This window comes from Nomascus leucogenys, chromosome 5 (assembly GCF_006542625.1).
Source record: "Nomascus leucogenys isolate Asia chromosome 5, Asia_NLE_v1, whole genome shotgun sequence".
Taxonomy (NCBI): domain Eukaryota; kingdom Metazoa; phylum Chordata; class Mammalia; order Primates; family Hylobatidae; genus Nomascus; species Nomascus leucogenys.
Window position 1 is genome coordinate 26369899 of NC_044385.1, and position 60948 is coordinate 26430846.

Sequence of the window (60948 nt, forward strand, 5' to 3'; positions counted from 1 at the left end):
GCACAGGCTGCAGGGACCCTGATGGAGGCAAGAAAAAGGAGACCAGGCTTAGACCGCTGCAGCTGACCTAAAGCGGCCTCAAAGAGACATCTCCTGGGTGCTCCCAACCGGCAACTGACTGACGTAGAGATCAGCTTGGGGGAGGTCCGGGCCAAGGGGCCCGCGCTGACCGTGAACTGAATGAATATTCGGCAGGCAGGTTGGGGATCGGAGACCGCGGAAGACCCAGGACCTTCCTCTGCTACACCCAAAGCCATTGCGAACGGGGCGAGACCCTGTGACCCCGGAAGGCAAGAGGCTTTGGAGCGAGATCTGCGCCCCAGACCAGGAGAGCCTGGCTGCGTAGAGTCTCAGGGACACCTCTTTGGAGGTGTGCGCGGCCCGCGTTTCACCAGGTAGTGAAATTCAACAATGGCCGGATTGCGATACAGGTCGGGACTGCCGGATACAGGATCCTATTTGCTCATTAGTTCATTCTTTTGATCTTTCGTTCACTTGCCCATTTCTTGAGCTTCTACCACGTGCTGGGTGCACTCGTCACCCCGATTCTGAGAAACGAAAATAAACAGCCCCGACAAATTAAAACGAGGCTAAAATTTGCAGACTGGGAAATCTCTGGTCGAGGACAGTGGAGATTGACGGTGGCTAGGTAACTCCGCGAAACAGGCACTTTTGCTCCGCAGAGAGAGGCGGTGAGGTGCAGACGCACTAAGACCAACTTGCCTAGCATTCTCACCCACTCTGCGGTGCTCTTCCGTGTTCCAAGAGAGGCTCGGGCACATCTTAGCGCTCCGCACCGCCGCCTAAGTGAGGGACTGGAGATATCACAGAAAGCTTTGGACTTCCGTCCTGGTTCTTGACGTTGACCACTAGGGAAGTCACCTTGAGTGAGTCATTCAACCTCTCTACGAGTTGGTTTCCACCTACAACGATGCCCAAATGGTACACAGACCAGAGTTTAGGCCGCCTGTATCGATCCTGCTTGTGAACGCGTTCTCTTGCTCTTCTGTGATGACCTTAGCATCGGGGATCCCAATGGGTCCTCAACCAGATGATTCGCAACTCCAGGTCCACTCCCGGGGTTACCACCTGGTACTTCTGGGTTGCACAGCCTCCTACTGCGTTTATAATGTTACCTACCCTTATTGATGCTATAAATAACCACAAGGGCCACAATAACTATACTTGTCGTTTATTTAGTAAACACTTTTGGGGGTGCATTTCCTGTGCCAAGCACTGAGGGAGGTGCTAGAGCTTCTCCAAACATGCAGCAGAGTCCAGCCCTGCTCTCAAGAAGCCGAGGGTGCCTTCTTCAACGAAGGAATCGTTAATCTCCTGTTTCCATTTTGAGGGCCCTCCCTTATTGTGATTAGTTAAAAACTTAATAAAACTCCCCAAGTGCTATTTGTCCCAACATAATCTCAACAGCTGGAACATAATTTTCCCTTCTGGGCCCCTGGACCCTTGCTTAAGCTTCAGAAAACTAAGTATCAGAAAACTAACTTCTTCCTTTCTAACTCGCATTAGTAAGTCCCCACCACACCCACAAGCATTGTACGGCGTGCCTGCTGTGAAATTTGCAGACTGAAGTGCTCCTGTGCATAGTGCCAGGAAGATCAAGATGAAAAAGGCCTTCCAAATGCAGCAACCCCTGACCCAGCCAGGCAGCACATCCTAACTCTCTGGGCTACTCCTTAAAGGATTTCCTGGTGACAAGGCATTCTCGTTCTCATCTAATGATATAATTTCTTGGAGAGTAAAGGTTGTCTTGCATTCTTTTTTTCTCTACTGTGCAAACACTCACAAGGATCCCAATAAATACTGCAATGAAAAAACCAAATGGATGAAGGAATGCAGTAACATCTAAACCTATAGCATTAATTTATGCCAGCCACTGTTCTCATTTTGCCTTTTTTTTTAACTGTCATGAAGTCTTACAGCGATTTATGAGTTAGGTACCATTGATTATATCCCATTACACAGAGAAAACAAACCAAGTGATTAGATGAATTTTCCAAGGTCATGTAGCTAATTATTGGTGGGTGAGTGAATGAATGAATGAACGCCTCTGGGGTTAGTTCGGACCTCCTACGCTGGGCTGGGATCAGGCCCGCTTTTTCCTGCACAGTCCTCCTGCCGGTGTCCTCGAATAACCCCCCCAACCCAGAGAGTCGTTGAAGGTCTCCAGAGAGGCAAGTTCGGAGCGCGTGTCAGGCGATGCTGCCGCTGCCACTTCCAAAGTCTCTTTCTGGTTCCTCATCTGTTGCGCAGGGTGGACTGTGCTAGAGAGTGAGGCTTACTATCTGCCATGGCTCCAGCTGAATCCGAGGCTAGAGGAAGAGAGAAGGATCCAGCGCAGGGGCTGCCAGGCAGGCATGATTGGGCCTCCATCTCCACATTCTGCCCAGAATCCTAAGTGTCAGCAATGTTCAATCGAAGTTGAAAAGCACCATGGATGTCACTTCCTTTCGTGAGCACAGTGTGGCTGGGATCCTACACACTATTAGCAAAGCTAACACTGCTATTAGGTTAGTGCAGAGTGAAGGGCAGGGTATCAACCCAAAGGAGTCCCAGACCTGCGACTCCCAGACCCCTCAGGAACCACCAAGGGGAAGGGAAGGAGCTAATGGGAGCCCAACATCCCAGGCAGTGGTTGAACCTCATGATTTTTTAAAAAACCCATTGAGCTTTGATAATTTGGATCAGAATCTGGTTGCTCAGGTGTGTCTGGCACCAGCTTTCATGTTCCTGTGTACTGCAGGAGGCCCTGACCCAAGGCCCATCCTGGTCTTGGCACTCACTCTCCAGGGCACCTTGGGCAAGTATTCTCACATCTCTCAGCCTCTGTTACTTCAACCCAAAAACGAGGAAGTCGGGAACAATCATACCTGTGGAGACTTCTATTCCTGATTTCTAAAATGACAGGGGGCATGGACAGGGAAGGGATTAAAGGGCCAGGGGTTCTCCGAGCTCACCTGTCCTCAGGGCCCAGGAATCCTGGTGGAGGCTGCTGCTCTGTTAGAACCTGAGTTGAAGGGAATCTTAGAAAGTGCTCCCCGCCCTGTGTAAGCAGTCTGGATTCCCCAAAAGTGGCTGTGGCAGAGGGGAGGCACTGTGGGTTGTAATATCCAGTGTGTGAAGGGAAGCTTCAGAGAAAGCCAACTAGTTTGTCTTTGGGATGCCAGCCAATCTCATCACGACCTCAAAAATGGAGGCTGTGAGCTAGATGAGTGCATGAGTTAAATCAAAGTTTCGTATTTTAAAAAATCTTCCCTAGCCCAAACACCTGTAGTTAAAATCCTCCTTAAAACTCGCATCTTCACAAATACCTTGGAGTGTGCAATCAGTCCTTTCCAACTCACAAGGCTAAAGAAGGGGAATGTGATGTCCCAGCACGTTTAGGGTCCTCTTGGTCATCTTTAAAGTGGTGTCACTACATCACGTGGGGGAGGGCTAAGCTTGCCTACCTTTTCTTCTTAAGGGAGGAGGAAGCCGGAGAGGGGACTAGAATGCCTGAAAACGATGGGAGAGTGCATCAACCTCAGCCTCTGACTTCTCTTCCCCCGTTTCTTCCTCCATGCAGCCCACTGAGAGTCTTAGGTAGGCGTGGGCTTGAGGAGAGGTGGGTTCAGATCTGTGGAAACAGATTAAACCTCAACAGGTTAAAGCTCAACAGATCAAGTCAAGTCGAGGTGACCGCAGAAAATCCACTGCTACAAGCCCTGGTTTCTACCACACCCCTCTCCCGACTCCGAAGCTTTCGTTGGCGGTTGCCTTCCCAGACAGGAGAACCCAGGTTTCAGTCTCCTGTTTCTTCGGCCTCTGACACCTTGAAAAGAAGCCTAGGCGCTCTTACTGCGCCTGCCCTGCGCTGGCCACAACCTAGTTCAACCCCTGAAAACATCAAACTCCAGATCCTGGGTAGAGAGGGCAGCCAGAGAAAAGATCCCAGAGTGACTGGGGTTCCTTCATGGTTGCCTCTGAGGTGCAAAGGATGTCAGAGGGATTTGTGGCAAGCAGAGTCTGAGCCCGCCTACAATCCACACGACTCTTTGTAGGGAGTAGAGGGAGAGAAGTGGGAAATCTGCCCCCTGCTCCGGGGGCTGACGACTTTGGCCTGGGGTAGCGGGGGAGGGGCACAGGAAGGCGAGGGAGACACACTGCTCGCATGGAGGTCTCTGCCCACTCTCGACTGAAGCGGGCAAACGGGAGAGAAACGCGGCGCCAGCCTTCAGTGGTTTAGTCCGCGGAACTTGGCGCTAAGCAACTTCTCTGTGGAAACAAGCGCCCTACCCACCCACACTGGCTGAATAAGGCGGCAGAGGCTCGTCTCTGCTTTGCCATATGGAGGAGAATGGGGAAATTTATTCGCGTGGTTTTACCCACAAAGTGCTGAAATAGCCAGTAGACTGCCTGTCTCTCCTCTGTCTATATGAGTCTGCAGGTCTGTGTGCGACCACGTTGGAGGGGATGGGGGATGGGTATTGAGTCCCCACCCGCTCCCCGAAGGGAAACGCACCGTGGTCACCATCCCTCTGTGAGCCTCTGTGCACCTTGGTAGCCTTTTTCGGAGGGCTCCGCGCCGCGGGGACTTCGGCGGGCTAGGCAAAGCTTTGCTCAGAGCAAAGAGCAATCGCTGGCTGGAGTCTCGGGTTGTGTGCAGGAGGAGCGGGGGCCGCGGCTCTGTTCTGCTCTGCTCCGGGGCCCTCGCGCTCTCTCCTGCTCCAAGCCTCAACCCTGGGCGGTTCTGGCGCCCCGCACGGTCCGCGCTGGGCCTTCTCTTCCGGGTCTGAAAACTCTAGGTCTTGGTTGAAGAATTTCTAGCTGCCTGGCCGCCGTTGCTAGCATTTTGCGCTGCCAAGAAGACCCCAGTACCCGGGGTCGAGAGAGCAGCCCCGGGATGGGACTATCCGGCCAAATTTTAGCCTTTCCTCCCGGCCACCTGTGGCTACCTTTCTTCTAAATGAACTGTAACTTCTCCGGGGCTTGTGATATTCCGATTCTAATGAAATGTGGAAGAACTCCACTGCTAGGGTAAAGCCCCGCGAGAACTTCACGTGATAACTGTCTAGGAACTGGGGGTGGGGGTGGCGGAGGCAGGGGCGCCTCCTGCGAGCCCTAGGGTGGTATTCGTCCTTCTGACTCCCGCCCTCAGGTGCTCGCCTCCCCGGCTCACTTCGTCCCCGAGACCCCCAGCTCCGCCGTGCCCCCTGGCCTGGCGAAAGCTGGCCTAAATACGGCAGAATTCTACCTGAAATCACATCATGACATTCCCCCATGATGATTTTCTTCGCTTTCAAAGCCCCGGAGCCCGGGCTTGGACCTACGGTCTGGATTTGGCGGTAGCGGAAACCTCCAGGGCCAGGTGAGGAGCAGGGGACGGTGCGGTTTGTATAAAGCACCCTCCCCACCTTTCTTCCCTAGGCTCTGCTCCTCAGCTAGGTGTGTGTGCCGACGCGTTATTCTCCTTAACGCCAGAGCTGGATTGAAGTGCCTCAAAATTCGATGTGCTTGGGATATCCTGCTTCCAGAATTTCAATATGTGGGGTCAGGGGAAATTGATATCGATAATGCAGACAAAACTGAGGTACAGAGGGAATCCTAAAGTTTGGCAGCAGAGCCCGTGGAAGGCTTGAAGAAACTATCCCAGCCCTGGCCCGCACCCAGGGCAGGTGGGGAGGCTGCCCTGGCCTGGAAACTCTTGCGGCACAATTAGGGATAACAGCTAGTTCATGTTCCTGTTGAAGATGGGGTCCCTTGTGGTATGCTCTTTCTTTTCTCTTGACTAAATTGTACAACTCTGATTATTCTGCCCACACTCTATTCTCACAGCTCTTGAATCATCTCGATTTGGGGACTTAGGAGGTTGGCTGGGTCAGGAAATGATCATCTTTGCATCCATGTGTTGGCTTTGGGACTTGTTATCTGTATCTTGTATCTGGCTATGCAAGTGAAAGAAGGCTCAATCTGCTGCCTCTACTTCACCCCTGGATGGAAAAGTCTAGAACAGAGATCCTGGAATGAGCTCCAGGGGAATGTCTAAAAGTGGAGGAGATAAGCAAGACAGAGGACCGCTGAGAACTTTCCCACTCTAGCCAAGGGACTGAGGTGTGTCCTAGGCTCTCTGACTTCAGCACCTCTCCTCAACTCATTCTGAGAACTGGCCACCCCGCCTGGATGCTGGGTCTGCCAGAGACCTTGTGTCCTTCACATACTCAGTGCCAAAGAGATTGGCACTAAGACTGATCAGGATTTCCCAAGGAAATCTGTTTGCTATAAAATCCCCCCAAAGAGCTTTTAGCAACTCCAGACATTTCACAGTTACAAGCGGGAGGACAGGTCTTGGAGAGAGGTTTAACTCTTCAGCTTTAAAAGAAACAAACAAACAAACAAATCTTCGAATTGCCCATCCTAGTAGCAGTGTCAAGGTTTACTATGTATTTTCCAGCTGCAGTGGGATGGGGAAACTGCCTCACGACTCTTAGCAGCTTTGGGGAGAAAGAGCACATCTAGGCGCCTCCAGTGGCCAAATTGCAAAGGAAAATTTTTGTGTGGATGAGGGAATGGAGGATGCAACTTCATGGTTCTATCCGTGGCCACATGTAGGCCAGAAGTCCAAGTTCTGATCTGGGCTGTGCCTCTGCTTAACCTTGAAGAAGTCACCCCTTTGTTTGGCATGTTTACAACCAGGGCCCTGGCACTCTAAGACCCAAGCTTCCAGCTTTAACCACTGTGTCATGTCTGTCCTTTCCTCAGCAACACTGCAGACCTGTCCTCTACCCCATCCCGGAACAAGGGAAAGTTCGTGCAGGGCTCTGGGCCCACGCTTCGCATCCACTTAGTGATTACAGCTGTGCCTAGATTGACCCCGCCTGGCATCACTGCCTTCCCCATTCCAACTCTGAGCACTCCAGGAACTCATTTCGTCCATACTCCGGATGGGGAAACCATCTGTTGCACTGGCCTAACAGTTTCTATGGCCTGCTCCACTCTCAGGCTGCTCAGGGTTTCAGAGGGCGCTTTCAGTGGCAGTTGGCGCTAGAAATCTCTTAATTAGAAGCCTCTAAGCCCAGACGTCCATCTCTGATGTCTGTAGCAAGATGGCTCTGAGGTTGAGCCACTTCCCCTGAAACTCCAGCCTCCCACCTTCAGCTGCTGCATTCTGCAGTGCCCCCGGGACTAAGGTCCGGTTGTGGATCTCTGGCCTTAACAACCCCCAGCAAAGCCAAGCGGCCTTTACAAACCGTAGTAAACATTTTATTTACAAATTTAAGGCGTCCTAAGTGCCTTTGAGCCACGACCCCTGGGGCGAGTCAGAGCAACAGTTTAGTCAAACACCTCACAGTCGAACCAGCTTGCTTCCGGAGAGAAGTGTTCGGCTGGCTAGCAGGACACTGAGACTCCCCTCTGCTCTGGGCAGTGTCCGCTGCAGCCAGTCGGAGCAGCATGGGGCGAAGCGTGAATGTCGGGTGGTAGGCTTCACGCTGCGTCTCCTGTCCTGCCAAGTCGCCAACGTACAGTAAGCACAAAACCCAGCCCAAGGCTGGGAGGCTGCACTCAAGGCCCGGATCCCCTCCGCCCTAGTACAGTCTATAAGCCGCCAAGCGCGCCTTGGGCTGGCTCGGGGCTTTTGGGAGCGCTGCTGGCTGTGGGCTGTGGCACAGGGAGAAGCTCCGAGGCGCCGCCGCCGCCTAGGCTGCTGGCGCAACAGGCACTGGTGCTGCTGCTACTAAGACTGCTGGCGCTGCTGAAGCTGAAACTACTGCCGCCGCCGCTGCTGCTCCCACCACTCCCAGCACTGCTGGCGTTGATGAGAGCGCCAGTGACCGGGGTCTTAATAACTGTTGTTTGGTGTAGAGAACGCTCACTCCCCTCAGTCCGCTCCGTGTCGCTGGGGGCCATGTCCAGGGACTCGGAGTCGCTGCTCTCGCTCTCAGCCTCGCCTTCGGAGCGGCTGGGGCTCCTCTCGTCCTGCTCGCCATCCGCAGCCGGAGCTCCACCTGATGGCTTCTCGCCGGCCTCCTTGTCCTTGTCCTTTTGGGCCTGGGCCTCCTTGGAGTGCCGCCACTTCATCCGCCGGTTCTGGAACCACACCTTCACCTGCGCCGCGCCACACGGGGAGACAAGAAGAGACACCGAGATGAGACCCAGGTTTGCTCCTATCCGACTCGCGTGCACCCGCAAGCCACCTGCCTGAGTGAAAAAGCAACGCTTACTTGGCGACTCTACCAAGGACCAGGCACTGTGGTAGGCGCAGGAGCCAAGGGACAGCCCAGGGGAACACAAGAAGCCAGGAATCCCGGCCTAGGGAACCCACTAAGACCGTTTTCAAAATGCGACCCTCAGGCCCCAGGACTAAAATGACCTGGGTGACTGTTGGAAAAGCAGATTCCTGCACCCGACCCCCAACATACTCTTTCTCTACTCTAAATCCATGCATTTTTTTTTCTATCAGGACCCCCATGAGAATCTGATTAAAGTTATGGACTCCTAGCCCAGAAAAATACACATATACCCAAGATACTGCTTACAATGTCAAGGGTTTGGTGTGCCAGTGTTAAGAATTCCTGCTCCAAGTTGGCCCTCTCCTCTACTGCCACTACCCAAAGCAAGTCCCTACAAAAGCAATACTTTTTTAAAAAAAGGAAACAGGAGAAGCAGAAAGGGAAAAGGGGTTTTAAACTGTTAATCACAGTAGGGTGGGGGCACTGTTGGGCTTTCAGTAAGACAGAATTTCTTTGGTATGTTTGTATGCAAGAGCTGATAAGGACCCTGCCCCCCATTAAGGATAAACAAATTCTCCTGGGGGCTCAGAAAACACTGGAATTAAATGTGTGCAAAGTGAAGGAAGGGGATAGAGATGGGGCAGAGAATCTATATAGACATATACAATCCCCTGGGGGTCCCAACGCATTCACACAAGTTCCAGCTTCCCTTTTAAAAATAACATCCACAGCTGGTGGAAAACGGCTGGGCTCCTCCAGTGTGTGTGTGTGTTTGTGTGTGTGTGTGTGTGTGTGTGTGTGTCTGTGTGTGTGTGTGTACTGGGCAGGAGACTTGTGTAACGGAGGTCAGAAAGAAACAGAGACAGCAGTTGAGGGACCAAGGAGCTAAGAAAAAGCCTGCCTCTGGCTTCTGACCTGCTGGGGACAATCAGCACCCCAGAGCTAGAGCCAGTGCTACGGGGTGCACAAGAGTGACTCTTCCACAGTCTAAGCTCGGGAAAAAAAAAAAAAAAAGGCCCAGTTCGTAAATTTAAGAAAAAGAAAAAAATTAATTCAGGCACAATACATTTCCTACTGTCTTGAAAAAATTCAAATAGGCAGAACCTGCTGAAATGCTCTTGGGTATTCTAAGAAAATCATTTTTCTTTCTTTCTTTCCCTCACCTCTCCCCTTCCTTCAGATTATCTTCAGAGCCTAAGCCTTGTAATGTGTGGCTGCTTCAAGCGGACTCCCTGCCCTCCTGGAGCTAACTAATTCCGTTTGAAATTATATTTTCACTTCCTCAGAACTGGGGATTTCACAATCCAGCAGAAGCAGCAGGAGGAGGAGGAAGGAGGGAGGGTGGAAGGGAAAAAAAACCCAATAACAATCTCTTGCCTTTGGGTTTTTATCTTTTCTGAAATAAACTGTCTCCTACAGCGAACTGCACTACAGTTGAGTACATCAATGTTATTTCCAGTGGCCCTTTTGCTTTCTCCGTGGTTCTTTAGCCTGCTGGCCAAAATAAACATGCAGTGCTTGTTGACACACATCTTGGGGATGAGCTCTTCTCTGGGTCCTTCTCCCTTACCCCATTTCCACCCTCCTCTTCTCCTGCCTCAAGTTGCGTAGTCCACAAAGCGTCTTGCAAGTCAAGATCTTGCGTTTCCACCGCAGGAGGCCAGTCGGCGGGGATGGAGGGGGCCTACCGGACTAGGCCGTGCGCTGCTGCCCGCCCGAGGGCGCTGTGCGCTGGCGCCGGAACTGCCTTACCTGTGCGTCCGTGAGGCCCAGCATCGCCGCCAGCTGCTTTCGGTCCGGCTTGGTCACGTACTTCTGAATCTCAAACCTTTTCTCCAGGCCTTTCCTCTGCAGGTTGGAGAACACAGCGCGCGACCATGAGCGCTTCCTTTTGTACGTCTGAGGCATGGTGTCCTTCGTGAGCACAGCGTAGGGACCTGCCGCAGAACGGAAGCCAGAGGGAAGAAAGACAAGAGGGCCGTTCAGTGTCCAGTCCTTGGCCTGCCAGCCTGGGGGTCCCCGTAAGGCTTGAAACTGTTTCGTGTTAACTGTCGATTCCACCCTCATTCAGAAAGCCCTTCGCGCACACACTGAATGGCCCCTCTAAGGAGGAATTTTACACGACAGTCGGAAGACCTAAAGGAGCGTGGAGTGGAGAAGCCTGGCGGCTTGTCCTTTAATTCCAAGAGAAAAATATAAACTTCATGCGTGGCCATCAGGCCTATGAAGAGTAGATAAAAATGTCCCTCGGGCCTGAATGATGACAGCCCTGAATTATCTCGTGTGTGTGTGTGTGTGTGTGTGTGTGTGTGTGTGTGTGTGTGTGTGTTTATTCCTGCATGTGTCCAGGCACCCAGACATAAGCTCGCCAAGCACAAGTGTTTGAGGTCATCCCAAAATGTGTATATGTTAATAAGCAACATCGATGCTGCATTTTTCAAGCCCTCTGGGGCGAAAAGACTTCGAGAAAGCCCCCCACCCCACCGTCCACGCACACACTTTCTGGGCTCTCCAGGCGCCTCTACCCCTTTTCAAGAGGAACCATCTGAAGCGAGCGCTAGCTCGCTGAGAAATCTTTCGGTTTCTCTCTCCTTACTCCGTAGCCTCCCGCCCCAACTGTGAGATTGCGACACCGCGGCCGCCCTGGAGGCGTCAGTCCTGAGATTTCTGTCAGTCGGCTCACCCGTTAGGCAGTACTCTGTAGTTTTTCCGTACCTGGAAACGTGTCTTGGAACTGATGCTGAACTGAATTTCTTGGGTTCGAGTTTAAGGGACTCAGGATGGCAGAAGCCTCGTTAATGGGATCTAGAGATGCGAAGAACTGGCCGGCCGAGGGCTGCAGGCCTGAGAGGTGCACCCCGGCGGGCCGCCCACCGGTTAGCAGGGACGTGAGATCTGGGGACAAGGGAAAAGGATAGCAGGTTACATCTCGGGCACACTCACACTCTCCGCTGATTTGTTCCTCCCCTTCCCCTTGCCCTGGATTCACTTTTATTGAGCGAAGAGAGAACCCGTCTTAGCGCTGAAACCTCTCTCTCCCAACAGTTGCCAAGGAGCGACGCACGAGAAGTTCCTGTGTGTCCCTCACATCCATATGCACGCATATAGTAAGTAAAGGCTTTACATAAATCGGCTTACGGCCTCACTTTCACGTGCCTTACAAGAATGCCACAGACCCAAAACCTCCGCCCCAAGGAGGCCCCACTCTGCCCGCTCATCTAGGCGGTTTTGTTTATTATTTACACTTCCTGGGTGAAATTTTTACTAGAAATCGAAAGTGTTTCCCAAAAATGCTTTAGCTGTCAGAAAATATAATTCTGTCTCTAGATACATTATTAAAGAGATCAAAGTCATTTTAGCAGATAACTACACCAACCATTTTTATAAATATTGATTCTAAGACGTGTTTTTAAAGAATCCCTGGAGTCATTTTTTGTTTGTTTTACATGGAACAGGTGAGTTTTAGACCTAATGTTTTGTAGTTGTCTTACAATTCATTTTCTTCTCTCCCATTTTACCGATTTGTCCTTAATTGTAAAAACACTCAAAGGCACCCCAAGCCAGCCCGGGGTCCGGGGAGTGGGTCAGTGGTCAGAGGCCTGCAGCCTCCCGCCCAAGACCTACCTCTCAGCGTGTTGCCTTCTTTGACTTTTGGGTCAAATTCTGCAGATAAAATGCGGTCAATTCCAAATTTGAGGTCTTTGCTGGAGGGGGCCGGGGCCGAGCCACTGTGGTGGGGGTTCGGAACCACTCGCGTCCCCGAGGCCGGGGGCTGCGCGGTGCCAGCCCGGGGCGGAGGCGGAGGCTGTTGCTGCGGCGGCTGTTGCTGCTGCGGCTGTTGCTGCTGCTGCTGTTGTTGCTGCGGGTGATGGTGGTGGTAGGCGGCTGAGAGCGGAGACAGCCGCTGCGGGAAGCCAGCCGGGACTTCGGAGGGCGCCACCACTGGGGTGGGTCGAAGCGGGGATCTGGCCGCTGCTTGGAAAGAGGCGTGCGGGTGAACAGAGCCCAAGTGCGCGGTGAGGGCGGCGGCCGAGGCCCCTGCCAGGCCCTCCGGGGCCGCCCCCAGATCCCCCACGCCGGCGTGCAGAATGTCTGCGATGCAGAAGGAGGGCTTTTTGACGGCGGCGGGGTCCAAGGGGAAGGAGCAGCCACCTGGGCCGGCTGAGGAGCAGTAAGCGGCCGACCAGAGGCTGAAGTTGGAGGCGTAGAAGGGAGCCAGCCCGGCTGCGAACATCCTGCCGGGGTGAGCCGCGCGGCTGCCGCAGTCCAGCCTGACCGGGTGGGTGGGCGCGCGGGGAGGGGCGCGCGAGTCCCGGAGAAGGCGGCCGCAGCCGAGGACGATCCGCTTTCGCTTCTCTGCCCGCACTGAGGAAGACAGGCCGGGAGCCCTAGCGCCACCGAGGGAGGAGGCGAGGGCCGGATCTCGGCCGGTCACCGCCTCGCTCCCTGGCCTCGCTTTAAAGGCGGCGCGGCGCCCGCACTCCTCGCGGGCTGGAGGCGAGCGAGGGGCGCTGGGGCCGCAGGGCGGGCGGGGGAGCCAGGGAGACCGGAGCCGGACACCGCAAGAAAACCCAAATAGCTAAGCCCTAAGAGCCAAATTTAAAACAACAACAATAATAATCCGTTAGTTGGGGGGGGGGGAAAAGTAATAGAAAAAAAAACTCGTCTCTAAAAACTCCCAAAGTTTTGGCAGGAGCTTTCGAGTCAGGCCCGGGGTAGGACCTCGATCCGAGCGCTCATTGGTCATCCTCGTGACCAATGGGAGCGGGGAGTGGAGGGGAATTAGGAACGAGGGGGCGTGGCAGGACCCGAGCCACGCCCCGGCCACGCCAAAGTGTTTGCTGCGGCCGCGCGGGCTTCGTAGCGCACATCGCAGTGCTTATTGCTACTCTGCGTAGGGGCCAGGCAGCCGCTCCGGAGGGCTCTGACTCTCTTCTAACTTCTGCAGCTCCGAACCGCCACGGGGCAAGGAGGGTTGGTCACAGGAGCTTTCCTGAAGCGCTTGTCACCTGGGGCGAGTTGGGGGAGTGGGGAAGGGACGGTAATCTCACTCTTTAGGGCTCTGCAAAGCCCGCCTCCCGGTGGAGAGCAGAGCGCGCTTTGGCCCCTTTGCTTCCCTTCTCTTGACCTCATTCTGCTTTTATTCCAGGAGTCCGTGTCCTCGGCAAAGCCCCTCATCTTTCCTGGGCCCTTGCCCAAATGTTGCCGCCCTGAGTCCCGGCCCAACTCAGCACCGCGTCCGCCTCGTGCCTCCCAGGAGATCCTCCGGGAAGCGAGGAGGAGGGGCGGCCGCAAATTGGTTTTATTCTGAGCTGTCACACAGTGACAACTTGAACGAGTGACTTTTCAAACAAAATAAGACGGATGGCTCCAAACGTCTCCCTTAGACGCAGCCAAACCTTTTCCCAGAGCCTCAGAGGCTACAAAACAGGCTGCCTCCCGAAACCCGGGAGAGCGGCACGCGCGTCCCTCCTTTGCAGGAGGTTGTAGGAAATGTTAGCCTCCCTCCTCCACCACATCTCCGGATCACGTGGGGTTCGTTGTTTTGCAAGTGCCCACAAGAGCAGATTTCCGTGGGGTTCAATACCGCTTTCAATTCTGTGACAGCTTCCCCAGGAACCCCTTGGGCCTGGTTGCAGGAGAAGCTGCGTGGTGGTCAACGTCTTCCATTCGTGCCTTGGGTCTTTAGAACGCAGGGTGGTGGTAGTGGGGGTTTTGTGCAACATCGACATCTCTATTTTAAGAATTTCTTCTCTTTTAAATTATAGTCAGAATGGATTTCCCCACCCCTCTCCCAAACAAACCACAGGCCACCCAGATGAGCTGTTCTTGCACATTTTCAGGAAGAAAATAAAATAATACGAATAATGAAACCATGAAATCTTTTGTTTTCGATAGCCCTAATAAGCATCTCCTAACAGAGATTCTGTGGCATTTTTATTTCCCGTCAGCACGAAGGCTCCTCACCAAATAAACCCAGAAAGGCAAGTGAACTTGCCATGCCTATCTCGAGTTCAGGGTTTGGGCTTATAAAATTAATTTCTGGTGTTTTCCCTAGCCCCTTGATGCAGATGCTATCCTTTTAAGCTTTTTACTTTCTCCTGGAAAATTATCAATCACTTCCTATCAGCCAGCACTAAGATCTCTCCCTCTCCCCCTCTCTCTCCCTCCTCCCGCCCTCCAGCTCTCCCGCTCTCCATCTCTCTTTTACTGAAAGGTTTTCTTCCCCTGCTCCACGCAGCCAGGAGAGAGGTGCTATTTCCAGAGATAGATGGGTGTGTTTGGCTGAGGGTAGGGGTACCTGGGGCGAGAGACGTAATAAGACCAGTTTTTCTGTGTCAAGCTGAAGGCAAAGGAGCGACAAGTACAACATGGGCAATTGAGGCGCTGGCTGAGGGTTCTGGTGAGCCTTCGGTGGGAGTGTGCGTAGCGGAGGCCGTGAGCCCTCTGCTTTCTAGTGCCACTTCCAGTTTGATTGCGATTCTAATTTGACTGCAAACATTTAGACCTCGGCCTAAGCCCAAACTTACGGTTGTGAAAGAGGTGCATTTACTCCTTACCCGAGGCAGCTCTGCGAGCCCTCACCCTCTCTCTTAAGAAATAAGACTCCCCTATCCGCTTTCATCCTTTCCAAGGTTTGCGACGCTCCGGGGTGGGCACGGGATACAGACCCGGGGGAATGCGAGCCCTCTGGGTTCCCTGAGGCGCCCACAACTCGCATCTGCCGAGATTCAAGGCCCGGAGCGCTGGGCAGATGCGGCGAAAGCGAGGCCCCGAGGCCCGCCGACTCCTCGCCGCGCCGCGAGCCTCCCTTTCTCCGCCAGGCGCGCGGCTGGATTGCAAGTTGCAACTTCGCCTGCGCGCCCCTTGCTGTCCCAGGCCTCGGCTTCCTTGCAACCGCCTCGGCGCCATCCAAGGCCTTACTCCCAGCTCCCGGAGGCAAACGCGAAATACAAGTCTTTGGAGCGACCCCCGCCGCCCCCTCTACCTCTTCCCCAGGCCCAAGCCTGGCCCCTGCAGGCCCCTCGCCGAGTTCTGAGCCCGCAGACTCCCGCCCTCCTTACTCCCCACTCTTCGGAACCAAGAAAGCAGCAGGAAACCCTGGGCTCGCCGGAGTTCAGGTCATCTCCTGTTTTTTGATGGACTCAAACTCGGACTAAATGAGCGGATGTGCCTGCGAGATTGGTCTCAAAATAGAAGCGGCCTTAGTATTTTAGGATACTGCAGAAATCCTTATTTCTTCCGGAGAAAAACTCTATAATGACTCCTAGCACTTCCCCTTTCAATATTTGTGCAACTTTATCTCCACCGGCAAGTTGCTCGGGTGACGCAAATCCGCCCTTGTGTATTACGACTACCAAAATAAATGCACGGAAATCAATTCCCTTCTAGCAATGAAAATATAAATATACAGCTGCGACTTTCCCCTTTAATCTTTGCTTTCCGAGCGGCTCCGGGCTGTGGCGAAATGAACTGGCCCAGAGCTATTGAGCCGGGCAGGGAGGTCCTGAGGGTAGAGGCGAGGGCTCCCCAGGGCCTGGTAGCCATGGGGGTTGAGGATCTAACAGGAAAGAAGAGGGCCTGGCTAAACCGAATTAACTTGAGCTTGGTCTACGCAGCGGAGACCCTAACTGTGGCCTCATTTCTTTGGAAAATGTCACACTGGCTGGGGTTTCTGATCATTCTGACTGCTGTTTTTAATGCTTTCAACTAACCCCTTCACTTTTCCTAGTTAAACACAGCCAAAGACGATTTCACCATATTGGGAATGGATAAGATCAGAGGAGGTTCGTTTTATAATTTAACAATATAGCTTATGGGGATTTAGGGTTTAAAAGAGACCTGAATCAGGGGCTTATGCAATGACTGAGGCAAGAGATGGGTTTCACCATCCTTTGGTTCTCCCTGTCTTTGGAGCCTCCATATTTAAATCATCAGTGCAGATTTTTGTCCCAAAACCAGAGTCACAGATCCACACTGAGCATAGGTCAATTATAGTGAATGCTGGGCCTTGTATATTACAGGACCATAACTCTGCAAGGGCTTGAACTGGCTATATCTGCTATCTGTTTTGCTTTTTCTTGTACATTCTGGGCAAAATAATGTGCAAGGCAGTTGCTCTGTGGACTTCGGAACCCCCTCCTCTTAATTTCAAATATTCTTGCAAACATGGTACCTACTGGCTTAAAGACAAGAGATGGAAATAATTAAATATTTACAATCAGAAAGAAAAAGAAACACAGCTTATCCAGCTACTTGAGAATTCAAGAAATTTGCAGCAATGTAGGAATCTGTGTATACTGTGCCTGTCTTTCTGCCAGCTGGAGATTTAGGGATCACTGGGCCCAGCAGTCATACTTAGCGGTGGACATGGGAGTTCTGTTCTTTGTGGGTGCCAGATACTAGAGATTAGGACCCTAATGACCCCCCATAGACATACCCCCTACCCACACACACATACTTCGGCCTATTCTAAGTAGGACACAACTCTCTTTTCTTGGAGACCTTAGAGTTATTCCAGAATTTCTGAGTTTTTGAGAAGAATTGGACTTTGCTATGGGCTGGGAAAAGCAAATAATGCAATAGGGCTACAAGCATCCATAGCTATTTGATTTATTCTTTTTCCTTTTCTCCATTTCCCAGATGTGGCAGATTTGCAGGTGGCCAGCTCTCTATTTGGCTGTGGCCCTGCCCTTGAACTTTAGCCATAGGTTTTGCTCCAAAGTTTCAGACAGCCTTTTGGCTCTGATCCCATTTGCCCTTTCCTCTCATAGGGCTTCTTACATATTTCCCTTCCCTCACTACTAAGATATACCACTTTACATATATGTAACACACACACACACACACACACACCACACACACACACACACGCTCTCTGGGAATCTTAGAAATGTGGTGGGGGAGGGGAGGCAGGCAGTTTGGGATTTGCTCCTGTTTCAAAGAGCTGCTTCTCTGCCTCTCCAAGTCATCCTCTCTACATCCAGCCAAGAAAGACCCCAAATCTCATAAAACCTACGGCAGAACCCATTTCAACATGGCACATTATAACAGACTCGTATACATTTGCAATGAAATCATAAGAGTAAATTATGAGAGACTATCTGTAGCATATATGAGCTTACATACTTCATTGCACAGGCTTCTATTTAGTAGCTGTAAACAGTGCTCTCCCACTCCCAATACATGAGCCACTCACCTTGGATTTGTTGCCTGAATTATTGAATCTGAATGGCTGGTTGTTAAGGTAGGAGAAGGAAGAGTAGGTGAAAATCATATCTCCAAAACAGGGAGGGATGAAAGGCGTTCCCAAAGCAGTATTTCTCTAAACAAACAAATAAACCTTCTTCCCTTTGAGACAGGTTTTCAAGTTAGAGCACAGGTTCTAAGGCCAGAAGAGGGACTCAGGCCCAGACTAAAAAGCAGTCATGGGAAGGGATCTTCTGAAGGGAAAGGATCCTGAAGCCAATGAGAGGGATTTTGCAGATATAGCCAATGGGTTGTTGTCCCCATCTCAGTGGTCCCAATCTGCCTACCAGCACCCACCAGAACTGGGACAGCCCTGGATTTAATGATGGAGTCCCCCCAGCCCTGTCCCAGCCCACCAGGCCCAGGCATCTCCCTCCCTGGAGGAGCCCACCTAGTACTGAAAGTTGGTTCTCTGCTGACACCTGCTGGACCATCTCTACATTGTTTTCTGGCAGTAACCATCCTGTGCCAGCAACATTGTTATGACGAAAGTTGACTCTTCCTTTTGCAAAAATGCAGGTTTCTAAAATTGGCTTTGACTAGCAGCTGTTTCCTTCCATATTGCAACAATATGGGAAGATCTTGTACTGTGTGCTTAAAATCACTAGACCGGGCGAGGGAAGCAGTCATGGTTCAGGAATAATACTGTGTACATTTTATAGATCTCAAGGTCAATTCACATTTATTATCTCACTTCTTTAAAATAACCAACTGTAGGATGCCGACAAGGGATTATTATCCTATTTGACTTTAGGAAGTTGATCCTCAAAAAGGTTAAGTGGTTTGCCCAAGGTGGCGTAGTTGGGAAATGGTGTTGGAGGGAACAGAGGCTAGGTTTTCTGGTTCATCAACCGGTATTATACCATCCAGCCAATTTCTTCAGGTGAAATGGTTTATTCAGAGGAAAAACTCTCTGCGCTCAATCAGAATGTGTATTGATTTCAAACAAGGAGCTGGAGAAAAGAAGTATGTCTAACTCAGACACACTACCCTACCCTGAAATTTCTTTCTCTCCTCAGCATTAAATGTGGAGACTTCCTTGCCTCCCAGTATCATGCCACTTGTTAAATTCTAATTTGGGCATCTACCCAAATGAGGCCCAAATTTGATTTGGGTGAATGCTCCAAATCAGAATTCAACGAGTAGCACGATACTGTGTCCAATTCACATCTGCAAATGAAAATAAATCCCTCAGTTTATATTCAGTTTTGTCTTTGCATTAATAAAAGTAAATCATTTTGCCTATTTAAAATATCCAACCAACTAGATGCAGTTTCCCTAGGAAGGCATTTATCTAAACCTTCTCACCCACCCTCCTTGCCCTCCATCATAACATCCCGGTCACCTTTTTCCATTGCAGCTGGAAAGCAGTCTATTTTGGTTGCCATCAAAGCCCTGACTTCAATCTCTATGACCCTCTGGATCTGAGAATGCCTCTCAGCTTCCAATGCTTCATCCCTCTCTCTAGTATTACCCTCATCTCCCCACCCTACACTTTTTCCCAAAGCAGCCACCTGCAATGGAGATTTCCACAGGAAGCATGACATGTGAGGTGCTCAAGAGGCAGGAGCTTAAGAAGCCTGTGAGCAGATTTTAAGAGGTTTCTATGCAGACCCCAGAAGCAGGCACCCTTGACAGCAGGGAGCCTCAAAGCAGACATAGTGTTCCCTGATATCCTGGTCTGCTGGAAGGTAAGAGGCTTTCAGTTGCTCTCCCCACTCCTTTGCTTCTCTTCCCTCCCCTATAACAAATGTGATTTTAGTCATCAAGGTCAGATAGAATCTTCTGAAATTTCTTAGAATTTTTCAAACTTACTGCCAACCTCCCTGGTTGAGAATCTCCTTTCTTCATGCCTAGATAGAAATGGTGAGTTCTAGGGCCATGCACTCTGCTAAGCACTCTACAGACATTATCTCATGTGATTCTAATTTTTTTTGATTTTTATTTTTAGAGATGGGGTCTCACTATGTTGCCCAGGCTGGTCTCAAACTCCTGGCATCAAGCGATCCTCCCATCTTGGCCTCCCAAAGTGCTGGGATTATAGGCGTGAGCCACCGGACCTGACCCTCTCTCATGTGCTTCTACAAACAAGCTCAGGAAGGAGCTATCATTATTTCCATTTTACTTGGGGGTAAGGGAGGCTTAGAATGGTTAAGTGACTTACCTAAGGTCACAGTAAGTAGGGCACATTGGATTTGAAGCTGCATTTTTAGCCACTAGGCTCCTTGCTCATTGTTAATGTTTAATTTTTGTGTCAACTTGACTTGGCCATGGGATGCCCAGATAAACATGATTCTGGGTGTGTCCATGAGGGTGTTTCTGGATGACATTAACATTTCAGTTGGCAGACTGAGTAAAGCAGATTTCTCTCCCCAGTGTGGGTAGGCCTCATCCAATCCATTGGAGGCCTACATAGAGCAAAAAGCTGAGTAAGGAGAATTTACTCTCTCTACCTGTTTTCAAGCTGAGATATTGGTATTCTCCTGCACTGGGACTGGAATTTACACCATCAGTTCTCCTGATTCTCAGGCCTTCCATCTCAAACTGGAACTACACCATCAGCTCTCCTGGGTCTCCAGAGTGTAGGCAGCAGGTCATGAAACTTCTCAGCGTCCATAATTGCATGAGCAAACTCTATAGTTAGCAGGAGATCCCAGTTTCTGTATGCAGCAATGGCCTGCTCTGTGCACATGACTACCTACCTTTCCTGACAGCTGAGACCTCACTCTGCTTGCTTTCCTTTTCAGTTCTTCCCAGTTAACCCTCCCAAGGCCAAATAAGTTAAAACTGTTAAAAAAACAAAACAAACAAACAAAAAAAACGGTGAGGAAGAGGCAGTGACACTTAGCCGCAACCAAATATCCATGGTTGATTCTATGATGAGCAGGAATTGATAATCACAACTCTTCATTATAGTTTGCCTTGAACTATGTTTCATATGATAATAATAATTTTTTTTGAGTCAGGGTCTCACTCTGTTGTCCAGGCTGGAGTGCAGTGGCATGCTCAAGGCTCACTGCAGCCTTGACCTCCTGGGCTCAAGCAATCTGCCCACCTCAGCCTCCCAAGTAGCAGAGACAACTAGTATGCACCACCACACCTGGCTATTTTTTTTTTTTTTTTTGTAAAGAAGGGGTTTCACCACATTGCCCAGGCTGGTCTCGAACTCCTGAGCTCAAGTGATCTGCACACCTCAGCCCTGCAAAGTGCTGGGAATACAGGCATAAGCCACTGTGCTCAACTGAAACATGTTTAATATAATTATTTGATAAACTTGGTTGTAATGTTATTTTTACTGTGTTCACTGTGTTATATTCAATAAATTCCTCTTCTTAATGCTTTCAACATAAGTTCCATTATGAAAGCAGTTTGGTGTTTGTTTGTTTGTTTGTTTGTTTGTTTGTTGAGATAGAGTCTTACTCCGTCACCCAGGCTGGAGTGCAGTGGCATGATCTGGGCTCACTGCAGCCTCTGCCTCCCAGGTTCAATCGATTTTCCTGCCTCAGCCTCCCGAGTAGCTGGGGTTGCAGGCGCCTGCCACCATGCCTGACTAATTTTTGTATTTTTAGTAGAGACGGGGTTTCACCATGTTGGCCAGGCTGGTCTTGAACTCCTGACCTCAAATAATCCACCCACCTCGGCCTCCCAAAGTGCTGGGATTATAGGCATGAGCCATTGCACCCGGCCAGCAGTTTGATTTTTTAAAGCAGGAATACCTCAGTAGATTTGTTACATTGGATGTTACTTAAGAAATAGAGAAAAATTTGGGTGTTTACAGAGCTATCATGTGAACGATGTAATTTTAATCCGATGGCTGGAGACAGTAATGGGGAATAGGTCTTGGAGAGACTGGGGGATTCTCAAACCTAAATCCAGACCTAACAACTGTCTATAATCCCAGTGGAGAAGTGAGGCATCCAAAGAAGCCCACATGGCTGCACGGGGGCTCTTCAATAGGCTTCAATCTTTAAAAAAGCAAAACCGGAGTTTACGAAGACAAAGTCCAAGAGAGTGGCAGGAACCTCTAAGTGTACTTGCAGAATGCCTAGAGCCCATGGTGAAGTTAGACTTGTAAAGTATGTGATTGGTAGCAAATGGGACTTTTAAATCTGTGCCTACACAGAAGGATGAAAAAGTACCAGGTTTCAGTGAAAATCATGTGATCACTGATAACAGAGAGTAGTAAGAATTATCCAACTCTTAGTTTACTTAGATCTTCTAATTCAGGGAGAATGTTTTTGAAATTATAAATAATTTTTAAACAATGAAGGTAAATTTGAAGTTTCACTACAGTACATGCTTTTACTATTCCTTCTTCCTTGAAAGTACTTTTTTGAAAAAGTAGTTGCTTTAAATTAGTTTGGTCCTTGAGAGCTCTGATTTACTACTTTTTAATCCCAAAGTACTAGAAAACTTTCTGATGTGATCTTAGATTCACTGCTAACTATATCTTCGGGAATTTGTGAGGAATAAGAGAGATGCCAAAACCTCGAGGCAAAAAATAGGCCTAATTTTAAAGGGGTTTTAAACTTCAGATTAGTAAATATATTGTTCCCTGGAAATTTTGGACTGGAGTATCAAGTACATTAATTGTCTGCTTTTTGAAAGGTTTATAGGATTCCACTGAAGCAATACGGATTGTTTTTAAATAACAAGTTATGTTAAACTAATAACTTTTTCCTAAAAAGGTTATTAAGTTGATTAATTCATTCATTACATTCACAAATAATGTATTGAGCCAGGTACTATATGCCAGGAGTTCATCTAGATACTGGCAACCAAGTAAAACAAAACAAAACAAAACTTCTGGCTTTCAAGAAGCATGCATTCTAGTGGTGAAGCAGGCAAAAAGTGACTAGATATGTGTTAATAGGGAAAAAATGCTGGGAGAAAAATAAAGCAGGATAAGGGAATTAAGAAGTGAGAGTAATAACACTGGAAAACTGCATTTTGACATAAGCAAAACACTTAACAGTGGCTGCATATTAGACTTTAGGAGAAGATGATAAAATATGGATTAATGATGTGACGCTCATTGATTGAATTCTTCAACCTTGACACCCGGTAACTGACATGAACCCAGAGGGGTTGGTTCAATCTGAGGAATATGCCTCAAACTGTTGCTGGTCCACTCTTGGGCAACACTGGTGTCTACGATTTAGATGGAGATGTAGAAGGTATTAATATCATACCAAGTATGCAGTGCAACAAAGCTAGGAAGAATAATGGGACAAAGCCAATGGACAAAACAAATCCAGTCCTCTATAAAAGCAACAAGAACACTGGAAGTAGAGTCAGGAATCAACTTTTTCAGAACTCTGGAAATTAACCAAAACCTCGTAACAATTTGAAAAGTGTTTGTTCAAGAAAAATGGCAGAATCTTGGTAAGAGTGACAAGATTTGTAGCATTTTCACCTGCTGTATTCTGATTTCTGTCTCCTCAATTTTAGTGATAGCTCTGAAAGCCAACAGCTTCACCATCATGGTATCAAGAAAATCTGAAAGCCAACAGCTTCACCATCGTGGTATTATGAAAACCAGCAGCCTAGCAGTAACTAGAGTCGGGAAGTGGGGGTGGGGGGGATAGTTTTAGAGGTACCCAAAAGTCTCATCCCCAGAGAATTGTCCCTCTTTGATCTCTCTGGCAGTTCTCTGAAGACCCTCACTTGTAGGACTGACCTTTATTTCACCTAACTCAGAGCCTAGGGGCATTGGTCAAAATAATGAGCAACAATTTTCACATTGCAGCTGCCTGTGGCTGCAATAACAGTTGAGGACAAACAAGAAGTTGACAAAAAAGTTAAAAAGATAGGCTGGAGAATAAACTGTCCCGAGGAGGCTTTGTAAAATTTTGACATATTCCTGGGAATTTAGAAGATGATGTACATATGCAGAGCTGTGCAGATGCCACCCAAAACCTAAGGAGGGCCTAATCACTCACCTCTGACTGAAATTGAGGCTATGCAAAGACACACAATAAAGGCTAACATTTACTTGTAATCTGCTTGCAAGACCATTGAAGTTGCACTCCTAACACATACACAGAGTCTCTTGACAAAGGTGGTAAGAGTTATTGATGCAAGACACATAAGGAAATCTCTGTCCAATAATTTGTTGAATGGTAAGCTAACCAAACAGAGACCTCAGTGGCTACATGTGAAAAAGAACAGTGACTTTACACAACTAGCTCAGAGAATTCACTAAACAAACAACTACAATAACAAATAATAAATATAACAAACCCTGTTGAGGGGAGGGATCTGCTTTCCAGAGTTGTCACGTTAGATTGTTTAAAATGTTGAGTTAAATACACACACACACACACACACACACACGCACGCACAGGGCATGGTGAAGTGTACCTGCAGTCCCAGCTACTTGGGAGACTGAGGTGAGAGGGAGGATCCCTTGAGCCCAGGAGTTTGAGACTAGCCTGGGCAACACAACAAGATACCATCTCTAAAACAAACAAATACTATAAGACATACAAAGAGGCCAGGTGCAGTGGCTCACCCCTGTAATTCCAACACTATGGGAGGCCGAAGCAGGTGGATCACAAGGTCAGGAGATTGAGACCATCCTGGCTAACACGGTGAAACCCCATCTCTACTAAAAATCCAAAAAAAAAAAAAAATTAGCTGGGTGTGGTGGCGAGTGCCTGTATTCCCAGCTACTCTGGAGGCTGAGGCAGGAGAATTGCTTGAACCCGGGAGGCGGAACTTACAGTGAGCCGAGATCGCACCACTGCACTCCAGCCTGGGCGACAGAGCGAGACTCCATCTCAAAAAAAAAAAAAAAAGACATACAAAGAAAGAGGAAAGTATGCCCCATCCTCAAGAAAATAAAGTAGTCAATAGAAAATGTCCCAGAGAAAGTCCACACATTGGACTTACTATGAAAAGTCTTAAAATCAGCTATTATAAATATGTTCAAAGAACTAAAGGAAAATGTGAGAATGATGTATCACCAAATAAAGAATGTCAATAAAGAAATAGGAATTATTTAAAAGAACCAAATAGAAATTCTGGAGTCAAAAAGTACAATGACTGAAATAAAATATTCACTAGAGGAGCTCAATAGCAGATTTGAGCTGGCAGAATTAAAAAAAAAAAAACAGTGGATTTATAGATGGGTCAATAGATGTTGTCCAGTCTGCAGAACAGAAATAAAAATTAATGAAGAGAAATGAGCAGGAACTCAAAGACTTATGGAACATCACCAATTGCACCAACATGTGCATAATGGGGTTCCAAGAAGGAAAGGAAAGAAATGGCACAAAGAATATTTGAAGAAAAATGACTGAAAACTTCTCAAATTTGATTTTAGGAAAAAAACATTTATCCACACAGCCAATGTAGCTGAAGCTCAATGAAGTACAAGAGACCTGTACCTAGACATATCATAATTAAACTGTTGAGAGACAAAGACATTCTTGAAGACAGCAAGTAAAAAGCAACTTACTTGCTTCTTTACACAACTAGCTCAGAGAAGTCACTAAACAAACAACTACAATAACAAATAATAAATATAAAAAACCCTGTTGAGGGGAGGTATCTGCTTTCCAGAGTTCTCATGTTATATTGTTTAAAATGTTGAGTTAAATACACACACACACACGCACAGGGCATGGTGAAGTGTGCCTGCAGTCCCAGCTACTTGGGAGACTGAGGTGAGAGGGAGGATCCCTTGATTCTCTCAATCAGATAAACAGCCAATTTCTCATTTCTCTTAGAAACCACGGAGGCCAGAAGACAATGGGATGGCATATTTAATGTGTAGAAAGAAAAAATTGTCAAAAAAATCATACTGTAGACACCAAAAATATCCCTCAAAAACAAAATAGAAATTAAAACATTCCTAGGTCAACAAAAATTGAGAGAATCATCACTAGCAGACATGCCCTACAAAACAAAAAATAGTAAAGGGAGTTCTTAAAGCTGAAATAAAATGACACTAGATGGTAACTAGAATTCACGTGAAAAAAATAAAAAGCACTGGTAAAGGCAACTACATAAGTAAAAATAAAAGACAATATAAATGTAATTTTGGTTTGTAATTCTTCTATATTACTTAAAAGATTACTGCATAAAGCAATAATCATAAAAGTGTGTTGAGGGGCTTATGATGTATAGAGATGTAATTTGTATGATGATAATGCCACAAAGGAGAGCTATATAGGAGCAAAGTTTTGGTATACTATTGAAAATTAAGTTAATATTACTTCAAATTAGATTGTTACAAGATGCTAATTGTAATCAAATATACATATTAAACACGTGATAGTATAACTAGGATGGTACACTAGAAAATATCTAAAACAAAATAATACAATAATGGAGGAATAGAGGAAAAAAACATGAGACATGTAGAAAACAACAAAATGGCAGATATAAATCTTACCTTGTGTTAGTTACATTAAATGTAAATGGATTAAATACTCCAATAAAGAAGTAAAAAGTGGCACAATGGATTTTAAAAAATTGATCCAACTATGCTATCTACAAAAGACACACTTGAGTTTTAAAGACACAAAAAGATTGAAAGTAAAAATGGGAGAAGATATAGCATGAAAACAATATCGAGAGAGATGGAGTGGCTATATTAACATCACACAAAATAGAAGTTGAAACAAAAATTATGACTAGAGCCAAAGTGAAACAGTTTATTATGAGTAAGAAGTCAATCCATCAAGAAGATATCATTATAATCATATATGCACTTAACAACAGAGCTCCAAAATACATGTAGCAAAAATTGGCAGAATTGCAAGAAGAAATAGATAATTAAACAATAACAGTTGGAGACTTTGATATCCCACTTTTAATAATGAATAGAACAGCTAGACCAAAGATCCATGAGAAAATTAAAGACTGGAATATTCCACACCCAATCAGACCCAACACATTTATATGAAACACTTCACCCAACAACAGCAGAATATATGTGTGCTTCTCAAGTGCACATGGAACACTCTCCAGACTAGATCACATGTTAAGCTATAAAATAAATCTCAAAAAATTTGAAAGGATTTAAGTCATAAAAAGTATGTTCTCCAACCACATGAAATTAGAAATTAATAACAGAAAGAAGTTGGAAAGTTCACTAATATGTGAAAATTAAACAATATACTCCTAAGTAATCAATAGGTCAAAAAAGTAATCACAAAGGAAACTAGATAATATTTTAAGGTGAGTAAAAAGTGTATACACAACAAACCAAAACTTCCAAAATTTAACCAAAGCATTGTTTAGAGAGAAATGTATAGGTAAACACCTATTTTTTTTTTAAAGAAATCTCTTAAAAGCAAAACTTTCACCTAAAGATCCTTAAGAATAAAAGAGCAGAGAAAGCTAAATCCAAAGGAGAATGAAGAAAATAATAAATATTAGAGTATAAATAAGTATATTAGGGGATAGAAAAACAATACAGAAAATTAATTAAAACCAAGTTTGACTCTACAAAAAGATAAATAAAGTTGATAAACCTTTAGCTACACTGACCAGGAAAAAAAGAGAAAAGACTCAATTACCAATATCAGGAATGAGACATTACTACTAACCTTACAGAAATAAAAACAATTATGATTATAATGACAATCATATGCCAACAAATTAAACAAAATAGATTAAATAGACAGATTTCTGGAAAAACACAACTACCAAAACTGACTCAAGAAGAAACAGAATATTTGAGTAGACACATAATGAATAAAGAGATTGAATTAGTAATTAAAATACTTCCCACAAAAAATCTTGCCACAAAGTTAAGGACCAGATAGCTTCACGGGTGAATTCTACCAAGTGTTTAAAGAAGCATTAATACTGGTCCTTCACAAAATCTTCAAAAAATAAAAGAAGAGGTTATACTTCCCAGTTTATTCTATGAAGCCAGTATTTTTATATCAAACTCAGACAAAGATGTCACAATAAAAGAAAATTACACAATATTTCCTATGAATATAGATGCAAAAATCCTCAACAAAATACTAGCAAATTTAATCCAGCAACACATAAGTGAGATTATACACTATTCTCAAGTGAGATTCATCCCAGGAATGCAAGGTTGTTACCACATACTAAGATTAAACAAATAATACACCTCCTTAATAGAATAAAGGAAAAAACCCAAACAATTATTTCAATAGCCAGAACAGCCTTGAAAAACACAAACAGAGTTAGAGTGCTCACACTTCCTGAATGATTTTAAATCTTACTGCAAAGCTACAGAAATCAAGACAGTGTGGTACTGGCACAAAGACAGACATATTAATGAATACAGTAGAATTGAGAGTACAGAAATAAAACCTTACACTGATCAATAGATTTCTTACAATATTTGCAGGTCAATTAAATGGGGAAAGAATATTCCTTTTAATAAATGGTGTGTGATAACTGGATATTTACTTGCAAAAGTATGAAGCTATTGCCCTACCTCACACCATATATACAAATTAATTCAAAATGGATCATTCACCTAAATATAAACAATAAAACTGTAAAACTATTAGAAGAAAACGTAGCAGTAAATCTTTGTGATTTTGTATTAGGCATTGATTTTTTAGACATTCATCAAAATACAATTAAAAAAGACAAATTGGACTTTATCAAAATTAAAACTTCTGTGTTTCAAAAGACATCATTAATAAAATGAAAGACAACCTATCATTACTGCCAAGATGGCTGAATAGGAACAGCTCCAGTCTGCAGCTCCCAGTGAGACTGATGCAGAAGGCAGGTGATTTCTGCATTTTCAACTGAGGTACAGGGTTCATCTCATTGGGACTGGTTGGACAGTGGGTGCAGCCCCACGGAGGGCAAATCAAAGCAGGGTGGGCATCACCTCACCTGGGAAGCGCAAGGGGTCAGGGGATTTCCCATTCCTAGCCAAGGGAAGCCATGAGAGACTATACCAGGAGGAACAGTGCACTCTGGCCCAGATACTGCACTTTTCACACAGTATTCACAAGCAGCAGACCAGGAGAGTCCCTCTGGTGCCTGGCTCGGGGGGTCCCACCCTCATGGAGCCCAGCAAACTAATATCCACTGGCTTGAAATTCTTGCTGCTAGCACAGCATTCTGAGGTCCCTGGGATGCTAAAGTTTGGTGGCGGGAGGGGTGTCTGCCATTGATGAGGCTTGAGTAGGCAGTTTTACCCTCACGGTGTAAACAAAGCTGCAAGGAAGTTTGAACTGAGCAGAGCCCACTGCAGCTCAGTAAGCCCACTGCAGCCAGACTGCCTCTCTAGGCAGGGCATCTCTGAAAAAAAGGCAGCAGCCCCAGTCAGGGGCTTATAGATAAAACACCCATCTCCCTGGGACAGAGAAACTGGGGAAAGGGGGGAGCTGTGGGCACAGCTTCAGCAGACTTAAATGTCCCTGCCTGACAGTTCTTAACAGAGCAGCAGATCTCCCAGTACAGCGTTCAAGCTCTAATAAGGGACAGGCTGCCTCCTCAAGTGAGTCCCTGAACCCCGTGTATCCTGACTGGGAGACACCCCCCAGTAGGGGCGGACAGACACCTCATACAGGAGAGCTCTCACTGGCATCTGGCAAGTGCCCCTCTGGGACAAAGCTTCCAGAGGAAGGAACAGGCAGCAATCTTTGCTGTTCTGCAGTCTCCGCTGGTGATACCCAGGCAAATGGTCTGGAGTGGACCTTCGGCAAACTCCAGCAGACCTGCAGAAGAGGGGCCTGACTGTTAGAAGAAAAACTAACAAACAGAAAGGAAAACAGCAAAATCAACAAAAAGGACATCCACTCAGAGACCCCATCCAAAGTTCACCAACATCAAAAACCAAAGGTAGATAAATCCACAAAGATGGGGAGAAACAAGCACAAAGGGCTGAAATCACCAAAAACCAGAAGGCCTCTTCTACTCCAAAGGAACACAACTCCTCACCAGCAAGGGAAGAAAACTGGATGAAGAATGAGTTTGACAAACTGACAGAAGTAGGCTTCAGAAGGTGGGTAATAACAAACTCCTCTGAGCTAAAGGAGCATGTTCTAACCAAATGCAAGGAAGCTAAGAACCTTGAAAAACGGTTAGGTGAATTGCTGTCTAGAATAACCAGTTTAGAGAAGAACATAAATGTCCATATGGAGCTGAAAAACACAGCACGAGAACTTTGTGAAGCATACACAAGTATCAATAGCCAAATCGATCAAGCAGAAGAAAGGATATCAGAGATTGAAGATCAACTCAATGAAATAAAGTGAGAAGACAAGATTAGAGAAACAAGAGTGAAAAGAAATGAACAAAGCCTCCAAGAAATATGGGACTATCTGAAAAGACCAAATCTACATTTGACTGTTGTACCTGAAAGTAACGGGGAGAATGGAATCAAGTTGGAAAACACTCTTCAGAATATTATCCAGCCGGGCGCGTGGCTCAAGCCTGTAATCCCAGCACTTTGGGAGGCCGAGGCGGGCGGATCGCAAGGTCAGGAGATCGAGACCATCCTGGCTAACATGGCGAAACCCCTTCTCTACTAAAAATGCAAAAAAAAAAATTAGCCGGGCGTGATGGCGGGCACCTGTAGTCCCAGCTACGTGGGAGGCTGAGGCAGGAGAATGGCGTGAACCCGGGAGGCAGAGCTTGCAGTGAGTGGAGATCGTGCCACTGCACTCCAGCCTGGGAGACAGAGCAAGACTCCGTTTCAAAAACAAAAAACAAAAAGCAAAAAAAAAAAACAGAATATTATCCAGGAGAACTTCCCCAACCTAACAAGGCAGGCCAACATTCAAATTCAGGAAATACAGAGAACACCACAAAGATACTCCTCGAGAAGAGCAACCCCAAGACACATAATCATCAGATTCACCAAGGTTTAAATGAAGGAAAAAATGTTAAGGGCAGCCAGAGAGAAAGGTCGGGTTACCTACTAAGGGAAGCCTATTTGACTAACAGCAGATCTCTCTGCAGAAACCCTACAAGCCAGAGGAGAGTGGGGACCAATATTCAACATTCTTTAAAAAAAACAATTTTCAACCCAGAATTTCATATCCAGCCAAGCTGAGCTTCATAAGCGAAGGAGAAATAAAATCCTTTACAGACAAGCAAATGCTGAGAGATTTTGTCACCACCAGGCCTGCCTTACAAGAGCTCCTGAAGGGAGAACTAAACATGGAAAGGAACGACCAGTATCAGCCACTGCAAAAACATACCAAATTGTAAAGACCATCAGTGCTATGAAGAAACGGCATCAACTAACGGGCAAAATAACCAGATAGCATCATTATGACAGGATCAAATTCACACATAACAACATTAACCTTAAATGTAAATGGGCTAAATGCCCCAATTAAAAGACACAGACTGGCAAATTGGATAAAGAGTTAAGACTCATCAGTGTGATATATTCAGGAGACCCATCACATGTGCAAAGACACACAGAGGCTCAAAATAAAGGGATGGAGGAATATTTGCCAACCAAATGAAAAGCAAAAAAAAAAAGCAGGGGTGGCAATCCTAATCTCTGATAAAACAGACTTTAAACCAACAAAGATCAAAAGAGACAAAGAAGGCCATTACATAATGGTAAAGGGATCAATGAAACAAGAAGAGCTAACTATCCTAAATAAACTATCCTAAATATATATGCACTCAATACAGGAGCACCCAGATTCATAAAGCAAGTTCTTAGAGACATACAAAGAGACTTAGACTCCCACACAATATTAGTGGGAGACTTTAACACCCCACTGTCAACACTAGACAGATGGAGATAGAAAATTAACAAGGATATCCAGGATATCAGCTCCAGACCAAGTGGACCTAATAGACAACTCTCCACCCCAAATCAACAGAATATACATTCTTCTCAGCACCATATTGCACTTATTCTAAAATTGACCACATAATTGGAAGTAAAATACTCCTCAGCAAATGCAAAAGAATGGAAATCATAAACAGTCTCAGACCACAGTGCAATCAAATTAGAATTCAAGATTAAGAAACTCACTCAAAACTGCACAACTACATGGAAACTGAACAACTTGCTCCTGAATGACTATTGGGTAAATAACGAAATGAAGGCAGAAATAAAGATGTTCTTTGAAACCAATGAGAACAAAGACACAACATACCAGAATCTCTGAGACACATTTAAAGCAGTGTGTACAGGGAAATTTATAGCACTAAATGCCCACAAGAGAAAGCAGGAAAGATCTAAAATCGACACGCTAACATCACAATTAAAAGAGCTAGAGAAGCAAGAGCAAACAAATTCAAAAGCTAGCAGAAGGTAAGAAATAACTAAGATCAGAGCAGAAATGAAGGAGATAGAGACATGAAAAACCCTTCAAAAAATCAATGAATCCAGGCTGTTTTTTTGAAAAGATCAACAAAATAGATGGCCCACCAGCCAGACTAATGAAGAAAAGAGAGAAGAATCAAACAGATGCAATAAAAAATGAAAAGGGTATATCACCACCAATCCCACAGACGTACAAACTACCATCAGGGAATACTATAAACACATCTGTGCAAATAAACTAGAAAATCTAGAAGAAATAGATAAATTCCTGGACATATACACCCTCCCAAGACTAAATTAGGAATAAGTTGAATCACTGAATAGACTAATAACACATTCTGAAATTGAGGCAGTAATTAATGGCCTACCAACCAAAAAAAAGTCCACGACCAGACAGATTCACAGCTGACTTCTACCAGAGGTACCAAGAGAAGCTGGTACCTTACCTTCTGAAACTATTCCAATCAATAGAAAAAGAAGGAATCCTCCTTAACTCATTTTATGAGGCCAGCATCATCCTGATACCAAAACCTGGAGACACAACAAAAAAAGTAAATTTCAGGCCAATATCCCTGATGAACATCGATGCAAAAATCCTCAATAAAATACTAGCAAACCAAATCCAGCAGCAAATCAAAAAGTTTATCCACTATGATCAAGTCAGCTTCATCCCTGGGATGCAAGACTGGTTCAACATATGCAAATCAATAAACATAATTCCTCACACAAACAGAACCGATGACAAAAACCACACGATTATCTCAATAGATACAGAAAAGGCCTTCAACAAAATTCCTATCAAGCTACCACTGACTTTCTTCACAGAATTGGAAAAAACTACTCTAAATTTCATATGCAACCAAAAAAGAGCCCACATAGCCAAGACGATCCTAAGCAAAAAGAACAAAGCTGGAGGCATCATGTTACCTGACTTCAAACTATACTACAAGGCTACAGTAACCAAAACAGCCATGGTACTGGTACCAAAACAGATATATAGACCAATGGAACAGAACAGAGGCCTCAGAAATAATGCCACACATCGACAACCATCTCATCTTTTACAAACCTGACAAAAACAAGCAAGGAGCCTATTTAATAAATGGTGTTGGAGAAACTGGCTAGCCATATGCAGAAAACTGAAACTGGACCTCTTCCTTACATCTTATACAAAAATTAACTCAAGATGGATTAAAGATTTAAACGTAAGACCTAGAACCATAAAAACCCTAGAAGAAAACCTAGGCAATACCATTCAGAATATAGGCTTTGGCAAAGACTTCATGACTAAAACACCAAAAGCAATGGCAACAAAAGCCAGAATTGACAAATGGAATCTAATTAAACTAAGAGCTTCTGCACAGCAAAAGAAACTATCATCAGAGTGAACAGCAACCTACAGAATGGGAGAACATTTTTGAAATCTATCCATCTGACAAAGGACTAATATCCAGAATCTACAAAGAACTTAAGCAAATTTACAAGAAAAAAAACAAAAAACTCCATCAAAAAGTGGGCGAAGGATATGAACAGACACTTCTCAAAAGAAGGCATTTATGCAGCCAAGAGACATATGAAAAAAATGCTTATCATCACTGGTCATTAGAGAAATGCAAATCAAAACCACAATGAGATACTATCTCATGCCAGTTAGAATGGCAATCATTAAAAAGTCAGGAAACAACAAATGCTGGATAGGTTGTGGAAAAATAGGAACCCTTTTACACTGTTGGTGGGAGTGTAAATTAGTTCAACCATTGTGGAAGACAGTGTGGCGATTCCTCATTGATCTAGAACTTGAAATACCATTTGACCTAGCAATCCCATTACTGGGTATATACCCAAAGGATTATAAATCATTCTACTATAAAGAGTCATGCACACATATGTTTATTGTGGCACTATTCACAATATCAAAGACTTGGAACCAACCCAAATGCCCATCAATGATAGACTGGATAAAGAAATGTGGCACATATACACCATGGAATACTATGCAGCCATAAAAAGGATGAGTTCATGTCCTTTGCAGGTACATGGATGAACCTGGAAACCATCATTCTCAGCAAACTAACACAAGAACAGAAAACCAAACACCACATGTTCTCACTCAAAAGTGGGAGTTAAACAATGAGAACACATGGACACAGGGAGGGGAACATCACATACCAGGTCCTGTCATGGGGTGGGGGGTTAGGGGAGGGATAGCATTAGGAGAAATACCTAATGTGGTTAATAGGTGCAGCAAATCACCATGGAACATACATACCTACGTAACAAACCTCCACATTCTGCACATGTACCCCAGAACTTAAAGTATAATTTTAAAAAAAGAAGAAAACAAAGACAACCTATGAAAGGAGAAAAAATATTTGCAAATTATACATGAGACAAAGGACTTATATAAAAAAAATAAAGACAGACTAATAAAAAAAAGACAAGAACCAAATAAATAAAATCAGAGATGTAAAAGGAGACTAACAACTCATACAGCGGAAACTCAAAAGATCATTAGTGACTAGTATGAGTAAATACATGCCAATAACTGGAAAATCTAGGAGAAATGAATAAATTCCTAGACACATACAACTTACCAAGATTGAACCATGAAGAAATCCAAAACTTGAAAAAAACAATAACAAGTAACAAGATCAAAGCCATAATAAAAAGTCTCCCAGGAAAGAAATTCATGGGATCAAAAGGCTTCACTCCTGAATTCTACCAAATATTTAAGGAAGACTTCCCACCAGTCTTACACAAACTATTCTAAAAAATAGAGAAGAAGGGAATACTTCCAAACTCATTTGATGAGGCCAGTATTACCCTGATACCAAAACCAGACAAAGACATATCAATAAAAGAAAACTACAGGCCAATATATCAGATGAGTATTGATGCAAAAATTCTCAACAAAATATTTGCAAACTGAATTCAACAATACATTTAAAAGATCATTTATAATGATCAAGAGGGATTTATCCTGGGGATTCAAGGATGGTTCAACATATGGAAATCAGCCAATTTGACACATCATATCAATGGAACAAAGGAAAAAAACATATAATCATTTCACTTGATGCTGAAAAAGTATTTAATAAAATTCAACATCCCTTTATGACAAAAATTCTCAAAAAAAAACTGGATATAGAAGGAACATACCTCAACATAATAAAAGCCACATAAGACTCATAGCTAGTGTCATACTGAATGGGGGAAAAACTGAGTCTTTCCTCTAAGATCTGGAACACGACAAGGATAGACACTTTGACTAGTGTTATTCAACACAGTACTGGAAGTCCTAGCTAGAGCAATCAGACAAGAGAAAAATACAGGGCATCCAAGTTAGAAATGAAGAAGTAAAATTACTCTTGTTTGTAGATGATATGATCTTATATTTGGAAAAACCTAAAGACTCCACCAAAAAACTATGAGAACTGATAAATTCAGTAAAGTTTCAGGATCAACAGAATCAACATACAAAAATCAGTAGCTTTTCTATATGCCAGCAGTGAACGATCTGAAAAAAAATTTAAAATAATCCCATTTACAATAGGCACATATAAAATTAAATACCTGAGAATTAAAGAAGTGAAAGATCTCTATAATAAAAGCTTTTAAAATACTGATGAAAGAAATTGAAGAAGACACCAAAAACTGGAAAGATATTCCATGTTCATGGATTGGAAGAATCAATACTATTAAAATGTCCATACTACCCAAAGCAATCTACAGATTCAATGCAGTCCCTACCAAAATACCAAGGAAATTCTTCACAGAAATAGAAAAAACAAAGAACAAAACTGATGGAATCAGAGCACCTAATGTCCAATTATACTACAGAGCTATAATAACCAATGCAGCCTGGTATTGGCATAGAAACAGACACATAGATCAATGGAACAGAATAAAGAACCCAGAAACAAATCTACACACCCTACAGTGAACTTATTTTTAAAAAAGGTGCCAAGAGCACACAGTGAGAAAAAGACAATCTCTTCAATAAATGGTGCTGCAAAAACTGGATATCCATATGCGGAAGAATAAAACTAGACCCCTCGCTCTCATCATAGACACAAATCAAATCAAAATGGATTAAAGACTTCAGTCTAAGACCTCACACTATGAAACTATTGCAAGAAAACATTGAGGAAGCTCTCCAGGACATTGGTCTGGGCAAGAATTTCTTTGAGTAATACCCCACAATCACAGGCAACCAAAGCCAAAATGGACAACTGGTATCACATCGAGTTAAAAAGCTTCTGCACAGCAAAGGAAATGATCAACAAAGTGAAGAGACAACCCACTGAATGGAAGAAAATATTTGCAAACTACCCATCTGACAAGGGATCAGTCACCAGAATACATAAGGAGCTCAGACAACTCTACAGAAAAAAAAAATCTAATAATCTGATTTAAAAATGGGCAAAAGATCTGAATACGCATTTCCCAAAAGAAGACATACAAATGGCAAACAGGCATATAAAAGGGTGCTTAACATCATTGATCATCAGAGAACTGCAAATCAAAACTGCAATGAGATGTCATCTCACCCTAGTTAAAATGGCTTTTTTCAAAAGACAGGCAATAACTAGTAAGAAATGGGGGTGCCCCTGTGTAAAGAAAGCTACCGAAGCCTTACATTTGCACCTTAGCCTCAATAGCTAGTAACCCTAGAGAAGCAGCTTGCCAGAGCTCATCTGCAACTACTGACTCTCAGGAGAAAGGTGGGTTTTAACCCAAAATTATGAGTGAGCTGTTGACTCCAAAATGTACTTGGGAGAAAGGCCAAGCGAGAGGTCATGGGTCAACTAAGCATCACCATGTAGAAAAGACAGTGCACTGCTTTTCTTTTAGTTTTTGTCTTTTCTTTGCTACACCTTTTACTAGTTCCTTTTGGCTTAGAATGTAAAATCGATTGTTAAAAGTTTTGTTCTGAATAAATATTTATTTTTTGAATTGCTAAAAAAAGACAGGCAATAACAAATGCTGGCAAGGATGTGAAGAAAAGGGAACCCTCCTACACCGTTGGTGGGAATGTAAATCAGTACAACCACTATGAAGAACAGTTTAGAGATCCCTCAAATAACTAAAAATGGAACTATCATATGATCCAGCAATCCCACTGCTGGTTATATACTCAAAAAAAGACATCGCTATACCAAAAGGTATCTGCACTCCCTTGTTTGTTGTAGTACTGTTCAGAATAGCTAAAATTTGGAAGCAACCTAAGTGTCCATCAACATATGAATGAATTAAAAAATGTGGTACTTATACACTATTCAGCCATTAAAAAGAATGAGATTCTATCATTTGTAGCAACATGGATGGAACTGGAGGTGATTATGCTAAGTGAAATAAGCCAGGCACAGAAAGCAAACATCACAAGTTCTCACTTATATGTCGGATCTAAAAACCAAAACAATCGAACTTATGGACATAGAGAGTAGAAAGATGGTTACCAGAGGCTGGGAAGGGTAGTGGGAGGGTGAGTGGGAGATGGGGTATTAAAAAAAATAGAGGCCGGGCGTGGTGGCTCATGCCTGTAATCCCAGCACTTTGGGAGGCCAAGGTGGGCGAGGATCACCTGAGGTCGAGAGTTCAAGACCAGCCTGACTAACATGGAGAAGCCCCGTCTCTACTAAAAATACAAAATTAGCCAGTTGTGGTGGCACATGCCTGTAATCCCAGCTACTCCAGAGGCTGAGGCAGGAGAATTGCTTGAACCCAGGAGATGGAGGTTGCTGTGAGGCGAGATCGTGCCATTGCACTCCAGCCTGGGCAACAAGAGTGAAACTCCGTCTCAAAAAAAAAAAAAAAAATTGAAAGAAAGAATTAGACATAGTACTTGATAGCACAACAGGGTAACTATAGACAATAATAATTTAATTGTACATTTAAAAATAACTAAAAGGTTATAATTGGATTGTTTCTAACACAAAGGATAAACGCTTGGTAAACGGGTACCCCATTTTACTTGATGTGATTGTTATGCGTTGCACATCTGTTTCAAAACATGTCAGGAACTCCATAAATACATACACCTATTATGTACCCACAGAAATTAAAAATTAGAAAAAGATTACATAAAGAACTCTTACAACTCAACAATAAAAAGGTAAACAATCAAATTTAAAAATGAACAAAGGATTATTTTCTCCAAAGACCATTTCTCCAAAGGTATACATATAACCAATAATTATACAAAAATGCGTTCAACATCATTAATCATTAGGGAAACATAAATCAAAACCGCAATGAGCCAACTGTGTGACATTCCTGAAAGCATACTGTTTCTTTCTCCTCATTTTGTTGCATTTGTATTTACTGTATTCACTGTTTGGAGCATCCTTCGCCTCACCCCATCCTTTGTGTTCCTTGCTATACCCTGCTAGTCTTCAGAATCCATCCTACATAACATCTCTTCATGGAAGGCTTCCCTGACTCACTCTTTATTTAATTTATACTTGGATAGTTCCTCTGAAGTCCCAGAGAAATCTGTATTTACCTTGGTCACAGCCCCTAGCATACTATGTTGTAATTGCCCTAAGTTACACACTCCTAGCTAAGAGTCCTTTCCAGCAGAGGCTCTTATTCATTCTGTATTCTTCATACCCAGTACATGGACTGACAAAGAGTGATGCTCAGTAAATGGTTGTTCAATGACTTATTGAGGCAATAGTCCCATCAAAGTGATAAAAAATGGAGTTGGCACCCCCCCAAAAACCAAAAACAAAACTGATTGCATTAAAAATATTGAGTGAAAAAGTGATTCCCTGGATTGTACACTCACCAAACTATCAGATAAATTCCTACAAAAATGGAAGAACAACGACAAATATGGAGGGCCCAGGAAATAACACAGAATATGGACAGAAACACTTGCAGTTCAAAAATGGTGATTAAGAAGCAAGCTGGCTTCATTCTTCCCCCTGTTCACCCCCCAGGAAACAAAAGACAAATATATAGCACCAAGATTATCACCAGCAGTATCTCAGAACCCAAACATGAGGATGCAACAGTTCCCAGGGCCACAGAGAAATGAAAAATCTCTGAGCAAATGGTAAGAAAATGAGACTTCTGTAACCATGACACTCATCCTCCCAATCTGCCCAGCACCAAATGCATGCAAAATTTCCCATGACTCATGGTTTCTACACTGAAAAAAGTGAGATCAAGATGGACAACCAGATTCCACACCACCTTGAGTTCCCTGGCAGAACATCTGCCCTGCCTCATCCCACAGGAAGAGCCAGGAAAGCCTAAAGTGAGAAATAGCACCGAAGACAGCCAGAGACAAAAAGAGGAGGCAAGACTACCATCTCCAGTCTGGGAAACTTGGCTCTGTAACTCAGCCAAAGGAGATGCTAAATCAGAGTGGCTGTTCAGCAGCACCATGCTGTAGGAGATTTGTTCCATAGGTGTCCTGGGCACAAACCCCTAACCAGCCTTCCCACACAACTGGGATATACCATTTGATACTCCAATTCAGGACTGGCAGTACTCTGGTTATTTACTAGAACTGAGGCAAACTGGGTTTAAGGCACCATGACTAGTGCCAGAAAAGAGGCAGTGACCTAGCATTAAAGAAAGGAAGGGGAAAGGGAAAAGAGGAAGGAAGGAAGGAAGGAAGGAAGGAAGGAAGGAAGGAAGGAAGGAAGAAGGGAGCGAGGGAGGCAATTAACAGGAAAATTGCAAAGAATCTCTAAGCAAATATATCTAATAAAAACCAGAACAAGCCAGATGGAGAAAATTGGGATAAATAGCTAATTATTCAATGCAAAGACATAGATACACATCCACAAGAAACACCAGCAAACAGGGAACCACGGCCTCCTCAAACAGACAAAGCAATGAACCACTGACTGATCCTAACAATATGGCAATATGTTAACTCTCTGACCAGGAATTCAAGATAGCCGTGTTAGGGAAATTCAGTGGTCTCCAAGATAACACAGAAAAGCAATTTGGAAATTTATCAGATAAATTTAATGAAGAGACATAAATAATTTTTAAAAACCAAACAGAAATCTTGAAACTGAGAAATACATTTTCTGGACTGAAAATTTTATTAGAGGCTCTCAACAGAAAATGGATAAAGCAGAGGACAGAATCAGTAACCTCAAAGACAGCCTATTTGAAAAAACAGAGGAGAAGAAAAACAAATTAAATGAAGGAAAATCATCTATAAGATATAGAAAATTATCTCAAAAGGCCAAATCTAAAAAATATTTGTGTTCAAGAGGGAGCTGAGCAAGAAGAGGTAGAAAGCTTATTCAAAGAAATAATAACAGAAAATTTTGCAGAACATAAGAAAGAGATAAATATCCGGGTACCAGAAGATCAGAGAACACCAAAGAGATTCTACTTGAGTAAGACTACTCAAAGCCACGTAATTATCAAACTGTCAAGGTCAAGGAGAAAATCCTAAAAATAGCAAGAGAAAAGAAACAAATAACGTATAAAGAGTCTTCAATTCCTCAGGCGATAGACTTCTCAACAGAAATCATATAAGCCAGGAGGATGTAAGATATGTTCAGAGTGCTCAAAGAAAAATACTGGCATCCAAGAATATTGTATCTAGCAAACATAACTTTCACATATGAAGGAGAAATAAAAGTCTTTCCCACACAAACAAAATGGAAAGAATTCATAATCAATAAATTCATCTTACAATAAATAATAAAGGGAGGCTGGGCACGGTGGCTTATGCCTGTAATCCCAGCACTTTGGGAGGCCAAGGTGGGCAGATCATGAGATCGGGAGATCGAGACCATCCTGGCCAAGATGGTGAAAACCCGTCTCTACTAAAAAGACAAAAATTTGTGGGGTATGGTGGTGCACACCTGTAATCCCAGCTACTCAGGAGGCTGAGGCAGGATAATCACTTGAACCCAGGAGGCGGAGGTTGCAGTGAACCAAGATCACACCACTGCACTCCAGGTTGGGCAACAAGAGCGAAACTCTGTCTCAAAGAAAAAAGAGAAAAAGAAAGAAATGGTAAAGGGACCTCTTCAAACAAGATGAAAGAACAAAAAAACACTGAAGTCCAAAAAGGAAACATTTGAAGGTGTAAAATCCACTGGTAAAATTAAGGACACAGACAAACCCAGAATACCCTACTATTGTAATTTGGTGTGCAATCCACTAATAGCTCTCGTATGAAGCCTAAAAGACAAACATATCAAAAATAATAATATCTACAGCAACCTGTTAAGAGATAGGAAACATAAGAATATGTAAATGAAGACAACATAAAATCAAAATATAGAGGTCCCCACATTTGCAGTTAACATGTTAGAGAGTTTTTTCATTTTTTCTTGATTTGCTTCTATTCTTTTCTTTGTAATCTAAGTTGTCATCTCTTTAAAATAACTTGTTATGTCTATAAGATGATTTTTGTAAGACTCACAATAACCACAATGTGAAAACCTATAACAGATCCACTTTTTCAAAAAAGCAACAAATTAAAACATACTACCAGAGAAAATAACCAATAATGAAGACAATAAGAAAAAGAAAAGATACAAAACAACCAGAAAACAAGGAACAAAATGGCACTAGTAAGTCTTTACTGCCCAATAAAAATACTGACTTAAATAGACTCAAATTCTCCAATTAAAAGCTGTAAAGTGGCTAAATGGATAAAGAAACATGACCCAAATTTGTGCTACCTACAAGAAACCCACTTCACCTATAATGACATGCATAGACTAAAAGTGAAAAAAAATATTGCATGCTACCGGACACCAAAACAGAACAGGAACAGGTATACTTACATCATGCAAAACAGACTACAAGTCCAAGAGACAAAGAAGGTCAACATATATGGTAAAAGAGACAATTCAGCAAGAGAATATAAACTGAGAATCTATGTATGATAAAGGAGACAATTCACCAAGAGGATATATCCATGCACCCAACATAGGAGCTTCCAAGTATATAAAGCAAACATTAATAGATCTAAAGGGAGAGAGAGATTTCAACACAATAATAGTATACAACTTCAACAACCCACTCTCAGTAATGGACATATCATCAACAGAAAATCAACAAAGAAAATCAGAGTTAAACTACACACTAGACCAAATAAGCCTGACAATAACAGATAATTTGACCCAATGACTGCAGGATACACATTCTTTTCACCAGCACAGAGGATATTCTGAAGAACAGACCGTATCTTGGGCTACAAAAACATATCTTGGGCTACAAAAACATATCTTAGGCTACAAAACAAGTCTCAACAAATTCAAAAAAGTAGAAATCGTATCAAGTATTTTTTCTTATCTCAATGAAATAAAACTAGAAATTAATAATAAAAGGAACCTCAGTAAATGTACAAACACATGAAAATTAAACAACGTGCTCTTGAAGAACCAAAGGGTCAATTACAAAATTTTTAAATTTCTTGAAACAATGAAAATGGAAATATAACATATCAAAATATGAGATGCAGCAAAAGCAATAGTAAGAAGGAATTTTATAGCAATAAAAGCCTATGTCAAAAAAGCAGAGAGACTTCAAATAAATAACCTAACAATGCACCTCAAAGAACTAGAAATGCAAGAGCAAACCAAACTCAAGATTAATAGAAGGGAAAAAATACCAAAGATCAGAGTAAAAATAAATGAAATTGAGACTAAAAAAATACAGAAGATAAACAAAATTAAAAGTCTATTTTTTGAAAAGATAAAAATGACAAATCTATAGCCAGACTAAGGAAAAACAAAAGACTCAAATAAATAAAATTACAAATGAAAAAGGAGATATGATAGCTGAGAACACAGAAATACAAAGACCATTAGAGATTATTATGAACAACCGTAGAGCAATGAATTGGAAAACCCAGAAGAACTGGATAAATTCCTGGACACATAAAACCTACTAAGATCGAACCATGAAGAAAGAGAAAACCTCAGCAAACTAATAACAAGTGATGAGATAGACGCCTTAATAAAAAAGTCTCCCAACAAAGAAAAGCCCAGGCTAGGCATGGTGGCTTATGCATGTCATCCCAGCATTTTGGGAGGCCAAGGCAGGAGGATCATTTAAGGCCAAGAGTTCAAGACCAGCATGCACAACACAGCAAGAACCCATCTCTACAAAAAATAAAAATAAAAAATCGCTGGGTTTGGTGGTGCATGCCTGTAGTCCTAGCTACTTGGGAAGCTGAGACAGGAGGATCACTCCAGCCAAGGAATTCGAGGCTGCAGTGAGCTATAATCACACCACTGCACTCCAGCCTGGGCAAAAGAGCAAGGATTTGCCTCTATTAAAAAAAATGTTTTTTAAAAAAGCCATGACCTGATGGCTTTACTACCAAATTCAACCAAACATTTAAAGAAAAACTGATACCAAATATTCTATTCAAATTCTTCAAAAAAAGTTGAAGAGGAGGGGATCCTTCTAAACTCATTATGTGAGGCCAGCGTTACCCTGATACTAAAATGATACTAAAATCAGACAAGGACACAAAAAGAAAGAAAACTGTAGACTAATATTACTGATAAAAATAGATGCAAAAATTCTTAACAAAAACCACCAAACTGAATTCAGCAACTCATCAAAAAGAACATTCACTGTGATCAAGTGGGAGTCATCCCAGGGATACAAGTACGGTTCCACACATGCAAATCAAGAAATATGATACATCATATTAACAGAACCAAGGACTAAAACCGTATAGTCATTTCAATAGATGCTGAAAAAGTATTTAATAAAATTCAGCATCCTTTTATGAGAAAAAAACCCACAAACTAGGTATAGAAGGAACATATTTCAAAGTGATTAAGGTCACATTGACAAATCCACAGCTAACTGATCATACTGAACAGGGAAAAATTGAAAGCCCTTCCTCTAAGATCTGCAACAAGTCAAGGATGCCGACTTTCACCACTTTTATTCAACATAGTACTGGAAATCCTGGCCAGAGCGATTAGGCAAAAGAGAAAAATAAAGCATATTTAAATTGAGAGAAAGAAGTCACATTAGCCTTGTTCACAGTTGACATGATCTTAATACTTAGAAAATCCTAAAGACTCCACCAAAAAAGGATTAGAACTAATAAACAAATTCAGTAAAGTTGCAGGATACAAAATCAACATACAAAAATCAGTAGCACCTATATATCCCAGAAATCAAGAAAGTAATTCCATTTACAATAGCTACAAAGAATATAAAATACTTAGGACTCAATCTAATCAAAGAAGTAAAGATCTCTACAAGAAAAACTATAAAATACTGAAGAAAGAAATGGAAAAGGAAATGCAAAAATGGAAAGACATTCTAGTTTATGGGTTGGAAGAATTAGTATTGTTAAAATGACTATTCTACTCAAAGCAATTTACCGATTCAATGCAATCCCTGTCAAAATACCAATGACATTTTTCACAAAAATAGAAAAAAGAATCCTAAAATTTATATGGACCCACAGAAGACCCCCAATACCCAAAGCAATCCTGAGTGAAAAAAAGAAAGCTGGAAGCATCACACAACCTGATTTCAAAATATACTACAAAGCTATAGTAAGTAAATCATCATGGTATTGGGATAAAAACAGATACGTAGACTAATGGAACACAATAAAGAACCTAGATATAAATTCATGCATTTATGGCCAACTCATTTTCAACAAAGGTGCCCAGAACATGCAATGAGGCAAGGACAATTTCTTCAATATATGGTTCTGGGAAAACTGAATAACCATATGTAGAAGAAAAAAACTAGAGCCCTATCTCTCCTCATATACAAAACACAAACAAAATCCATTAAAGACTTAAATCTAAGACTTGAAACTATAAAACTACTCAAAGAAAATATTGGGGAAATGCTCCATGGCATTTGCCTGGGCAAAGATTATTTGTGTAAGACTTCAAAAGCACAGGCAACTAAAACAAAAATCAAGAAACAGGATTATCAAGTTAAAAAGCTTCTGCACAGCAAAGGAAATAATCAACAAAGTGAAGATATAACCCATAGAATGGGAGAAAATATTGTAATCCCAGCACTTTGGGAGGCCGAGGCAGGCGGATCATGAGGTCAGGAGATCAAGACCACGATGAAACCCCGTCTCTACTAAAAATACAAAAAATTAGCCGGGCGTGGTGGCGGGCGCCTGTAGTCCCAGCTACTCAGAGAGGCTGAGGCAGGAGAATGGCGTGAACCTGGCAGGCAGAGCTTGCAGTGAGCCGAGATTGCGCCACTGCACTCCAGCCTGGGTGACAGAGCGAGACTCCGTCTCAAAAAAAAAAAAAAAAAGAATGGGAGAAAATATTTGCAAACTATCCATCTGACAAGGGATTGAATAGCCAGAATATATAAAGACCTCAAACAACACAGTAGCAAAAAACAAATAATCCAATTTTTAAATGGGTAAAAGATCTAAACACAAATATCTCAAAAGAAAACATACAAATGGCCAACAGGTGTATGAAAAAATGCTTAACATCACGAATTATCAGAGAAATGCAAACCAAAACCACAATATGATATCATCTCACCCCAGTTAAAATGCCTTTTATCAAAAATACGAGGAATAATGAATGCCAGCAAGGATATGGAGAAATGGGAACTCTCATACACTGTGTTTGGGAATGTAAATTAGTACAGCCAGTATAACGATTGTATTGAGTTTCCTCAAAAAACTAAAAATAGAACTACCATATGATACAGCAATTCCACTACTGGGCATATATCTAAAAGAAATGAAATCAGTATATTGAAGAGATGTTTGCACTCTTAGGTCTGTTGCAGCATTATTCACAATAACCAAAATATGGAATCAACCTAAGTGCCCATCAGTGAATGAATGGATAAAAAAAATGTGGTATATATATAAACAGTGGAATGCTATTCAGCCATAAAAAGATTGAAATTCTGTCATTTGCAGCAACATGGATGGAACTGAAGGTCATTATGTGAAGTGAAGTAAGTCAAGCACAGAAAGACAAATATCATATGTTCTCATTCATATGTGGGAGGAAAAACGTTGAATTTCATGAAGATAGAGAGTAAATTGGTGGTTACCAGAGGCTGGGAAAGGTAGTGAGTAGGAGCAGATGAAGAGAGGTTGATTAATGAGTATAAATACACAGTTTGACATAGGAAATAAGACCTAGTGTTTGATAGGTGAGTAGCGTGACTACAGTTTACAGTACACCATTGTATATTTCAAATAGCTAGAAGAGAATAATCTGAATGTTGTTAGCATAAAGAAAAGACAAATATTTGAGGTGATGGATACCCTAATTACACTGATTTGGTCTTTACAAATTATATTAAGATATTACATTACCACATGTACATCCATATGTATATCCATTATGTATCCATAAAAAAATAAAATATTTTTCAAAAGAAGGTGGAAGACCTAGATTCCTTTTCACTTAAGTAAGGAAAGATAAACAGTTGGGAATGTTTCACCTTGTAAGAGAAGTGAAAAGTATGCACATGTGTAATGGCCCATCCTACTTGACCATATATTTGAAAATGTGTCCTGTATGAAAAAGAGTACACTGATTCAGGTTTTAAGATTGGGGGAGTAGAGACAAGGAGTAAGGTAACCATTAATGGAGCAAATGACAGAAAGACAATAGGAAAGCAGGTTTTATGCCAGTAAACTTAAAAAAAAATTTTTTTAACACTAAAGTGAACTTCTATGATTTTCCTGTCACAAAAAGATATTTAATGGTAATAATAGCAGCTAAATAGTAATTATTCCGGTACAAGCACTGCGTCAAATCCTTTACTTGTGTTGTAATCTAATCCTAGCAATATTTTATGCAAAACACACCAGAAATCATCTTTACTGATACTTTTTTATTTTTATTTTTTGAGATGGAGTCTCAATCTGTCACGCAGGCTGGAGTGCAGTGGTATGATCTCAGCTCACTGAAGCCTCCAACTCCCGGGTTCCAGCGATTCTCCTGCCTCAGCCTCCTGAGTAACTGGGATTATAGGCATGCACCATCACATCCAGCTAATTTTTGTATTTTTAGGAGAAATGGTGTTTCACCATGTTGGCCAGGCTGGTCTTGATCTCCTGACCTCGTGATCTGCCTGCCTTGGCCTCCCAAAGTGTTGGGATTACAGGCGTGAGCCACCACACCTGGCCAATACTTTATTTAAATAAATATCTGACAATATCTATCCAGTTTAATGTATTCTACAAAAGAAATCCCAAGGATACACAATATTTTCCTTTTAAAATGGTTTAATATATGTGCACATAATATTTTCTATTTTTTCTTTTTTATCTTTATTAATTTTGTTATTGCTATTATTCCTAAGTTGAATGCTTTCATTATTTTTCAACCTTTTATTTTCTAAGAAAAATGCATTTTAAAACTGCAAAATTTCTTCTGAGTATTGCTTTGATTATGTCCCATTTATTTTGATAAGAGTTCTCATAACTTATTTCTAAATAGTTTTGCTTTGCTTTTATACCCAAGAACGTAGAGGGATATTTTATACTTCCAAGTGGACAGATTTATATGTGTGTGTTTATGTGGCTAGCAATTTCGTTAATTTCCATTTTATTGCATTGCACTCAGAGAATGCAACTTGCATGACCCCGTTTACTTTGGAATTTTTTGATATTTTCTCTGTGGCTTAACATATGAACTGATTTTGTAAATTTCTGTATATTTTTTAAAATGTGTTGTCTCTGTTGAATACCAAGTTTTACATATATCTATGAGATATGTGTATGTTATTCAAATGCTATTACTATATAATACCTTCTTTTTGTGTAGTCTTATTTTTTGTGCATCATTAGATTCTCCTTATATTTCTATCAGTTTTGTATATTTTGAAGTTGTTACATTCATGAAGTTAAGTGACTTCTTAGTGAACTGTACTTTTTTATTTTGTTTTTTTGTTTTTTTTTTGAGATGGAGTTTCACTCGTGTTGCCTACGCTGTAGTTCAGTGGTGCAATCTCAGCTCACTGCAACCTCCGCCTCCCAGGTTCAAGCGATTCTCCTGCCTTGGCCTCTTGAGGAGCTGGGATTACAGGCGCCCACCATGCCTGACTAATTTTTGTATTTTTAGTAGAGACAGTGTTTCACCATGTTGGCCAGGCTAGTCTTGAACTCCTGACCTCGTGATCCACCCACCTCGGCATCCCAAAGTGCTGGAATCACAGGCGTGAGCCACCACATCTGGCCATGAACTATACTTTTAATCAGTATAAATATGTCTCATTTTTCCTTTTATGCATTTGGCCTTAAATTCCATTTTACTTTATATTGATACACTAATACTAGCTTATTTAAACTTAATTTTAAATTTTTGAATAGTGTTACATTCACAGAGTTCAACCTTGAAAATGTACAAAAGCATATCTAAAGAAGTAGGCTCTTCACTCTGCTATCCCCCAGACACAGAATTTCCCTCCCAAGACACAGCGTTATCTGTATTTTGAATATATATCTGGATTGGGGTTTGGGCAGGGAAAGCAGGCACGTGCTTGAGCCACTATCTTGATTCAGACTGTGAATATTATTCCAGTGGTGTGAATGCAGCTAGAACACGTTCTCTTGCATCAGCCTAGAGTTGCAAATTCACATGTTGGGCCCAAGGAGAATGTCTTGTGGTCTATCTTAGGCCCTGTGTTCTAGGGAAGCCATTCTGTATTCCAGAACCTACGCCATTTTCTAGCTTGTTGGTGGGGAAGGGAAGTAGGAAGGTGGTAGTGGGTACAGAATCAGGGAGGTGTTGACATGGATTTGGGCCTTGAAATTACCCATTTTGGAGAAATTTATTTCTTGGAATACCCACTCATGAGAGACTTTCTGATGTTTCAAGACTATTAGGCTCAACGAATAATCAACCAATGAACAGTTTTGACTGATACTTATTGTCTTGATGTGGATAATCATTATAGACACAAGCCAGTTCCTACTCTTGAGAAGCTTAAAATTTAGAGGAGGTTAAAAATATTCAGAAAACGGCTGGGTGCGGTGGCTCACGCTTATAATCCCAGCACTTTGGGAGGCTGAGGCGGGCGGATCATAAGGTCAGGAGATCGAGACCATGGTGAAACCCCGTCTCTACTAAAAATACAAAAAAAAAAAAAAATTAGCCAGGCGTGGTGGCGGGCGCCTGTAGTCCCAGCTACTCGGAGAGGCTGAGGCAGGAGAATGGCGTGAACCCGGTAGGCGGAGCTTGCAGTGAGCCGCGATTGTGCCACTGCACTCCAGCCTGGGCGACAGAGCGAGACTCTGTCTCAAAAAAAAAAAAGAAAAAAAAATCAGAAAACAAGTAATAACATGAGGAAACTTAAAACCAAATGTATGCCTCAGGATGATTCTGTTGGTCTTAGAAAAGTGGTAAATTCACAGAACTCCTATATACATATGTGAGTTACATACATATATATATATGTATATATCTCCTTAAATGGAGCATTACTTCCTGCTGGCTGTTCTTTGCACAGAGCATTTGAAAAACAGCCCCATGATGTTAATGAGAATCACACCCAAAGTTTGATTTATATTAGCAGACCATGGACAGTTGTACCATAGATGAAGAATTAACTCCTCTCTTTCATTTATCATTTTCTTATTTTTCCCCATTCTTGATCTTATTCAGTCTTTTTATCTGTCTCCCCATCCCTTTTCTTTCTTTCTTCACTATCCTTCTCCCACTGCTTCTGATGAAGTATTCTCAACAAGCATTCTGAACAATCCCTCCTCTGTAGGCCTCCCTCCTGAGAAATTAGGTGGCTGTGTCAATGCCTCTGATGCCTATTTTTACACTCGTGTTTGTCCGGAGTCTGACGTGGTTTATCACAGTCTCTCCAAAGGCCTATTGTTCAGCACTTCAAGAAGAATGTTGTTATATTGACTGTTAGTGCGTCAGCCCGGCTCTCTCTGGAGGAGCTCTTGGATGAAATTAGATAATTTCCATTAGGAGACCGTGCATTATTAGTCCCCGGTGCCAAACTGGAGAATGAGCCAAGATGACTATTTCTGGCCAGGCTCACCTCAGGAAGGAACCTTCTTGGCTTTAATGGGATTTTGCTATTGTTGGTTGCCTTCTGTTTGACACCAGACCAGCCCAGGGTTGAAAATTGTTTAGAAAGCTGCATGAAATATAATAGAGCCCCATCCATTTGCTGAGGCACATTCCTGCACAATGTTTATTTTGAAGAAGGGAAAAAAATATATTGTCCTTGGCAGACAACAATTAAAAAAAAAGAAAGAAAGAAAGCAGTAACTTGAATCTCTGACCATATGCTTCTTGTTGCCAGTTGTGTTTAAAAACTCCCTGCCGGTATCAGAGAATTTCACACCAAAGTGATAAATCTTTTGTAATATTTATAAGCATCTTCATTACAGACCCAGGAAGATATTTGAAGTAATCAGGACTTTCAAGTTTGAGGCTGTTTTAAATGGGTGGATGATGAGGAGGGGAGGACTGAAAGAATATTCCAGGCTCACAGTGGTCCCAGTCTGGGCCCCAGATGTCAAGTCCACAAAAATCCCTCTGCCCTTCTCTCTGGTAAAAAACCTTTCTCATCCAATTCTAGGAGCTGAGCCTTTGTGAGCTGATTGTGTTCTGAGCAGAGTTAATCAATAAAGCAGTGGAGGATGGTAGAAATAAAACTCCTATTCAGTCTTAACGACATTCTAAGGATCAGATTTTGATCAGAGTTGTGGTGGGAGTATTGGGGCTTTTTGATTCAATAAAAGCTGGCTCATCATCAGAATTGACTACAGGGCAAAAGTTGTCTCTATTTTGGCACTGCTATGGAAAGAAATGTCTAGGAATATTGAAATATTGGACACTTTTGAATGAGATTGAAAACTGCTTTCCCTAAATTACTTTCTTACAAATGTGCTTAGTGTTGCAGGCTTAGCCTTCTTTTATTGTCCAGTCCCTTTGGGGCTAAGTGTGCATGCAAGAAAATGGTAAACAGAACAAGACAAAACAAAACCTAATGTGGGGTCTCAATAGACAATCCTTGAAAAAGCAATTAAATTGTATTTATAAGAACTCCTTTGTTGAATTAAAATGGTGTTTCCCAAGACTGTTTAAAGATATAATCTTCAAGTCAAGAAGCCAATTCCATCAATTGACATTTAGATGTCTTCTGACTTGTTTCCTCTCAGTTATTAGGCTTCAGCCTTGGCCTTTTCCTCTTTAGCTCTTTCAATAAATAATATGCACAACTAAGTCTTGACTGTCAACAACAATGGGGGAGAGGGGAAGCAGAGATAATTAAAAGATAATCACCAAAGCTGACCACCAAATCAACTTTGGACATAAATGTCATCCTTTTCCCATGAAATCTTTCATCAGAAATGCTGACCCATGGCCAAAACTCACTGATGGGTGGTGTGTGACCCCTGCACAAAAGGAAATGGAGACAGGCAATTCCAAAATGTATGTGGCTAATATATAGACTCTTCTCTGGCTCTGCCCAGATAAGGAGGTCCTGTTTTAGCTGGAAGGAGACCAAAGCATCCACGGTGCTAGGAATGAGTTTCACATGGCAGGCAGAATTCTAAGACGATTCTCAAATTCTTGCCTCATGGCAGGTGGAATTCTAAGACGATCCTCAAATTCTTGCTCCATGGTGTACTTGCTGTACATAATTCCCTCCCTGTGAGTGTTGGCAAGTCCTGTGAATAGGGTCGGATATCATTCCTGTGATTAGTCCACATTATATTGCAAAAAATGAAGAGATTTTGCAGATGTAATTGAGGTCCCAAATAATTTGATTTTGAGTGAACCAAACATGAGGTTATCTTGCAAGGGTTTGACTTAATCAAATGAAAGTCCTTAAAGGAGGCCATGTGTCCTTCCTCAGGAAAGAGGCACTGCCTTAGTCCCTTGGAGCTGCCATGGCAAAGTATCAGAGACAGAGTGATTTGTAAACAATAGAAGCTTATTTCTCACAGTTCTGGAGGCTGGAAGTCCAAAATCAGAGTGCCAGCATGGTTAGGTTCTGGTGACAGCTCTCTTCCTGTTTTGTAGACAGCTGCCTTCTCAAACGACAGAAAGAGAGCTAAAGAGCTCTCTGGAGTTCCTTATACAGAGGCACTAATCCCATAAATGAGGGCTCCATCCTCATGGCCTAATAACCTCTCAAAGGCCGTATCTCCTAATACGATCACATTGCGGTTTAGGATTTCAACATACAGATTTGGGGGAGAACACAAACATTCAGTCCATAATAGATGCTCTCCTGCAGGCTTTTAAAAAGCAAAAAGCCATGCTGTCAACTGCCTCTGGAGGGAGGCAGCATCTAGGACTTGAGGACCTCAGTCCTACCGTTGGGAGGAACTGAATTTTGCCAATACCCTACATGAGCTTGGAAGTGGAGCCCAAGCTCCAGATGAAAATGCAACTGGCCAATACTTTGTGCCTTATGAGACTCTGAGCAGAGGACCTAGTTAAGCCATGGCCAGATGCTTGAATGCTGAAACCATGAGATAGTAATGTATGTTTTACACCACTAAACTTGCTGTAATTTGTTACACTGCAATAGATAACTAATACAACCACCCTGGGGACAACATGACCAGTTCCAAAGGGCTGAAAGCTCTACCTGAGTTCGTGGATGCTGCAGGGCTTCAGATGGCAGTTTATCCGTGGGCTTGAACCTACAGGGGGCTGGAGGCTTTTAAGAGACTGTGCCTGAGATCTCTCAATTGCCTTCAGCTGGACGTGGCTGGCTGCCTGGGGTTCCTGAGGTCTTGAGGAAGCATTGGCTATTTTCTACTTGAAGCAGCCTTGTGGAGAGTGGAAATGACACAGCATGAGGCCACACCAGTCTGGGCAGGAAAGCGCCTTTTGATATTTATTAACCATGTATCTTGATCAAGTCATTTAAGCTCTTTGAATCTCAGATGTGTCAAAGGGAGATAATATAATTTTTAGAGTTATTTATAGAAGTAAATAAATAATCTATATTAAACACCTAACCCAGAGACTGGAATATAACCTGTGCTAAATCCATGCATTTTCTTTAAACTTAGCTTAAGAGCTGTCGGACAGCCTTAGTTCAATTCTGCCTCTGCTGCTTGCTAGTCTGTTACTTAACTGCTCTCTGCTTCCACATGATCATGAATAAAATGAAAATCGCGTTCGTACTTATTGTATACAGTTGTAAGCATTAAATAAAATAATTCAAGTAAAGCACTTATCATCTGCATGGCACATAGTAATGTTAATATGTGTAGTTATTATCCCTTCTTCACTCCTGATGCCCAAACTGGAATTCTTCATTTCCTCTTCCATAGTCTCATCAACTAATTGAATTTCTAAGATAGCACTTCTCATATTCTCAGATACCTGTATTGTAAGAAGTTGCATGCATTTCTTTCTCTCCCACTCTACCTTTCACTTTATGAGGTAGGAGCCATAATTGATTGATTTCTGCAATCCACCCAGAGCCTTGTCTATCACCTTCCATGTAGCAGATGATCAAAAGCATTAACTTGACTGCACTTTGAATTAAATTGAACAGAGCTAATGGCAGATAAGTGCTACTTATGCACTAAGAAATGCCAGTGACCTCATAGACTCATTTGGTCTTTTCTTCTTGGTAGATCAAGTTGGACCGGATCAATCTGTCCCTAACTTTGGTTGAAATATCCCTACATAAAGAGTTATTCATATCATTCATCAATCGACCAACTGAGCATTTATTTTCTGGGAGATGTACATCTATAGCATCTAGTAGATGCTTTGGCAGTACAAACCAAGAGGCAGAAGCGAGATTCCTCTTCTCAGAAACCTCCATGATAATGCAGGGAACACTCTCCTAGTCCAGAACTCCTTTTTCTGTAATGTTGCCCCTGCCCCAGCTCTGCTCATACCTTCTCCTCTGAACTCAAGAGAGACTCCCCAAAACAGCTGCTCGCCATCCTCAGCCACATGAACCTCACATAATTAAGACCCATTACTGAATCACCCTCAGCCGTGGCTTCACTTAGGCTCTGCCTGGAAAACAAGGATATTGATGATGACCTGCCTGGTAGGGCGACTGTGAGAAATAACTCATTAAAATGGCTGCACAGTGCAATGAAAAGGCCAGAGAATAAGATCAAGCAGCTCTCCCTGGCACTCCATTCATTTTCAAGGGAAAACAATTCCAGATCAGAGCTATAAAAAGAATGCCAAAGATAAAGCGAGCCTCTCTCCCCACCTCGGGTTATTTGTTTTCAATGAGGACCCAGGCACTTGCCTGCCTCCTTTTCAGCCTTTATCACAGCACATTTCTCATCTGTTCTTTTATTCACGCTGGGTCATTTTCATTGTCTCCTGCTCAGAAATGTATGATAAGAATCTAGCTGAGTGGCATTCGGAAAACCCGCTGCTCAACAAAGGAACCTGCCATTGTGACCCACGCACTTCAAAGCTCTTGCAATATCTTATTTTTATTGTTTCTTTATGTTTTTCAAAAGTATGAACAATGTGGTTTGCGTCCTAGACCATCTGTGGGAAAATATATTTCTCACTAGTTGGATCCTGAACTGCCAATGACTAAAGAAAATGTATAGTAATTCATGTTAAGGTTTGTAAAAATGCTTAACAAATTTTTTTTCTTCTAAAGTACAATAGCACTGATTAGATACTTGGGTAGAAACCCAAGAGTCAAGATGTCCCAACTAGATTGCTCCTGAGTTAATTTAGCATATCTTTATTTATTAATTCAATATAACAGGGTGTAACAAATGCAAAGTATTACGATAGGCCTGAGGGGAGCAGAAAGAGCCTATGCTTTTCATAGGAAGGGCCTGACATGTCTACCAAGTATTACAGAAAAGGACAGTAACAAGGGACCAATGAATGGTATAGATGGGCTTCACAATTATGAGGATTACTCTTAACAGTGCATAGGGCTAGTTTAACAGATCAAGTTAGTCAAAACAAAATTGATAATACATTATAGAGAACAGGAATTAAAGGAAATTCTCCAAATAGCAAGGAGGCATAAATTGAAGGGAAATGGTAAAGTGGCTTCCTATGATTCATTCATAGAAGCAGAATTAATTGGGCAAACTCAGCAAAAGGTAGTTATTCTGAGCTTTCCTCATTGCAAATACCATTCTTGGCCTTCTCCAGTGACATACTAACACTCACTGGGGTTAGTTTCCTGGACTGTAAGATGTTCCTAGTTCCTATCTCGTTCAAACTATTTTCTCAGCATCTAGCAAGGTGCCTGGTGCACAGGCAAGTATGTGTTTTCTGAATGAATCAAATAAAAACCTGAGTCTAAATGGCATCTTGAAAGGGACTCCACATTTTGTTTCCTTTCTTCCACCAACTCCTATTTTTGGGACACCAGTGGCAAATATTTAACTTAATCATATTTTTCTGTCCATGTCATATTATCATCATCATCCCTCGCAAGGCTCCTTTCTTATGTTATTTTACTTTATTATTTTCTCCTTTTATTCTTCCAGCCTGACTTTCACTCATTTCTCTCCCATAAGCACCCACTCCTGGGTATCTAATTTATGTTCTTAGTTAGGTCCATACCTGTAAATATCATGATATTATTGCATATATGTGATTAATGTACACAAATCATATTTAGCTGTGGATCTCATTATATTAATTACTTTTTCATGCAAAAATATATTTTCGAGATTTAGTCATGTTGTCATTTATAGATTGATTGATTGATTGATAAATAAGATAGATGACAGATAGACAGACGATAGATAGATAGATAAATAATTTAAAAATTCTGACTCTGCATTGTATTCCATTATTTGTGTCTGCCATAACTATTCGTTCCTTGGGAAGAGACTTATGGTTGCCTTTAACTCCTCACTATTTCAATTGCCTCTACTAAACAATCCTTTCCCAATGGATTTTGTTGGTAACTTATAATTTTGATACAATTTCAAATTTAAAGAAAAGTTGAAAGAATAGTGCAAGAAATGCCCATATTCTCTTTACCTAGATTTATTAACCATTTATTATTTTGCCCCATTTGCTTCATTACTTTCTATTTCTATCTATTTATATGTATGCATTTTTAATCATTTGAGAGTAAGCTGGAGATATCAGCCCCTTTATCCCTAAATATTTCAATGTCTATTTCCTTAAAAACACAAACATTCTTTTATATGTCACAGTTCCATTATCAAAATCTGGATATTATGTAACCTACATTGCATATTCAAATGGTAACATTTGTCCCAGTACTGGGCACAGAGCTATTCTGCTCTCCCAAACCAGTATCCAGTCCAGGATCATGCATTGTGCTGTGCTGGCTTATCTCTTTAACCTCCTTTAATTTGGAACAGTTTCTCAGCTTTTTTTCTTAACCTTGACTCTTCTGAAGAGGACAGATCAGTTATTTTGTAGAATATTCTTCAATTTGAGTTTGTCTAAAGTTTCTTGATGTAAGGTGAAAAGTACCATATTTCTCCACTGTAAGGGTAGTATTTTCACCTTTGTAACTAATAAGTAATATTTTGCAAGATCCTTTGAGACAATGTAAATGTTATTTTCTTCCCTAAATTTTCACTTTTCAGTTTTAGCACCCATTGATAATTTTCTAACTCCAGCATTCCTTCTGTTGTAAGGAAGAGCTTGTTCTTTACCTGTATTTATTTATTTATTCATTGACTGATAATATCAATATGGATTGATGGATTTTCATTTTGTCAAATAAGTTTAATTTATTACTATTCAATTATAAAATTATAATAGATTTGGCCTGTGACAGCCACTTCAGGCTAGCTCCAATATGGTTTTAACATATCCTCATTACTCGACAAGCACTTCCTGACTTTCTGGCACAAACAAGATGTTCTAGGCTCGTTGTTGACTTCTGCCCCAGCCCTGGAATCAACCTTTTCTCCAAAGAACTCTGATTTCTTTTAATGGAAGGTGGTATTTAGAAACCAAGATCTGGGCATTAGATAGAATCATTGCCACTGATGTGGCATGGCTTTTAGGTCTTTTCAGGCGACAGTGGCTAGGAAATATATATAATATATAATGTATTTTATTATACTGATGTTCAGACTGATACCCCTAATCTCAATTCAACAACACAGGGCACATTCTACTCATCCTTCTTGCTGTGTTTATAACTCCAACAATGGGAAATCTGGCTCCCATTATCCTCAATATATTTACTCTTTTGCTAACCATTACTACTTCAATAAGCAAACTTCATAATAAGTTTAATGTTTGCTTACAGTTCTTTTTCATATACAATCTTCAGAAGTGAAATGCACAGATTTTAACTGCAATTTGATGAGTAGTAGTAAATGAAATCACCCATCCAACCACACAGCTATCAAGATATAAGGCATTTCCATGATCCCAGAAAGTTCTTTTGTCAACCACCTTCCCACCGGCAGCCATTTCTTATATTTTATTTTTTTCACCATAGATTTTTGTCTGTTTTCCTGTTCTTGGCCTCATATAAATGGGATCATAAAGTATCTACTCCCTTTTGTTTTGCTTCTTGCTCAGCATGTCTGAGACATTGATCCACGTTGTTGTGTGTTCTAACAGTTCTTTCCTTTGTATTGTTCAGTAGTATACCATTGTATGACTATACCACATTGATCTATCTATTCTTCTATTCATAGACATTGGTTTCCAGTTATTGTCTATTATGAATAAAGTTGCTATAAACATTCTTGTAAAGTCTTTTTGTGGACATATGTTTCACTTCATTAATCTTCCAAAATAACCAATTTTTGATTTTGTTAGTTGTCTCTATTATTTTTCTATTTTCCATGTGATTGATTTCTTCTCTTATCCCCAGCATTTCTTTCTTTATATTTACGGTGGGTTTAATTGCTCTTCTTTTTCTAGTTTCATAAAGTAGAAACTTGGATTTTATATGGCCTCCCAAAGGGCTGGGATTACAGGCATAAGCCACCGCACCCGAATGACTGAATATTTTTTAGCATTCCATTTTATCTCCTCTACTGGCTACTTAGCTTTACCTCTTTGCATTTTTTGTTTAGCAGTTGTTCTAGGGATTGTATATGTATCCTTAACTTATTACTTAGAGCTAATATTGCCTGAAATATAAGAGCATATTGCAACAGTATAATTCCATCTGTCCGCTCCCAGCCTTTGTGCTATTGTTACATACATATTATATCTCAATACATTATAAACCCCAAAAAGATTACTCTAATTTTTGCTTTAAACAGTCACATATTTTAAAGAAATGAAAGGAAGAAAAAATACTTTCATCCCACTGAACTCTCTATTTCAACTATTATATTTTTTCTACCCTGTATTTCCATTTGGCTCCTATTCATAATTTATATCTGCTTCTTGTTTCCAACATCCTTTATTAGAACTTTGAAAATATTAATTACATTTATTTATATTCCTGTTCTTCCCAGACCCTTAACTCTTCTTCCTCTGGTATATGTTGTTCAGTTTTTGCCTTTCTTTACTGATATTTGTGTTCCTCAGAATTCTCTCTTTTTTTTTTTCTTCTGAAATGCTATCAGCTACCATTACTGTTCGTATATACCTTGGAGGAGAGTCAAATGCCTAGATTGTATAGACCCCAAGTGAGTTGAGAAAGGGGCACGCTTCTAAGCACTTCAGGGTAATGTTGCATTCTGCTATAATTCCTAGGTATGTAGTAATGCCCAGAACCTCCACTCAGGCACTGCTCTTTTCAGAGGCTGTCTTTCTCTGTGGTAATCTCTAAGCCCAAAGCATCAGTAGGACATTGCTCTCATATTGCATATTGCTCTTGTATTTCATGCAATATTAGCTCTAAGTGATAAGTTAAGGATGCATATGCAATCCCTAGAACAACTGCTAAAAAAAACAAATGCAAAGAGGTAAGTAACCAGTAGAGGAGGTAAAATGGAATGTTAAAAAGGTTTTGGTAAGGGAATCCTCAGAGTGGCCTGCCCAGCAAATCTCTATTTACTATCCTAGTCAGGATCTAGGATCTTATTCTGTTGCCTTTGAGAAGCATAACTATTTTCCTGTCCTATAGGGTCAATGTGATGGGCAGTGATCCATCCAGATAAATATGAAGGAAAGAAAGAAACCAACTGGCAAGCACTTTCCAGGCACAACTCTAATATGTTAGCCAAGGTTCTCCAGAGAAACAAAACCAACAGGAGACTAATTGGCTCACAGGATTATGGGGGCTGGCCAAGAAGTCTCAAGGTCAGTAGTCAGCAACTGAAGACCCAGCACAGCCGAAGTGTCATTCCAGTCTGAGTCCAAAGACCTGAGAACCAGGAGAGCTGATGGCGTAAATTCCAGTCTGAAAGCTGGCAGGCTCAAAGCCCAGGAAGAGCTGATGTTTTAGTTCAAATCCAAAGGTAGAAAAAGACTGATGTTCCTGCTCAAATAGTCCAGCAGAAGAATTTTCCTCTTTCTCAGTCTTTTTGTTCTAGCCAAGCCTTCAACTGATTAGATGAGGCCCACCCATATTAGGAAAGGCAATCTGCATTACTCAGTCTACCAATTCAAATGCCAACCTTATCCAGAAACATCCTCACAGACAAACCCAGGATAATGTTTGATCAAATGTCAGGGCGTCCTTGGTCCAGTCAAGCTGACATAAAATGACTCATCACACCCAAAGTGTCTGTGACATTTTGCCCTCCCCCAGTCTCACCCTTACCATGTCTCCCACCCTCACCACGAAAATTTCTACGGTTTTTCTCTTCATTTTCAGGATCTGGCAACTTCCTCTCACTTCAAGATTGGGCTTTGGGAGGAAGCCAATATCCTGTGCTAGTTCACCACCTTTTTTGAAACTAGAAGCTTTCAAAGCATTTAATTTCTACCTGATATAGGAAACTCCTAACTGTAAGATTACTCTAAGACATTTCTTTAAAAGGTACAGAAGACTCATTAGCGGTTTTCCAACTTCTCTAACCTGAAAGAAGTAGGAGAGGAAAGCACAGACTTGTTATCAATCAAGTTGTGTCTGCCTGGTTTTCTGTGGGTGTGTTTTGTTTTTAATAAACGGCTGCTAATAGTTGAAATTCAATATACTAGCCATAAAAGAAATGTGACAGGTCATGAGCCAAAAGAAGTCAACTATAGGAAGTGGAAATTTTGAATAAGACAATGAGATTCAGTGAGTGATAAATATAGTGTATCATGTGAGCTTTTAGTCCCAGAAGAAAATAATTTTATAGACTTAAAGTTATTGATGGTGCCAGATTTCCCTTCCCCTGAGGGAGCATTTCCCAGCCTTTCATCCAAACCTTCTCTTACTCCACACCCTGCACTCCTTTTCCTAATGGGTTTCTGAAGTCCCAGTTAGAGAATGCTGCAGGGTGAACGGAGAGGCGCAGTGTGTCAGCCTAAAAAACAAATCCAGAGAAATCTGCCAAGCATCAAAGTGCTGTTAAAACCTGGAGCTGGCCTCTGGTGTGGTCTGTTTGTGTTTTATGTTGCATTTCAAGATGTTTGGAGCAGCCCCTTGGTTCTTGAGGAAGAGGGAAGTAGATGAGATTTCGACTGCACTATTACTCATTCCTTTGTCCTGTGGAAAGCAGACTTATGGCTACTGTTGCAGAAGGAGGCATGATTATGTTTACTCATATATTTCTTTGTGTTTTTCTTCCTACCAGGCCAGGTGGTCTCAGAAGAGGCAACTGGTTGCCAGGATGCACAGTCTATGAAACCCAGAAGTAACTCTGGAGATCCTCCAATTACCTCTCACTTTACAGTGGAGGAAACTGAGGCCCAGATGGAGTCAGTAGTTTACTTGAGATCTCACAGTTGCAGAAGTGGACTAGAAGCCAGGTGATCTGATTCCTAAACCAATGTATTTTCCATTACACTGAGAATTCACACGTGAAGTCCTTTAAGACTTCACTTTAAGACTTTCCTTTAAGTTCTTTAAGACTTTCACCTGTTACATAAGAGTATGTTATTCATCTTTTTTTTTTTTTTTTTTTTTTTTTTTGAGACGGAGTTTTGCTCTTGTTGCCCAGGCTGGAATGTAAATGGCGTGATCTCGACATATTGCAACCTCTGCCTCCCAGGTTCAAGCGATTCTCCTGCCTCAGCCTCCCGAGTAGCTGGGATTACAGGCACCTGCCACCACGCCTGGCTAACTTTTTTGTATTTTTAGTAGAGATGGGGTTTCACCACGTTGGCCAGGCTGGTCTTGAACTCTTGACCTCAGGTGATCCACCCACCTTGGCCTCCCAAAGTGCTGGGATTAGAGGCATGAGCCACCGCGCCCAGGCTTTGATTTTTTTGTTTGTTTTTAATGAATTAATGG

The 60948-nt window shown here is 42.3% G+C and overlaps 1 protein-coding gene and 1 long non-coding RNA gene across 2 annotated transcripts; one reads left to right on the forward strand and one right to left on the reverse strand.

Annotated features, from left to right (window-relative positions):
- Positions 1 to 7235: 7235 nt before the first annotated feature.
- On the reverse strand, positions 7236 to 12913 carry HLX (H2.0 like homeobox). The gene is made up of 4 exons (XM_012506488.2): positions 11850 to 12913; positions 10941 to 11120; positions 9978 to 10162; positions 7236 to 8100 (listed from the first exon to the last, which is right to left on the reverse strand). Exons 1-4 carry the CDS (start codon positions 12457 to 12459, stop codon positions 7591 to 7593), a joined length of 1485 nt encoding a protein of 494 aa, XP_012361942.2. The 5' UTR covers positions 12460 to 12913; the 3' UTR covers positions 7236 to 7590.
- LOC115835142 lies at positions 12177 to 60726 on the forward strand. Its single transcript, XR_004030086.1, has 3 exons — positions 12177 to 12468; positions 60290 to 60464; positions 60631 to 60726. It is a non-coding gene; the product is annotated as an uncharacterized LOC115835142 (long non-coding RNA).
- Positions 60727 to 60948: the final 222 nt, after the last annotated feature.

Excerpts from the sequence above, each read along its gene's own strand:
- HLX (XM_012506488.2), bottom strand. The coding sequence starts at position 12,459 with ATGTTCGCAGCCGGGCTGGCTCCCTTCTACGCCTCCAACTTCAGCCTC. Across the intron at positions 11,121-11,849 it reads AGAAGGCAACACGCTGAGAG|ATCTCACGTCCCTGCTAACC; the intron begins GTAGGTCTTGGG and ends CCTTGTCCCCAG. Across the intron at positions 8,101-9,977 it reads TGGGCCTCACGGACGCACAG|GTGAAGGTGTGGTTCCAGAA; the intron begins GTAAGGCAGTTC and ends GGCGCGGCGCAG.